The 72,089-nt window shown below is 42.8% G+C and overlaps 1 pseudogene; it reads left to right on the top strand.

Moving 5' to 3' along the window:
* Positions 1 to 33,704: 33,704 nt before the first annotated feature.
* On the top strand, positions 33,705 to 49,435 carry LOC144769753 (large ribosomal subunit protein uL4A pseudogene; annotated as a pseudogene).
* The last annotated feature ends 22,654 nt before the right edge of the window (positions 49,436 to 72,089 follow it).

The following is a 72,089-nucleotide window of genomic DNA, read 5'->3' as shown; positions in this document are numbered from 1 at the left end:
AACTCAAACAACATATTAAATGGTTTATTTTTGCTGTCCTCAGAATACATTGATTTTCACTATAAACAGTGATTTCAATATTAATCATCATATAACAGCGGGGAAAAAAAAACACAATCAAAATGATTGTGTTTAAAAAACCCATCCAAAATCTCCATACATATTATAAATACCTGAAAAAAACATATCTTAAATGTTTTTCTCAAATTCGCAATTTCTTGAGTAAGCACACTACATCTTCCACAGTTACAAACTAATTAAACTATACGACCTATTTTTAAATATATCTAAAAAAAACACCGTGCAAGTATCTCCTATAAAAATCTATCTTAAGTATACATTTTCTTCTCTCATACCTTTCCGCATGGCCAAATTGTATAAGTTAACTCATTACCTTTTAAATACCTCTCCCAAAAACTTGCGTCCATATATGTTCTAAAATAATTATCTACAGTACTCATTTTTATCTCTCATATTTTTCCACATGGCCAAATACTATGAGTTAAGTAGTTTTTTTCTGAAATTTCTTAATCTTAATCTTATCTTTTCTTTTGTGAACCTTTACAGTAAAAATGTGTAACATGTTTTATACCATCAAACATTAACTAAATTTCTACCTGATGTTATCACTATACCAAACACAAATTTCATTTATAGATTTGTAGACCCTCAGTCACATGATATTTGTAAACAAGAAAGTTTCATATCTTTACAGTATTAATCTTCCTACAGCAAGTGATTCTACTGAAATTTGGGTTCCAAAAATAGCAGATTGGAGTTAGTTAAGGCAAAAGGCAAACGTTTCCTAAAAGTCAATTGGGTATCATTGCAAAGCGTCCAGCCACTTCCACACTTCAAATAAGCTGTATAATGTCCTGATGATGTGGAAGGCCCTTCATGAAAAATAATGGCTACAGTTACAAATGTTCTTCTAGAAATAGATACTTGAGTAGCCACAACATTTTTAATTAAAGTTGACAATTTACTCCCATCAGCTCTGCATCGTTGAAACATTAATATTACATATTGTCCATATCTATGGATAAATAAAGTTGATAACATTTCAGACTTACATTGAGAACAGACCATGTTCTGATGCGCATCTTTAACTAGTTTATTAAAAGACACTTCTTTACAGTCAGGTAATGTTAAATATATACATCTTTCACTGTGTATATCAGTACTACTTGAAAATGAGCAATTATCACACTTATGTTCCCATTTATAAGAAAGGCCAAAAAGATTATCAATATCTACACTTTCATCTTCCAAAACTGTAAACATATACATAATAAATTCCTGACAATCTTGCTGAATATTCTGTGAAAATTGATTTACTCCTGCACATATGTCTAAAACATTCCTTAGTTCTGAAACACTTCCTACTTCACTTTCACCACTACTGCATTTTTCAAATATAGAATTTAAGGAATAGCAAAATGTTTGCTCCTGATTTTCTACAATCTGTTCCCTTACATTTTTTAGAAAAAAACCAACATTAACTACTACATTTGCATAACAGTTGACACCAGACCTGTTTTCAAACTTAAATCCAACAATCTCTTCAATACTAACCGTTTTCTTATGCCTACCAACAACAGCTACATCTTTTTTTCGTCGTTTCTCAACTACTTCAGCACATTTCTCCTCCTTTTTCCTTTTCTGACCAACCATACGCCTTTCAATTAAAGGATATTGAGGTAAACTTGGAGCATATTCTCTTCTTAACCTATTATACTCCTTCACACAATTTAAATCTGTACTAATCTTTGTCTCATCATAATCAATTAAATAAAGTCCACATAAAGTTCTAACTCGCGATAAAGCAACATATGCCATACCCTCTTTGAATACAGTGCTTCCAATATTTACCAAAGCACAATCTACACTTAAACCTTGAGATTTATGAATAGTCACTGCATATGCCAAACAAATTGGAAATTGCTTCCGACGGACATATAAGTCTTTCACAAGCAAAAAACGATTTGAACAGCGACTAATTTGCTGAACTTCCTCAATTCCATCAAATTTTATTCTTAAAAATTCAATCTCATCTCTATTTGTATAATTAACAAAACCAACAACATTACCCATTGCTCCATTTACCAATCCTCTTTCTACATGTAAATTTCTCCTTAAAATTATCCGACAATTTAAACATACATACAGATTTTTCTCTAAACCAGCAGTTTTAGATATACTTTTTTGAAGAGAATCCAATTTTAACTTCAACTTTTCAGACAAAACAATAGTACTACCTTCATGCTCTATTCTATCTTTAGCTTCCAGTTTCCTAATTTCTTGATTTTCTAAATTCAACATTTTCTCATTAAAAACTGAACATTCTTTCACAGTTGGCATCAAGCATATCACTGATTTATCTGCTACCTCTATACTATATATTTTCTCAGGTACATTATCTTCATTAGGAAACAGCTTGGAAAGTAATCGTGTTCGTAGAGTGTGTTTCGCATCTTCAGTTAGTTTTCCAATCCTGATATCTTGAAGAATATTTCCATATTTAGTATCCCTTGCCTGTCGCATATTTTGAATCAGTTCAGTATATTTGAAATGTGACCATATATTAACATTTCCAATACTGCCCAGGCACTTTCTAGTCTCTTCATGCGTAACAGTTTCAAATACAGGTTGTCCTTTCACTGGAGTTAGTTGGAGTAGATCTCCAAAAACTATTACATGTTTACCTCCAAATAACACATCATACTCTGTTTTAAGTATCTGTTGCATTCTTAAATGCACAAAAGCAAGCATTAAATTAGATACCATGCTTACTTCATCAATAATAAGAAATTTCATTTTTTTAAGCACTCTAGAAACTTCAAAACAAGCTTCTCCAGATAGCTTGTGATATTGTAATTTATTTTCATGTTCAACTGGCAGCATCAGTAAACGATGTAAAGTAATACCTTTAATATTATGTGCTGCCAATCCAGTTGGAGCAGTAACAACACACGACAGTGTTGACTGAGTTCTCTGCTGTAAATATGTAGTAATTCCTTTAATTAGGAAACTTTTACCAGTTCCAGCTTCTCCACTTACATATAATCGAATAGGTTCAAATGACATACATGAGCAATCTTTTCTCTCATGACGAAAGCCATGCTCAATGTGCTCTGTCACTTCATCATATATCTGTCTTTGCTCAATATTAAATTGTTACTTTAATTCTTCTAAGTTGATTACTTCCTCTTGACCTTGCTGCATTGCTCTTTCCACCTCATCCATGGCGGTGGCTGCTTCATTTTGGATAATTGGTTGTCCCAGTGGATCTTGACTTAATGAAGCCGAACTTTGACTATCTTGTGAACTATCTCTAGCAATCTCCGCTGCAATTGTCGCTTCTTGCTCTATTTCATCATTCAACATTTGCAGATAATTACTAAAAACAGGACATTCAATACTACTTTTAGATGCGTTGAATGAATCTTCATAACTATCAAAGTTCCCAAGTAGTTCCTCTTCTCTACGCCATGGTTTAAAGAGTTGCAAAAGAGTAAAATAGTAAAATTCTCTTTTGTCAGGTGTTTCGCAACTCAGTTTCCGATGATTAATCAAGTGTCCTTTTCTTTGCTTCACCAGACATCCTTCTTGTCCCATTACAGCATATACACCTTTATCAATGTTCTCTGTAACATTCCTTTTAAAAGTGTAGTTTTGAAGTATTTCATACAGACAAATGTTTTCTAGAAGAGTACTTCTATTTGGATAGTATGTATCCAACATATTTGTTTTCAAAATGTCTGTACTGTTTGGTTCTTTCTGGGCTAAATATTCAATTTCTTGCACAGGTTTTAGAACACGGTTTCGTGTTTCTGCAAGACCCAAACTCACCCAGAGAATAGTCCTTGATTTAGCATAAAGACTTGCTGATGACAATCGGTCACAGCATTCATATGCTCCAATTTCTCGATGAGACAACATCTTCAAACTGTACGTATACAATTTCTTGCTTAGGCTCTTTTCATGAGAAATGTCTTCCCACATCTCCTTCAGTTCCGTCTTTTCAGATTTTGTGATGTAAGACGTTACATATCGAGCCACAGCAATAGAGTTGTCTGCAACATATTGTATGTCCATGTTAGCATTCCACATGGACAAAATGACTGGGTTATAGTCATTTATATATTTGGATTCTTCACCTCTTCTTAAATTGTACGTATTTTTAGGTGACCTTCTTCTGATGTTATGTCGCAAAGATGACATCAAATTGTTGACTCTTCCTTTTGAAAGTACCGGTCGTGCAAATCCAAAACGACATTTGGTGTAGAATTTACTCTTTGATTTGAACTTTCGCTGACAATATCTTCCACAACGATGATTTTGAAAGCGTAACACTTTTCCTCTTAAATCCTTATCAGTTGTACTATTAGGTATGTCACAAGTGACATACTGTTCAATAAAAGACAGTACAGTCTCATCCGAGTCTCTTCCAAATTTAGGAGCATCCTTGATCCATAACAGCATATGAATATGAGGAGCACCTCTTGCTTGGTATTCTTTTCTCCAAAAGAAATCCAGTACTTCACCAAGAGGCGGATTTTTCTTGTTTGTAAGAAAAGACATCATAGCTTCAAATCTATGATTAAAATATCTGCAAACATTAACCGGATCTAACGAACACAGTTCTCCGGGTGTCTTGTAGTTTATATTTTCTATGTTTGCATTCGCCTCCTGAAGAAATTCAAGTAAATCTTCCCAAGCATACTCTGCACAGCTTAGAGTTAAAAACCATGTTGGTGCTCCTAAGTTTCTAAGCATGCACTTCAAATTTCCATGATGACGGTACCAATACTCATTAGTACCACGCTGACAAGCCATTAAATTAATTAGGTGTGAATCCAAAACACTATCTTTCTGTTGCACTTTATCCATAAATTCCTTTGCTGAAATATTATGCAGATGAACTCCACTTTTTAAGATATGATTTACTGCATAAGAGAGACCAGATAAGTCACTCTCAAACAGAAGATGAAACAAATATGGAATGCATTGGCGAAACCTCGGATCTTCTGCATATAATCTTGTTGTCCGGTATTCAGATGCAGGAATCTGCATAGGTCGATCATCATATCGTGTACCTTCACCTGTAGGGAATAACTGTGGGAAACAACAACCTTCCAAACTTTCTTCCCACACACTAATAGGATTTCCTTTCGCCTTTTTCATCTGAAATAATTCAATAGCATTCCCTATTGCTTCTTTGGAATGCAGTGGATGAACACTGTAATGTTCCTAAATTTCTTCACTTCTGGATAGATCAACTTTTTCAATTTGTCCAATAGACAAATCACTCTCCTCTTCTTCACTTACATCTTCTTCTTCTACGTATACATCTTTATAGTACTTATTGTTTTGAACTAAATACAACGTTGCCTTTTTGACTTTTCTAACATCCACTAAATCTTGCCAGATTTTCTTACTCTTTGTAGGTACACCATTAACTAAAATAACTACAGGTTCCTCTTCTACATTTTCAACACCAACTGTTTCCATATTTTTTTTTAAATCAAGTGGCAAATATACAACTCTACCCTTTAATTTTCTTTGTAAATCTGAAGGATTTAATTTACCAGTCTTAGGCTCCATACGAACAATAGCCTGAAAAGGATGTATACATTGGATCAGAATAGTCTCATAAGTATTTAAATTCATCAATTCTGATGGAATATTTATCAACTCTAGATTATTATGAACAGCTCTAGCAGGCATTTTATTTTCACTTAATTTATTATAACAATATTTACAAATACGTTGCTCAAAACCCAAATCAAAATAGTTTTCCACCAACAAATAAGTTGCAAAATCTTTCCATTGAACATTACTTTCATCTTCACTTTTTAAATATCAATCAACTAACCTAGTTTGACTTTTGTAATGAATGCGTCGACAACAGACACAAGAAAAATTTGGTTTCTCACCTGCAATTACCTTAAACTTTATTATTTCCTGTTCAAAATTTTCAATATTAACATGTCCAACATTTTCTAACACATTTCCTTCTATAATTATATCAGTCTCTGCATTATCTTCCTCTGGACCAAAATAACTTACCTCAATTTCTGCACAAATCTTCTTAACCTCTAATTCACATCCATGCAAAAGAGCACTATTTAACTGTTTAAGTTTAAGTGCTGGACTTTTTGCATAATACAACTTTCTCACCAATTTTCTCATTTTAGTATGATGCACTGCTAACATCCTGAAGTGATGAAACACACTCTGGCATTTTTTTTAGAAAGACAAGCCGGAGAATGACCTTGCAGACCTATTTTTTCTCGCACTCTGCAATGATCTAATTCTTGCAACATAACAATTTTTTTTTTTAGACTTTCTTTAGTGTACTTACGTAAGAAATTGCGAAAGAAATCAATTGAATCCTGTCGTACACTACAAATGCTACTACAATTCCAACTGTAAACAGGAACATTAGTACGTCCCCCTGAAGCTTCTCCAGCCATCACCTCTTCTACATTTCTATCCACAATTTTCTCTTTCTCAATTACACATCCCTCCTTCACCTCGTATCCTCGACCACTGGTGTCAACTGCATGCAACAAATCGTTACTTTGAAAGTAACTCTCTTCATTAAAAAATGGTTCAGACGTTGAAGTATGCATCCACTTCCCAGAAAACACTTTACAAAAATTACTCCTATTTATGTGTCTCTTCCATTTACTTTCAGCTTTTAAAACTCGTATTGCCTTATTTAGCGTATTTATTCTAATAAGTACTAAAATAAATAATTTTCTTTTTGTCTCAAATGCGCGCTCAACAATACCCTCTATATATTGTTTCTTCTTAAGAAAAGCAGATCTTCTTTTAGAAACATTCTCCTTTTGTAATAAATTCGAAACTACTCTGTTGTAAAACATACGCTTCCTGATTTGGCTAAATTGATTCATCCGAGTTTTACTGTACAGATTTTCCTGGCTCCTGATTCCAGAAACATTTTTATCTTTGGTTCCATGTCTCCTTCTCGATACTGGTATACTTTTTTCCTTGTGCACTTCAATACTAAGATTTTTCCTTCCACATATTGCTCTCAAAAACTTTTTGGTTTGCTTACCAGGAGCACTCTTCTTTTTATCCGTCCTATGTTCTTTTGATACTTCTTCAATTCCTTTCTTCTTCAAATTGTAAGTCCGTTTATAGAGCTTTCTTTTTTCAGTTCTGGTCGGCATCTTAATTTAAGATTTTGATGAAATTCTCAATCTGTAAAACACAAACATAACAAATATTATAGTTGACTACTAGCATATAACGTACAAATTTAAACCACAGATTCATTTTCTAAGTAGAATAAAGAAAATAACAGAATGTCTCTGGACAGAGTAGGAAATCCTGTAGTGAATGTTGGTTCTTAATTTTATAACACTCCATATCTGTTTTAACATTATAGACAGTTTTTAATTCTAATTTTTAAAGCATACAAACAGTACACTTTTTTCAAGAACTATGGGTCATCGTAGATGTTTTAATCTTTTTTACTACAAACTCTTTTACACTTCATGAGAACATGTCTTATCACTCTCCTAAAGCACATCAACGACGAATAGGACAAGAAAACTCTCTTCAAGAATGCTTTACTATCAAAAAACTTTTTTATTTATTGAAATCTTCATAATTTTCTAGAACTTCCACCATTATATCATCAGGGAATTCTTCAAGTCCAAAGTTCTCATCTCCTTCTACCATCTCTAAATAAGCAGAGTCTAAAGACATGTCCATAAAATCATTATTTATATCTATTTCCTCTTCAAAGACTGCATCTAAAATTTCCTCCATCACTTCGTTAATGATTTCAAAATGAATTTGTTTCTCTTCTGAGGAATTCTCCATAACTAGACTCAGTTTATTCTTCTGTATCCTTTTAAAAAAATATAGAGACTAAATTATATCTTTTTTCATAAATGTGTAACTTAAAAGTATCTTTACTAATTTTTAAACTACATATATTTTTATAATTTCTAACTTATTAACTCTATATATTTTAAGATACCACGTTCCTCTTGTTTTGAAAAGAAATTGGCAATATAACCCTAAACATTAACACTAATCTTTTTTTTCCATTAAATAATTACTGTTGTTAAAAGACATTTTACTGTAAATTTCTTTTTAGATTTTCTAGATATCACAAATATTTATAATCTGTAGAATAAATTTTTACAGATCCATTTTTTCAGTTCACCAGTACAAAGAGCTATGTAAACTATATGCACTCTGAAGAGAAGGCTCACACTATACAAACCATAGCCTTCACTTAACAGATTACTACTTCCCACAGAGACAGTTACTTTTATGTTTCAACAGCATACTCACCATGTAAAAGTCATAGCATATACAAAATGTCATACTAAGCATGAAGAACAACCTCATAATAAACCTCTGCATGAATATGTAAAACAATGCCTATACATAGTATAATCACAGATATGCAGGAAAGATACCCATCACACCTAGAACCATATCATAATACCTCTCTGTAAATAAAGGAGAAAAACTGCCAAACATAATTCAACAAGATTTCAAAAATCATGAGCACTTCACAAGATTTAAGTAATGGAAACATGAAAGAATTATAACCCAATGATCCGTAAATCTGAACTCCATCAAAAACAACACATGCACCAAGCCCATTAAAAGATAATTTCAACTGTCAGTGGAGAATATCTCAAAATACATATCTAGTATAAACAGATACAACCCATGTGAATAATTCAAGATAAAATCATATTCCAAAATGAAATTTTACAAACATTTAAAAAAATCTTCTTCATTATTTTCATATGCACCCAAAAAAAATTGCCTATGCAAAAATACCAACTCACCTGAAAAAAAGAATATAATTCCTCAAATTGTATAATTCAGAAGGCAGGTTGTTGCTTTTCAGCACCAAACACTGTAAAAAAGAGAATAATAAAATTTAATTAACTTATTACAGACTTATTTCTTACACAACATAGAGCCATTATAGCAAAGAACAAGCATAACAGATCAATTCCCCAAGATTCTCTATCATTACAATAAGATACAAAATGTCTCATTTATGAAACCATTGTGCCACAGATATATCACTTTTTCCCATGTTAAAACTCATGCACCAGCAACACAAGGCCTTCATAACTAAAAGCCCATGTGACGGAGAACAAGTGCATAGACAGCAAATACAGGGCCAACCATGGGCATATGCAAGCAGTACACCTGCACAGGACCACCAAACCCCAGGAGCCACCATATTAATATATATTCCTAATATAATAATCCTCTAAGGATGCATACATATTTGCGTAGCGGGGGCTTTCACAACTCACCGGGCAGGAGGAGGGGAGAGACGACCAGGACCCCAACATTGCCGCCACCGCCAGGAGTCCAATTGTGCAGTCTACAGCGCCGCCGCTCCGGGACTACATCTCCCGGCGGCCCTAGCGGCGGCGCTGCTTCCTGATTCACAGGAGAAGCTCCAGGAGGCGCCTAAAAGGGGAGCACCGCTCGGCGGAGCGCGGGGGCTTTCACAACTCACCGGGCAGGAGGAGGGGAGAGACGACCAGGACCCCAACATTGCCGCCACCGCCAGGAGTCCAATTGTGCAGTCTACAGCGCCGCCGCTCCGGGACTACATCTCCCGGCGGCCCTAGCGGCGGCGCTGCTTCCTGATTCACGGGAGAAGCGCCAGGAGGCGCCTAAAAGGGGAGCACCGCCCAGCTCCGCGGGACGCGAGCGGGACGCCGGGCTAAGCCCGGGCAAAGGGCGGGCCCTCTGTGGCCCTCAGAGGACGGGACGGGCCACCCCATTTGGCCCCATCAAAAGATGAGGTATAGAGACACGCTACCCTTTTCTCGTGCGTTGTGATTTGTTTAGTGACTTATTGGGGCCCTTTTAGTAACTAAACTACTATGTCTGTCTGGGAAGAACTGAATGCCTTGTGTGGCACAAACTATGCCCCTGATATTTCTACTTCCCCTACAATGGACAGAGATACGGATCTCATAAACTGCACTCCCCAGGCCCCTGAAATAATCCTACCTCTCTCTGATACACCGTTTCGGGAACCAGTCAGCAAAAGGCACAATGAGGTTACCCCACCAAATGCCGCCCGAATGTGTTGTAGCCCCTCTTTTTCCTCCGTCAACCCAAGCGTATCAACGCCACTTAAGACAGTGATCACTTCAAATGACTCTGTTTCCCCCTTCCAAACGACCCTACTGGCCCATATCGAGCGACTGTTGAATACGGCTTTATCACCTCTGCTCTCAAAAATACAGGATCTGGGAAATAGGTTGTCTGATGTTGAACAAATAGTACAAAGGATTTTACCATCACCTGTAAATACTGTTATTCCCTCTCGTCCTATCCTCTCTACTAACCTTGTGAACCCCAAGTCCATCGAATACAGGAAAGAACGAACAATTGATCCTTCTCTCAGCACACCCATCCTAAGCGGCAGTAAAGCTACTTCTAAGCCCACTCGCCCCCCTCTTAAAGCCCTTAGGCTCCCTCAAGAAAGAAGACACCGAATGAATTTATCCCCTGAAGCCGCCCCCTATGTGACTGTTCTCTCCGGGGTCCCTGAACTTAGTCAGGACAAACATGAAACAAGCCAGGATCTGCTGAATAAAGCCATTTTTTGGCTTAATAACAACAGACCGCTGCCACCTGATCTAGATGGCGGAATCCTGAGCGTCAGGAGGGTGGGATGGCTAGGGATGTTGCCTAAAGACATTCCGGGAGACCTGATACTAATCAAATTCAAACATAGGAACATTGTCCCATTTTTAAGATTTTCCCAGCCCAAAATTGGAGATGGCCCTATTTCTATTTGGGACTTGCTTGATTTTTACCCTGGCCCCAGAGCATTGAACTATAACACTTGGTGAAAGGGGACTCTGTTTACCATGCGTTTTTGTTTCGCACTAGTTTGGTTTTAGTTTGCTTTAAATATCCGTAATGAACTGTTGATTTTTATATACATGTATGTATTTCTTTTTGCTGCTTTTATGGTTTTAAACTCAAAAACCAAAATAAAGCTTATTTGATATCTGCGTAGCGGACCATGGCAGGAATTTGGCGTGCTCTGCCTCTGTTCCACTTCCAAACACCTTGATCCACCCCCCCCTCTTCAGTGGGCTGCACGCTCCACCCAGCCCAAATCCCCTGTTACAGAGCCCCCTACCTACGATCCCTGCCCAGGGCTGCCATGACCCTATACCCGCCCCTGTAAAATGTATAAGACACAGCAACTGTAAAAATCAAAGAATAGGCAACATGCAGAAAAACTGCACAGTAGATAAAGAAACGAGGGGCATATTATCAAGGGGGTTTATCTCCACTTGTTTGGCTTTAAAAGCCAAGAAAGCGGAGATAAAATTATCTACCTATTATGTAGCTGTCACTAACACAAGTTAACGACAGCTAGTAGGAGATACCGACCATCTTGGACCCCACTTTGCATGTCAGTGATATTTATCACTAATGACATGCAAAGTGGGCGAAGAGTTGGAAACATTTAATTTAATTTAATTTAGTTGGAAACAGTCGCTAACATCGCTATCTCCTATTTTCAACTTATGGAGATATTCGTGCTAGGCGCGAATATCTCCAAAAACTAACACCTGCCCTGAGCAGTTCTTAGCCATGTTATCCAATGGGAGGTGGATAACATGGCTAAGAGCATTAGCTCGGTAATCCATAAATATCGCTGACTTTTCAGCGATATTCATGCATTGCGGCCGTTTTTTATCGCATTTGCGATAAACCTTAGTAATACCAAGGTTTATCTGCGATAAAAATTGCCGCAGCGCAGCGGTACATTTTTGTCTCTAACCAAGCAATAGCGATAATTATCGCTATTGCTTTGTATCGCTATTGCTTTGTAATATCCCCCATATGTTTAAGATAACCCCATTGAAAAACATGTAGTTATTTTTTTAATCTGCCATGCATCTAGCCCTCCACGACCGCTTTGCAAACTCCTGCTTTAAACCTTTACATTTCATTTTTAAACCATACGCACGTTTTTTTTCAAAGCTGCATATTAAACGCCTAAACATGTATTTAGTCGTCCACATGCAGGCACTTTCAATTACATGACTTATTTAAGTGGAATCCCTGTAATGTTGCATATCTTTCCAAAAATACACCAGTGCCTAATATTATAAAGATTTTTTTCATTCTTCATCAGTGATATTATTTTTTACATATAATGAAAATCACTATGACTTTTTAAACGACAAAGCTTACGCGGTAAAAATCACTCTGCATTTGCTTCCCTTTAAGAATGTACTTTATCTACCCCACGCATGTGAACCTTAATGTTTTCATCTGGCAGCGAATTCCGACCTTGAATTACAAGACATGAACAACAGCCTTATTGTCACAAAAAGAAGTTAGCGTAGCATCTGTTCGCGAACATATCTTTCACTTAGCTAATATTCACAGACAAGACCATTCCTTATAAAAGAGTGGCCTTCCTTTACAATTTGCTGAGGTGACTCCCTTAATATTAAACGCATCCTCCACTTCAAGACAGGCTATTTTTTTTATACCTACTAAGCAATGATTTAGTGACCGGACTGCCAAAAATTATATCAAGTCATTCTGCTACTCTTCACTCCATGCTCTGCGACCTATTTCTGTGGACTTCCTGTTGAACTGCCAGTGCTCCGACATTTGTGTTCCCATCTCGTTTATTTCAAAATACATGTCCCTCCTGTCTTCGCAAACAAGCCGGAACACTTAGAACCAAATGTGTACAACTCGACAGGCTATACGTTCCACACGTTGACTCGATAAGAGAGATGTTTTTGTACGACTTGAGTTATGATCGAACGACCGATGGAATGAGGAAAGAGAGGGTCTGAACATGGTGCCTCTTTGTTTACGACGAACAAGCATAGATATAACACTCCCTTACTTAGAAACGACTCACTCTCTGAACCCAACACTGATTTGCGAACGATCCAACACATTACATACATGCACCTCTCGCCATTTTGTCGGTTTTGGCGCGCTTTTTTTCCCTTACACAATAGCATAACAGAAACGTGATAGTGCTTCGCATGCAGAGAGCTCTTTGATAAAGACATAGGGGCAGATTTATGAAGGCCTTGCGCCGCCGGTGCGTCACTTTTTCCCATGTTAAAAATGATGCACCGGCGGCGCAAGGCCTTCATAAATCTGCCCCATATTCTCTAACCACTAGCACCGTCGCAGTTCCGCTTCACTCAGTGTTAATCACTGCTCCCACGCTTCTACAGACCAGACGCTATGTCGTATTTCACTCTTTATCACGCTTTAATCTCCACAATAACAAACACTTCTCCGCCAGCCACCACACAACACAGTGCAGATGCAGAGGCATTAAGTAGTGAAATACAACATACCCTCTGCTCTATGGAAGCAACCGAGCGGTAATTCTGAAAGAAAACATTCACTAGCGCTTCAAAAAAGCATTTCAATTATATAAATAGTTTTTTGAAAACGTTCCAACTACTTTGATGCGACTATCTGTGTGTGCCTCCACAGCAAAGTTCCTCAACCCGGACTGAAGGCAGACACAGACAGACACACACACAATAAGATAACACAGAGCAACGGAGACAGAAAACAGAAGGCAGATGAAAATGCAGTCAAACAGCAGGAGTGACAGAGATATTTTTATATTCAGTTTGATACCTGAAATCACGAACACATTTACTGCACAAATCTGTGTACAACCTCATGGTCAGAACTTTTCATTTTATTTTACTCGACCACCTCCCCCTCTCACCCCACCAGTACAAGCCGCGGCCACAAACTACAATGTAATTTTGTCGTCTGTCAGAAAGTTTAAGAATTCATTAAGCATTACCACTTTTTCAAGACGGTATCACATGTAATATACCAACTTTTGATTTTATTTCAATCAACCACCTGCCCCTCTCAACCTACACCCACCAATGCAGGCCGCGTCCTGAAACCGCACTCTAATTTTCTCGTGTGACAGAAAGTTTAACATTTTTTCACGACGGTATCACATGTAATTTACCATTTCTCTCTCTATCTGCATTATCTGTCTCTCTGCTAATATCATTTTTTCACTTCATAAACAACTTCTCTCATTATATATAAAAGCTTCAAAATCACACAAATAATTACTCTTTATATTACACATATTTTATACTTCATATTTCACATTTAAATTAAAAATTGTTTTAGAAATACAACACATTATGACAGCCAAAAATGAGTTTAGTTTCAAACTATGAGGAAAATTAATCATTGTTTGTGAGTAAACCATATTTTACGGTACATGACAAAACAAACAGTTACAGACTTACCTTTACCAATGCTTTGTACGATGTACAACAGTGACAGTCACAAAATAGATATTCGTTTGACGGAAGTCTCAATTATGCTGCTATCACTGCAACCAAAATTCAATGGCACAGATATACAGTCAATACAGACTCTTATATGTCTCTTCAGCCAATCATATTTCCTCCCGCAAAACTTTGTATTCAAATTTACATTTCAGTTGGTTGTCCCTCACAATATTTTCAATGTCACATAAAAGTCACTCATGACCCACTGCCATCTCTGGCTGTTTCCATGGTAACACCTCATTCTGCACCTGGCTGAAGGCACAGGTCAAAAGTTCATATCTCAACATTCTACAGCAAACTAACAACACTGTTTTCCCTCCAGAAACACCTGCCTATCCACAGCTCTGTTACATGTCATGTCAAACAGAATCTTCCTCTGCAACATCAGACTCTGAATCGGTACTTACTTAAGTAAGTAAGTAAATCGTTTATTGTGATGATTATTTAAAATCTTACAATATTACACATCTCAGACAGTACTTACTTATAAATGCAGAAAAACTCAATTAACACAAGGGCTCTTTTCAGAGCCTCCTTATATTAAACCACTCAAACTTCTGTTTTATCTCCATTTTCACACTCTTGTAAATAGGTGTGCGCGTCCGAGTGCGCGCACCCCGCAACTTTATAAAAAAATATATATATATATATTTTCGCGTTTAAGGGCCTTACTGCACACCCTGAGAGAACCTACGCAGCAAAACAATCTCTACCTTCTCCCCTTTCCATGTTCCAACGCTTTGAAACGAGAATATATTTACTCGCGCGCACCCCGCAACTTTTAAAAAAATATATATATATATATTTTCGCGTTTAAGGACCTTACTGCACACCCTGAGAGAACCTACGCAGCAAAACAATCTCTACCTTCTCCCCTTTCCATGTTCTAACGCTTTGAAATGAGAATATATTTACTCGCGCGCACCCCGCAACTTTAAAAAAAATATATATATATATTTTCGCGTTTAAGGGCCTTACTGCACACCCTGAGAAAACCTACGCAGCAAAACAATCTCTACCTTCTCCCCTTTCCATGTTCCAATGCTTTGAAACGAGAATATATTTAATCGCGCGCACCCCGCAAATTAAAAAAAAAAAATATATATATATATTTTCGCGTTTAAGGGCCTTACTGCACACCCTGAGAAAACCTACGCAGCAAAACAATCTCTACCTTCTCCCCTTTCCATGTTCTAAGGCTTTGAAATGAGAATATATTTACTCGCGCACACCCCGCAACTTTTTTTCGGAAAAAAAAATATATATATTTTCGCGTTTAAGGGCCTTACTGCACACCCTGAGAAAACCTACGCAGCAAAACAATCTCTACCTTCTCCCCTTTCCATGTTCCAATGCTTTGAAATGACAATATATCTACTCGCAGTGACAAAATGGCGGTCAACACTTCCTGATTTCCTTCGAATCGAACGTTAACAGACGTCACGCAGCAACAAAAAAAATTCCGCTCGCGCGCAGCCGCTTGAGTGCGCGCACCCGTCCGCGCTTATAGATATATAATTGACTTTAACTTTAATTTTCTCAGCAACTACTGAACGGATTTACACCATTCCACAAAAAGCGTAATCTGCGAGCCGGACTCTACAGTTTTGCCACATTTCTTATAAATACATTCAGCCGTTCGACCTGTAGCCGTGTCTAAACGTCCTATGGAAAATAACATGGGGAAAACACGTTTTGGGACCCCCCTTTTATCTCAGCCCCCACTTCACCAATCCCCCCCAAATTTTCAGGGAAGGAGCGCAGTGGACCGAGCCATCTTCTTTGAGAAATCCGCAAAGATTCATCCACCAGGGCCAAAGTTAATCCAAATAGAATGTTGACGATTTCCTATGGAAACTAGGTCCTAACTATAACTACCTACTGGCGGCCGCCAGTAGGTAATATATATATATATTATTATATATTACTAATACGCACTACAGGAGTTTAATATTATTAAAAAAGAGTATGAGGAGTATATAAAAAATAGCAAAGAAGAAAATAAAAATGATATAGGAAAGTAAAACCTATTTCAGTGCCCAACCTCTGCCCATCTTCGATCCCTCAGAAATACCAACAGAGATAAAAACATGTTGGGTCAGAAGATGATGTTTTATCTGTGTAGCAAGAAGAATGTAAAGCTCTTTCAAATAAGGGACCAATTGGATTCAGCCATAACTCTGTCTAAGACTGGTCACTACGAAATGAAGGATTGTGACCAATCAGTTGTGGAGACAGCATACGCCACATCTCCCTTGGATCCACTTCACCAACACTTCACTTCACCAACACCGGATCAAGGCTAAACATGGCTTTGCTGCCATGAACCCAAGAGTAAGGGGTCTGGAACTGAAATAACAGACTAAAACAACTCACTAAAACAATGATGCTGGAAATGTTTTGTCAAATTGGTGATCAAATAAGTTTTTTAGAAGGTCTCATGGTGACCTACTGGCATCGTAGGCTGAATTGACTCTGAAATAGAAGGACATGCTAGAAATTCCTCCAGAAAAGAGTTTAATAAAGAATAGCATTTGCCCAAACAGATTAGGGTGGTTGTACATTCCTTGTGACCAAATTCCTAGATGTATTCTCTGGTCTAAGACTTTGTCAGGTTATAGCACCTAGAATGAATAATATTCATAAATCTGTTGTACAGTGTTTGCCATCTCAGAATCCATGTTCGGATATTGTTTGTCATAATCAAGCACACAAGCATGCAGTCAAAGACATGACATTTTACCTTCTACAAAATACTTCTACAAGTCAGTCCCTTCAGCCGATGATGTCACTGAAAGTGCAGCGTCAAAATTTGTCTTGGCAAGATTAAGCAATACGATCCTTCCAACTCACACCCTTAACGCGCAGCATTGAGAATCTAATGAATGGGTTTTGCCAGGCGTAAGAAACAAAATGGCCTCCATATTTGCAAAGTCTTGCAAGAGTGGATGAATCTCGCAAGATTTTGGGAGATGAGACCGCCATGAAATAAGAGCTGCATTGGAAGTTCCTCAGCACATGCTGAGGGCCCGATGTCTGCTTCAACATGGTTAAGTATCTTTTTATAATATATCAGGCACAAAACATATCCAAAATAACATCGTCAGCTGGCAGTTTTATGAATTGTCATGAGGATGAGCATGGGCACAGAGCTCCTCACACTCCCCCAGTACCCTACTATGTTATGAGTCGTAAGGTACCCCAATATAGGCCTGCGTTGTAACCTAAACTTTTACCTACATTTACCATACCATTGTACTACATAACAGGCATGTGCAGACCTTTTACCTGGGTAGGGGCTGCATAAATTATGTGTGTTATTTATGCATGAGGTTTCTCAGAATCATAGCAGGAGTACCATGTTCTGCATCTCCTGCATAATAACTATGTATAAGGGTCATCACTATTGTCATCCTCCGCTGACATGACACAGCAAAGTAGAACCCCTGAGGGTACCATTTTGCGCAAATAAGCACCATATTTTTCCTGGGGCAGGCAGAGGAGAAAGACTTCCATGCTGACACTCTGACACGAGACGGTGAGGTTCCCTCACCCAGACAGTTCAGCACGCAGTGTTCTAACATCCCTCGCGGGGTTTCTATCTGGAAACCAAGATGGGGGTCCTTCATTCTCTCACATCAGGTAATGGGGTTGGCTTTATCATAGGGAAATTCTTGTCTCTACACCTACGTACATGCTAGGTACATTTAGATACATCTAGTTTGGGTTAGGATCGTAGCAGGATGCAGTATTTCTGTCATGTGTCTATATGCCTGCATATACTCATTGTTCGAGCACTATGGTAGAATTCTACCATTTATTTCCTCTGTTGATACTTATAACAGTAAATATTTGTTTCTGTCTTATGGTTGTTGGAGCACACATATTTTACACTGGTTCAATAAATGCTTATTGAAAACATCTCCATTGTTTATTATGTGTATGAGTGACTGAGTGAAAAGTACTGTACTGTTTCCATGATCCCTGAGGGGATGGTCTGTCATGTTCGATAGTTGCGAGAACCTATTGGCTCCTTGGTAAGAGTGTTTCTTATTGGCTCTGTGAGCCTGCTGGTATACACATGAACATATCTGGTGGGAGTGTCTGGAATCAGTCTGGACACCACACCCACAGTTTATATTGTCTAAACACGCAGATCCTATATAGATTCATAGGAACTACATGACAGCTAAATGGATGTTTTGCCCTAGAGGATTGCGTAAGCAGGCGCCACGAGAAAACGTGACCAGGCTCATAGGTTGAACACCTTTCCCTGGAGTAGTAACAAGCAAGGCAACCAACAGATATCTGCAACACTACAGGTCTTGGTGAAGTGGCCCTAATTAGGTCATACATAGACACAAGTACCAATTCTGTCTGCACCGCCATAGGCTAGCTATAGTCTTTATCCCTTTATATCTGACCAAGAGACCTTTGACTGTATATAATTTGTTTAAGGTAATATTAGGAATTTAGGGGACCCAATTGCTTTGACATTGGCCCGGACCTATATTGGTCTTATTAGTGGGCAGATACATGTTGACATAACATTGGGGTTCTGCATTGCACAGTTTTCCCCTTTTGTTTTTTTTTATTTGATAGCGGATAAACAACAGAGTTCATAACAGTTACCCCTCTACACATTTTCAGTGTCTTCAGTGGCGAAGGACATTTACTGATAGGCACACCCACCCATTCTTCCCCAAAAAATAATTTCGGGGGGATGGGGGGGCCTTATGTCTGCATGGTGATGGACTGTTCAGTGATGAAGCATTTCATCATGGTGAGTGGGTGCTTTCATCCATTTTAAGAAAAGAATACTTCAGTGTGTGATCTCCACAAGGACTAAGTTCTACAGAGGAAGGGACTCCCAAAAATTTACTATACTCAATCTGTGTATCATTGGATACAATGTTTGGAAGGATGTACTCTGACACCATCTTGTTGTCTCCCCTTTTTGGTACATAATGCCAGAAATGACGGCACCATTGAGACACGTGTGCCCGTGTGCCCGCCTTTATTTCAATCCACAACATATAAGTGCCACCATCACTAATCCTAGTTCCTTCTGCCAACCAAAGCCCTTATGATGACCTCAGACCATTCAACAACTATCATTTTAATCTGATTCCAAGCTTCAACCAATGGTGGAGATCTGGTGACAGCCCAAGCTGACCCTAACTATCTCTGAATGTATTGATCAATTGAATACCTCACAAGAGGATGAAGCGGAAAATAGGGAAGGAAAGAATGATGTCACAAAAATGCTTGCTGCTACAGGTTGGTGTCAGCAAAGTCCATGGTGGAGTAAAGTCTACTTGTGAATTTGTGCTGTTATTCACTCTGAGCCGGTGTATGGAGCAAGGTTAAATTGGTATGAGAAAGAGGGAACGTAAGCAGTTAGTATTGAAATATAAGACAGAATGAGACAGAAACCACAACAAAAACTGCAAGCTTACCCAAATCCCTGACAGATGGTGCAGTCATGAGACCTAAGGTGCTACCCAGGATGCCCAGATATGGGAGGCAAAGGACTACTGGCAGATGGTTGTGATCCAACCATAAGTAGACAAGACAACAGGGAAAGCCAAAGAAGGTAATCTAGGAAGAGCTAACAGTTGAATGAGCTATAAAGATGCCTTTACATTTCATATTGTGTTTCTTCTGCTATGTGCTCAAAGATAGAGGTCAGATATGAGTATATGTCTTCTGACAAATAGCTGCATATTTTAACATGGAGATGTATGTTTACTTTTCATTCTCTAACTGCAAATTGAGAGGATTTTGTAAAATGAACTATATGACACGGGAGTGTGAAATAAGAGCGATAGCGTGTCTATTTTTTAAGACACAACAACATTTAAATATCTATAAATGAATTAGAAAATATTAAAAATAGACCAGCAGTTCGAAAATCACAAATTAAAATAGCTTGTAATTGGAGTGTGATGAAAATCAAGACAAGACACTCCACTAATGGTGATGGGCAAATGACAAATATTCTCTGAAACCAATATTGCACACATTATTATTTATGCACTGTATAGTTTTGTTGGTAAAACTACATTGCTGTGCACATTGAGGGGCCCTTTGAAGGGAAAATGCTCTGACTGTAAATGACAGTGTACTAACACACCAGACTTTAGTAATACATCTGGACATGTTCTCCAAAATGCATCACCGGCTACATAATACACTCTTACCACTCTGTTGCTCAATGTTCGTGGCTCATTTTCTACATGTGTTGTTGGTGTGACATGTCCATTTTTGCAACTGTTTTGACTTCAGTGATATAACATTAATGGAAGCATCCCAGTCCATAAAAATGTTCCAGCACCACTGAACTTCCCTAACAGAATGCACAGGGCTGATTATGAAATTGTGTGATATGTTCTGGTCGGTACTTCAGTTCCCCCATGAGAATTTTGACTCTGATTCTGACTCCTACATTAAAACCATGAAATATCAAACTATGAAAGAGGTTATACCTAGATGTATTCTTTTCTTGAATGTCCCTAGCATTTGTCTTCATCTTCCTCTCACTACATATACAACACCTATGTTTCTAATCAAACTTATGAAGCCAACCGGGTTCAAGACTACTCACACCTTGGTGTTACCCTATAGTAGAGTGAGGCATACAACTCTAAGTTCAGTTCCCTCAAGGATTCAACAACAAACAAGTCATTCAACACCCAAATTCTTCAACAGACTCCAACATATCTATTGGTCCTTCTCACAAGAGCATTGCCTTGCAGATGGCAGGTTTTGTGCTCAACCCTCAGTGACTTTAAACTGCATACCATTGTTAGATACGAGAATACCAGGGCAACATTTTCTTTACTAAAATCTTATCTTTTGAAACTCACTTCAGCCTTCTTGGACTGAAAACAGCAACATATCTTAGATCCTGTGGAAAAGGTAATTTGCCCTAAATCATCCAGCCAAACTTTTTCCCAAATATTTCCTGTATGCTCACTGCCACCAGTCGAGATTTATTTGTCCTCATAATTTTGACCACAACCCTACACAAAACACATCATTACAAAAACATGTATCAGGCCACCAATAAGTTTATCTAAGCCTTTATTTTGTTCATTGTGATACCTAAATGTCCCACATGAGTTAACTTGACCAACCTCCATTGGATACTAAATAATGGTACAAGCTAGTCCCCCTTTTAAAAATGCCATTTCCGAAGTCATCGCCAGAGAAATAATGGCAGAAGACTGTAACTCACCTTCTAAATATTATTTCCTTGGCCACTCAATGAACACAAACACCGTGACTTGATGCAAGTAATCTCCGTGTAACTCCCTTCTCCACTTTTTTTTGTCACACAACTCTTACTTTCATCACATTCTCTGGCCACAAAACATTTATCTTTTTCCAATGCCGTTTCAGCTTCTTCCTCTCCCACTGTATCCACGTGCATATTGGAGAAACTATCAGGATCCTGTTTTTCATGAATGCACATTGACCCACTCTAAATATACAGAAGAAGCTTATGCTTTGCTCTTAGTGTAAGCTTGTTCCCCTAAATATATAAATATATAACCTAAGTCTCTGTACAGCCCATGTACAGGTCAGCATCTCCTTTTCAATTACAGAATATTGTTGCTCCAGTCCTTTTAGAGTGCTAAATGCAATGGCAACCATCTCTTCACCATTAGTTCCAGTTTGACTCAATACTACCCCCAGACCATGTTCATTGGCACCCACCACACTTTACTCATTCCTCCCTGGCAAAGGCTTCGGGCTGATTTCATTTGCATATCAATTTCAACCCCTTCTTTAAAAGTTTGTTCAGCGGTTCCGCAAAATCAACAATCTTGGGCACCAATCCAACAAATTAACCCACTTGCTCTGAGGTACAGAACCCTGGTCCTTCCTTCACTCCTATAACATTCCTGAGAGCAGTTTTGTCTAGTCTTCAGGAATAACTTGACAGAGATCTTCGACCCCTGGCTTGCCCAACTCACACTTATCTATCCTCAAACACACGTACTTTGGGAGTTATTTATGAGCCTTTGCGTCACTTTTGCACTTTTGCACCGCCGGTGCGTCACTTTTTGTGAAGCACTAGCGGTGTATAAAATGCACCATGTTGTGTAATATTTACAAAGTGAAAATCTAGGTATATGTGTCACTTTTTAAACCCCTATGCCACATTATACCTATGCAAGGTATAATATATGCAGGGTGGGCATTCGGACACAAGTAAGCCTCGTAGAAGTGACGCAATTAAATCTATGATATTTCACTGCACCACTTCTTAGATGCAAATGCATCAATATCTTACACCTGCCTCACAGCAGATGTAAGACTGACACTGGCACATTCGAAATGGGACTTGCCCATGTGAAATGACCCATTGCTGGAGTTGCATCACTTTTGTGACACACTCCAGCAATGCGTCATTTTTGCGTGTACATATATGTTGGAATACTGACATATCTGTAGCTCCTTGCGACATGATGCGTCATACAGTATGACGCATCCAGCATTTCGCAATGAGGGCGCAATGAAAGTGGCGCATCGCTGTTTTCACACAGCGATGCGTCACTTTTCATCAATTAGGCCCTTTGTTTGGGTATTTCCAAAGGTTTTTCTAAACTCTTGTGTTACTCTCTTCTGGTTTGCCCAAACACTAGGACATCATCTTGAAAAATGAAGATCCCATTTTTGACCCTTGAATATTTTAATAATGATGTCCTGAAAACCAGCATCCGTAGACACAAGTCTGAAAGGAAGTGTATTTAAATTTAAATTTAAAACACCTTGAGGAATTACAAACACAGTGAGATGACAGGAGTCATAAGACGATACTGCTAAAGGATAATCAAATCTAAGATGTAACTTTAATAAATAACATGCTGTATCTAATATAGATGTCATGCCATTAGAAGATTGGGTGGACGGTGATCAGCCACTCAAATAAAAGGGTGCCGGAATTGTAAGTATGTGCACATGTGCAATTCTTTCTTTTTAGCCAATAACTATGGTGGAAAGCCACAGTCAACGTGCAAGGGTTGTATCACACCTTTCAAGCTCCTGACCCAAGTACGTGTGAAACTGTATGCTCTACGTACATACTCCCCTCTGCAAGCACCATGAAATACACACTCAACAGGGAAACACTGACAACAAAGGCGCAAGAAAGACATAGCAGAGCATCTAGGATAAAGGTTTGAAAATAAAAATATTTACCACAGATATTGTTATCTTTTGGTTACCAAACTCTTTAATTCAATGACCACTGAATTGAGACTCTTAAAGGACATGGTTTCAGGAAGTAACTTAAAACCTGGCTGTTCCCATGACAGCTCCTCCATGTTTTCCCTCCCCCCCTCCCCACCCCCTGCAGCGCTGAGAAGCCCTCGGGGAGCAGTGCGCTCCATAACTTCCATAAACATAAACAGTTGGGATAGTTTAACAGGAAGCCTAGGATGAGGAGGCCTTGGGACATTTATGAGGGCGTTGCTCACCGGAACATCACATTATAGGACACAATGATTATTTTATTTATGTATTTGTTACAGTGCTGGCTAGACCTGAAAGTATCAAGGCACTTTGCATTAGGAAGGGCGGGTTACAGGCATCAGTAAAATCAAAGAATCACGTTAGGATCAGCGAGTTATAGGTAACATAGTTGCACCATTTGAGTCAAAGAAACACGGGGGGAGGAAGCATAGACGAGGAGACTAGAAAAACAATGTCAAATGACTGGCTGGGTAGGTGATGGCCAAGGGGGCAAGCCAGAGCCAGCCTCCTCTTTAACTACATAGGGCAGCTCCACCGGGCATCCGCCAAGGTTGCTTCGGCTCCGCGCTAGTAGCAAACAGTTTAGATATCCGCCCAGGGTGCATCGTCATGGTTTATCAATAGAATCAAAGAATCAAAGAATCACAATAGGATCAGCAAGTTACATGTACCATAGATGCGTCATTCAAGTCAAAGAAACAACAGGGAGAGGGGGAGGAAACATATATGGGGAGACTTTTTTGGTAGTCACCATTTATGAGTGATTTACACCTTATTGTAGAATTACGTGTTTCCACCTCCAGGTTGAGCCTCCTACATTAGAATTTACAATGCTTGAAAGATATTGATGTAATGTTATAACTAGTAATTTATATAGGTAGCTATATCCACTCCTGTAGCTGGGGTAGTCATATGGGAACCGCCCTCTTTTATATATATCCTGATCCAGATCCGCCTGTTTGTAATAAGCCCATCTTGTGCAGAGTACACCTGGATTCTACTTCCGGGGTAGGCAGCTCTTCCGATGTTAGATGTCTTGCTCCATATTTACAAATCGGCTTTTAACGATTGTTTAAGGGCAGGAAGATGTGCCTTCTTGCCTAAAACAATCTTCCATAAAATACAGACACCCTTGAACCATGGTGTAAGGGTGGCTGCATTACAGGGATGATTCCCTGCAATACAGGCACCCTTACACCATGGCCCAAGAGTGACTGTGTTTGAGCTAGGCAGGTTTGTTTTAGCACCACCGCAAGGGAAAACCAAGGGACAACATAGTATTCTTGTAAATATGGCACATCTCTGTGTTTTTAAATGGCGCAATACGGCACTGCTGAATTGCTTGTAGTGCCACGCTGCACCATTTCCTTAAAAATATGCCCCCAAGAGGTTTGAAGGGTTTCAATGAGCAGAGCCATAGAGTGTCTCAGAAAGTGCTTGCAGGGTAAAAGTTCCACTCAGAAAGCTGTCTCAACACTTCATACCTTACTAACTACCAAGTGTGCCCATGACCCCTACATTGCTTCCTACTCTCGTCCAGTCCCTGACCGGAGAAGCCACTGGCATACATGCTGCATACATTTCGAAACAAGAAAGAATAGGATTTAAAAAAGAATCTAGTATTTTATTTTTCCCATTGACTTAAAATAAAGAGTGAGCATTGTTTGGTGTGAGAAAGATAAAATAAAAGAATGTTCAGCTTAAAAAATTGCGAGTTTAATGACTGAATGTTGTCAGTGGGAGCCTAATTTGTTCAAGGACATGCAGCACTGGCCTATTGGCCCCTGCAGCAGGAACTACTCAAGAGGGAATTGTACCCCAAACTCTGGGAGTAAAGATATTTCCGAGGCCCAACCTTATTATTACGTAATAAGTTCTGATGTTTGTTATAAATTCCCTAGTTATGTGACAGAACCTAGTAGAAAAGTGTATGTTCCCCAAACAGAATTAAAAAACAACATTATTGAAAAGAACTTTCAGATGTGCATTGTTGCAACTTCCTTGGATTTTATTTTAAGAGCCCCGAAAAACATCATTTGGTAGCAGTCCTTTGGGTGATGGCTTTGTGTGTAGAGTGCAGCAGCAGTGCTCTGATGTCATCACTGTGTGCCCATCAAGCAATGGTTTCAGCCTTTCAGCTCCTCACCAAGATGCAGAGTGCAAAGTGGCAGAAATGAATAACCCGAAGTCGTAGATAACTTCACGAAAAAAGGTTGAACGAGGCATTACTGTACCTGGACCAACACCTAAATGCATATTCCTTAAAATATGACAGCCCCTTCTGCAACATGAGAAGCTGAACAGAAAAGATATGCCTCAGAATGACATCCCAGACACACTCACAAACACACCGAGACAAACACATATGCAGTGCTACTACTAGATAAGCAGTATTACCACTAGAACACTTCGGCTTGTGAGACACTCAATAGTTGTACAACAACCAAAGAGGGATCCCACAGGGTAGGAAGAAAAGAGTAGGTGCAGTCGGAAGATGAGCTACAGAAGATACAAACAAGGAGCACACAGAGTGACGAGATACCAGGAATTAGTTCAAGTGTGACCTAGATGTTAACCTGAACCTTAGATAACTGAGTGACACACAGCAAAGAGTTTTGTATAAGAGGTTGGAGTGTGTGCCTCAACATCCAACCTGGATATGTTCAAGTTACACAACGAGTTGAGATAATACCTAAGGAAAATAAAACTCCTCTCGTTTTTCTAAGGCAAGGAGGAGATGCCTGACAAGGGGAACGTCGTATTACAGCAAAAATATGCCTTTTGCCCCCATAGCATTGGTTCCAATTGAAGAAATGGCCTTTGAGAAGGTAGTCCCACAATAAGTGGACCAGATTGCAGAAACTTCTAAAATAATTTTCCATAATATGTTATGAGAAGAAAAGGGCAACCTGAGAGAATTGAGAAAGGACAAGGAATTTGTAATAAAACAAGCAGCCAAAGCTGGGTACATTGTTCTACAGAAGAGGAAAGCATAAAGAAAAGCATGAGGAGACTTATTGGGAGATCAACAAAAATACCAGAAAATAAAAACAGATCCAACACCTAGAATCAGCACTGAAACTCAGAATATGATGGAGGAAGCTGAAACATGAGGGTGGATCACTCGTAGAGAAGGAGAGTTCCTTAGAATTAGGAACCCTGTTGTACCAGACTTTTAAACTTTCCCAAAAATACATAAGGAAAGGAAACCACTACCAGCCGACCAATAGTGGCATGGATAGGATCTATCCTTGAACACCTTTCACAGTGTTCTGCAGTGTTCTTCAAACCATTGGTACAAAAAAAATCTACATGTCTCAACAACACTGAAAATCTCTTGATACTACTGCAGGATATAAAGTTATATCAGGAAAAAAACCTCATGGTGGGTCTCGATATAGAAAGTCTCGATACAAGCTTACTCCAGGAGGAAACTCTAAAAATGCTGGAGGAGATGTTCCAGGAATCGTGGGGGTATAATACTCCATGGTGTGTTGTTCTAGAATGCGCAAGACTAGTGCTCACTGAGAAATTCATTTAATTTGAAGGCAGTTTGAATAAACAAATACATGGAACTTCAATGGGGACTAATGGCCACATGCATCATTGTTATATTTTGCGATTTCTTAATTGCGAAAATTAAGGAATCGCAATTAAGAAATCGCAAAATGCTATGCATTAAGAAATCGCAATTTTTTTTGCGATTTCTTAATTTTCCTTAATTGCGATTCACAATTTGCGAATCGCAAATAAGGAATCCCTTCCCATTGATTCCTATGGGCCTAAAGGCCCATAGGAATCAATGGGAAGCCATTCTCATTTTGCGATTCGCAATTAAGGAATCGCTAAATGAGAATGCTATTTCAAGGTTGCAGGGGGGGTCCCAAGGACCCCCCTGCACCCTTGAAATTAAACTTTAAGAACATTTTTCACACACACATGCCCCAAGGGCATGTGTGTGTGTAAAATGAAACTTTCAAAAATGCACTTCTGAGCATTTTTTAAAGTTCTCGCAAATTACCATGAAGTTCAACTTCATGGTAATTTATCTCTTCCAATTTGCGAATTCGCAAAAAAAAAATATTCATGCATTGCATTTAAGATCTCACAAATTGCGATTTCTTAAATGCAATCCCAATTTAAGAAATCGCAACATAATTGCGATTCCTTAAATTGCGAACAAATTAAAAAACATGATGCATCCCAAATAAGGAAATTGCATTCGCAAACGGCCGAATTTTGCGATTCGCACCGTTTGCGAATGCAAATCCCTTTGATGCATGTGGGCATGAATGTGCCCCTAGTGTGGTAGGCCTGTATGTATATAATTGGTAAAAGAAACTCATTGTAAACGATATCAATCCTTTCGGTGAAAAGATCACCGTTTGGAAAAGAATCAATGACATGCTCATGATTTTGGACGGGGGTCATGATTCAATCGGCCTCTTTTTTCCATGGCTGAATAATTTGGATCAATTCTTGAAGTTTACTAACACGGTTGGTAACAAGGAAATAACATTTTTGCAAATAGGAATAAGAGCAGTAGCAGGAGAGCTGCACAAAAAGACACACCAGAAACCTACGGATAGAAATAATCTTCTGAGGTTTGATAGTTTCCACCCGAGACCATTGAGAGAAAACCTCCCCCATGGGCAGTTTCTATGGCTAAGAAGGAACTGCTCTAAGATAGTAGAATACAAAAGACAATCAGAAGACCTGGTGGAAAACCAAGGGCCTATCTTAATTTTTTCAAAACCCTTCTGAGGTCGCACTTAAGCTATAGCACCTTCATAGTGCTACACCCGACTTGCTGTATTCATCTTTGACTACAAGCTAGCACTTGTATAAAAAATGTAACCTGGTCCTAATGATTGCCTGAATTCTTCACAGGCCGAAACGCTGTAGACATTGCAGCGCAATTTAAGGCGCCACTCTCGTGGTCCCCCAAAAATGTGCTTATTCCTTAATATATTACCGTACGGGTACCAACAAAAGTTCACTGTATATACTTTTCTGCGCCATTTCCTGCTGCTTATATCCCTTCACTTGTCACTTGCGCCGTTTACAATTTCACGAGCACTTGTGCACAGTGCTGTACAGATTACATGACATTTAATGTAACAGTGCTTTTGGTTTGATCTTACAATCAAAATATATGAAAAGGTTTTTTCTAAGAAATAGGCAAGAGGGATGTAGAAAGAGGGAAGATGAGTGCTGAAAGAGGCAACAGGGGTGCAGAAAGAAGTAAGAGAGGTGCAGAAAGAAGCTAGAGAGGTGCAGAAAGAAGCAACAGAGGTGTAAAAAGAAGCACTAGAAGTGTAAAAAGAAGCACTAGAAGTGCAGAAAGAAGCAAATGATTTGCAAAAAGATGCATGTGAGGTACAGAAAGATGCAAGAGAGATGCAGAAAGAGGGGAAGACATGCAGGTGAGGTGTAGAAACCAGCACAAGGAGTGAAGAAAGAGGCAAGAAGAGTGCAGAAAGAAGCAACAGGGGACAGAAAGAGGCAAAAGGGGTGCAGAAAGAAGCAAGAGAGGTGCAGAAACTGGCAAGAGAACTGCAGAAATAGACAACAGATGTGCAGAAAGGGGGACGAGGGATACAGAAAGAGGCAAGAGAAAAGCAGAAAGAAACAACAGAGGTGCAGAAAAAGGCAAGAGAGGTGCACAAAAAGACAAGAAGGGTGCGGAAAGTAGCAAGAGAGGTGCAGAAAGAAGAAAATGAAGTGCAGAAAGAAGTAGAGAGGTACAGAAAGCGGTAAGAGAGGTGCACAAAGAGGCAATAAGGGTGCAGAATGAAGTAAGAGAGGTGCTGAAATAGGCACAAGAAGTGCTGAAAAAAAGCAACAGAGGTGCAGAAAGAGGTAAGAGAAGTGGAGAAAGAGGCAAGAGATGTGAAGAAAGAGGCGAGCGAACTGCAGAAAGAGGCAAGAAAGTTGTAGAAACAGTCAAAAGAGGTGCAGGAAGAGGGAACAGGGATGCAAACAGAGGCACAAGAGGTGCAGATAGAGGAAATAGGGGTGCATAAAGAGGGAAGAGGGTGCAGAAAGAGGCAAGAGAAGTGCAGAAAGAGGCAAGAGAAGTGCAGAAAGAAGCAACAGAGGTGCAGAAATAGGCAAAAGAGGTGCATAAAGAGAAAACAGAGGTGAGGAAAGAGGCAAGAGTGGTACAGAAACAGACAAGATATATACAGAAAGAAGAATGATAGATGCGGATAGAAGCAAGAGAGGTGTAGAAAGAAGCAAGAGAAGTGCAGAAAGAAGAAAGAAGAAAGAGAGGTGCAGAAACAGGCAGGAGGACTGCAGAAAGAGGCATGAGAGGTGCAGAAAGGGGGAAGAGGAGTACATAAAGAGGCAACAGAAGTGAAGAAGCAACAGAGGTGCAGAAAGAGGCAAGAGAGGTGCAGAAAGAAAGAAAAGAAGCACAGAAGAAGGAAAGGAGAGTACAGAAAGATGCAAGAGAGGTGCCGAAAGAGGCATGAGGGGTGCAGAAATAGGGAAGAGGGGTGCAGAAAGAGGGAAGACAAGTGCTGAAAGAGGCAGCAGGGATGTAGGAAGAAGAAAGAGAGGTGTAGAAAGAAGCAAGAGAAATGCAGAAAGAAGGAACAGTGGTGCAGAAATAGGCAAGAGAAGTGCAGAAAGAGGCAAGAGGTGTGAAGAAAGAGGCAGGAGGGATGCAGAAAGAGGTAAGTGGGTGTAGAAAGAGGCAACGGGGATGAAGAAATTTGCAAGAGAGGTGCAGAAAGCAGCAAGAACAGTGCAGAAAGAACTAACAGATGTGAAGAAAGTGTCAAGAGGGCTGCAGAAGGAGGCCAGAGAAGTGCAGAAAGAAGAAAAATAGGTGCAGAAAGAGGCAAGAGAACTGCAGAAAAAGGCAAGAGAGGTACAGAAAGAGTCAAGAGAGATGCACAAAGAGTCAAGAAGGGTACAGAAAGAGAAAAGAGGGGTGCTAAAAGAATCAAGAGAAGTGCAGAAAGCAGCAATAGAGGTGTAGAAAGAGGCAAAAGGGGTGCAAAAACAGGCAAGAGGAATGCATGAATAAGAAACAGAAGTGCAGAAAGAGGCAAGAGAGGTGCAGAAACAGGCAAGAGAGGTGCAGAAAGAGATAACCGGGGTGCAGAATGAGGCAACAGATGTGAAGGAAAAAGCAAGAGAAGTGCAGAAATGTGCAAGTAAGGTGCAGAAAAACGCAAGACAGGTATAGAAAGATACAAGAGAGGTTCAGAAAGAGGCAAGAGACGTGCAGAAAGAAGCACAGGGGTGCAGAAAGAGACAAAAGGGGTGCAGAAAGAAGCAAGAGAGGTGCAGAAAGAAACAAGAGAAGTGCAGAAAGAAGCAAGCAAGGTGCAGAAAGAGGCAAGAGAAGTGCAAAACAAGGCAAGAGAGTTGCAGAAAGAGGCAAGAGAGGTACAGAAAGAAGGGAGGTGCATAAAGGGGTATAGATCAGCTGAAAGAGTCAAGAGAAGTGAAGAAAAAGGAAGAAATGTGCAGAAAGAAGCAAGAGAAACACAGAAAGAGGCATGAGCGGCGTAGAAAGAAGCAAGAGTGGTTTGTGCACTATTAGTACTGATTTAACACCCACATTTAGGTAACCATTCCAGGTTTGCAAAGGGCCTTCCACCACTCTGCAACACTTGTCGCTGCATTTTAGATAATGTTTAGGCTGTTTGAGCTGAAAACAAGTTTTTTTTTTCAAATCTGCAGATTTCACAGCAGATGGATTATGTGTAGGGCTCCCGGTTTTATGGTATTTATTTTTTGAACATTTCCGTCTGTACTTATCTATATTTATTTTTGGGCCATCTTATTGGTATTTATCCATATTTATTTTGTGTTTTGTAAACAGATGTGCTGATAACCCGTATATTTCTGTATTTATTTATTGGATAAACGTGGACTCATATTTTGATGCCTGTCAGGTTTTAGCACAATACACAGCCAAAAAGAATAAAATATTAAACCCACATTAGAAAAATAGTGTAATACTAGATATACATGTTGAGATATGCAGTAATTTAGGCACATCTCATTGAGCTTTATAACTCCCCATGCTGCCATTATGTACAACTACTGGCCTGAAAGTCGTTCATCTCAGCATGGTGAATCACTTAAAAGAAGCTAAACTATCTGTATTTTTCAGCTTTTAAAAATAAATACAAACAGGAGAGACAGTGTTTACTGTCTCTATTTATCAGTAAAAATGGAAAACAGGGAGCCCTAATTAGGTGTCAAATGCAGAAAAGAAATAATTATGCAAAAATCGTTGCAGCCTAAAAAGTCGCATAATTCCAGTGGCCCTGCTGAAACATCTAACTAAGTCCAGAAGTGCTCCTCAGTGGTTCCTTCTTTTTTTGCCTCATTGAGTTTATAGTTTAGCTTCTATGGAAACGAGCAAGACTAAACCTGAGGTTACCACTCCACAACATAGAGTTCCATACAACATAATTACTCTCCATAACACAAAATGCCATTCTACATAATTCCTATACACTAAATACCACATACTTTCTATCCACATAAATTCACTGCACAACATACCACATAAATCCACAACACACAACGTACATCCACTTCACTCCAGAAAACATTAGTAAAACACTTTTACATTTACAATGCCAATAGCTCTAACTCTCACAAATGTGAGACCTATTACATTGCAAATGTTTCTTTAACTATCAATCAATACATTTATAAAGTGCACTACTCACCCGTGAGGGTCTCAAGGCGCTGAGGGAAGGGGGGGAGCTGCTACTGCTGAAAGAGCCAGGTCTTGAGGTGTTTCCTGAAGGTGAGATGGTCCTGGGTCAATCATAGGTGGGTGGGAAAGGAGTTCCACGTCTTGGCAGCCAGGTAGGAGAATGATCTTCCTCCGGTGGTGGCTCTGCGTATCCGTGGTACGCTGGTGAGAGTGAGGCGAGCGGAGCTGGCGGGTTGGAGTGTGGAACTTGAGGTGGCTGTTGAGGTATTCGGGGCCCGTGTTGTGGAGCGCTTTGTGTGCGTGGGTGTGGAGCCTGAAAGTGATCCTCTTGCCGACGGGAAGCCAGTGCAGGTCTCTCAGGTGGGCAGATATGTGGCTGTGGCGACGGATGTCGAGGAGGAGTCATGCGGAGGAATTCTGTATGCCCTGTTGCCTTTTCTGGAGTTTGACTGTGGTTCCTAGAAGTCGCATTTGCAGACTGGTGGAGAAAGGGGGCTTGGCCTCTGACCAGTGCTCAAGAAGTCCACTGCGTAGGACTTACAGGGGGTACCACAAAGGCTTCTTGGCCCCAAAGTCACTCAAGAGTAAAGTGGACTTCATCCCCCAACCAGTAGTGTGCCTGGAGTGATGGAGATAGGGAGGAGTCACCTCCAAGACCTCTTAGCAATCCCACTATATGGGACTTACGTTACGTTAAAATTATTTGTATAGCGCACTTTCACCAGCGGTTTCATGGCGCTCATTGACAATAGCGGTGACCCGGGCGAAGGAGTTATTGGTAAGCGGATTGGAAGAGCAGAGTTTTTAGTAGTCTGCGGAAAGTGTCATAGTGGGGGCATAGGCGAAGTGAGGGTGGCAGGGAGTTCCAAGTAGAAGGGGCCAGAACCGAGAAGCTCAAACCACCATGCTTTTTCCGTTTGAATCTGGGGACCACAAGGAGGTTGAGAGATGCTGAGCGGAGAGCTCTAGAGGGAATATGACGAGTCAAGACGGAGGAAATGAATGCGGGGGCTGTGTCCGAAAGGGCCTTGAAGGCTGAGCATGCCAGCTTGAAGGTGCAGCGTTTGGAGACAGGAAGCCAATGCAAACTACGGAGGAGGGGGGTGACATGCTGATGTTTAGGCTGGCGGAAGATCAGGCGAGCAGCCTGATTCTGCACCAGCTGCAGTCGGTGGAGGTGGCAAGCCGGAATCCCCGCATACAGCATGTTGGCATAGTCGAGCCTGGAGGTGATAAGCGCAATGATGACTTGAGTCAGGGCTTCTCTGGTGAGAAACCTGCTGATTTTGCGGATCCGCCTGAGGTGGAAAAAACAGGCTGAGGTGACAGAGTTAATTTGCGGTCTCATTGAAAGATCTTCCGAGATGATCACCCCCAGACTTTTCACTGTACTCACAGGAGTAGGTGCCGTCCCCAGAGTTGTTGGCCAGAAGGTGGAATTCCATGGGTGAGTAGGACCCCCCACCAGAACGAGCTCAGTTTTAGTGGGATTCAACTTTAATTGGCTGTGGTACATCCACTCTGCGATGGTCAGCATGATGGACTGAAAGTTGAGGCGGGAGGAAGGGAGGGAGTCAATGGGAAAAACTAATTGGAGGTCGTCCGCGTAGTTGAAAATGGTGACCGGGGATTTGCGGAGGGAAACTAAAAGGGGTTGAAGATACAAGTTAAAGAGGAGGGGGGAAAGTGCAGAGCCCTGTGGGACACCACAGGTGAGGGATGTGTTGGGTGCAGAGAACGTGGAGAGGTGAACAGATTGTGATCGCTGATTAAGGAATGATTTGAGCCAGTCAAGGGCCACTCCCTGTATGCCAGCATTGTGGACACGGTCGATCAGGATAGTGTGATCGACCGTGTCGAATGCAGCAGAGAGGTCTAATAGGACAAGGGCCTGAGAGAGGTTTTTATCAGCACCTTTCCTGAGGGTGTCCATGACTGCTACTATGACTGCCTCGGTGGAATGGAGGGGTCTGAAACCTGCTTGTTGAGGGTCCAGGAAAGAAGATTTCTCAATAAAAGAGCTCATGCAGCGGGTGACGTGGGTCTCCAAAATTTTTCCTAGGTAGGGAAGGAGGGAGATGGGTCTGTAATTGCTTAGTATTGTGGGATCCGCGTTGGTTTTTTTTAAGATAGGGAGCACGGCAGCTTGCTTGAAAGAGCAAGGGACCTCCCCTGTGGCAAGAGAATTATTTAGTAATGCTAGTGGGGGGCCAGGATATGCAAGGAAGGCTTCTCTCAGGATCTGCGGGGGGCAACAGTCATTTGGGGACCCCGAGCTGACTTTGTGAAGAAGAGAAGAAAAGTCTTGTAGGGAGATGGGAGGAAACTCCGTCAGGATACTGGTGTTCCTGGGGGGAAGAGGAGGAGGGGTGGGGGACGCGGGGGTCGGGATGTTGGTTTTTATGGTTGCTACTTTCTCAATGAAATAAGAATTTAGCGAATCGCACAAGGATTGGGTAGGTTGGACTTACTGGAGGTAACAGGAGTGGTAGTTGGTCCCCAAGGACATCATTGGGGGCCAGCTGCCCCCCTTATTACCTACAGTAAGTCCCACACAGCAGGATTGCTAAGTTCTCACAGCAGGCCACACCCCCTTTGACCACCACACTGCAACCTGTCTTCCTGACACACTTGGATGGGGTTTGAAGTATCTTGCCTCCTGATGGTTCCTGGGGGCCAACTCGCCCTCCTGTTACCTCCAGTAAGCTCTACACAGCTGGATTGCTGAGAGAGGTTGGAGGCCAGGCCAACTTTTTACACCACTCAGGACACAAGGTGACCTAATCGCCCCACCAGCAGTGCTCCAAGAGGCGTGTTTACAGAGTGCTGTAAATGGGAGTATGGCCTCGGACCACTCTCATCAATCCCACTGTGAGCTACCTGATAGGCTAGTTGGCCCCTTTAGGACCCTTTGGATCCAAGGGGCCAAAGAAAAAGCACAGACTGGACAATCATTTATTAAGAGTTATTATTGTGTGCCAGTGACTGGTGATTGCGACCCCCCCCCACCCCCGACTCCCCTGAGCATGCCTTGAACTGCTCTACTTGGCTACTCTGAGATAGTCAAGTGCAACAATGGGGTGCTTGGTTCCCATTAAGGGGAAATTGTGGCTCTATTATGTCTGGAGGTTTCACATCTTGCACAACTAATAACTCAAAGTTGTACAGTCCCAATTACAGCATATTTTGCTTTATCATTTCTTGGGTCACATCTCCCTTGAGGTGTACTTGGCACTGCTGCACAACCCTCATACTGCACTTATTGACTTTGAGGTGGTACCGTCTAGTCGATTGCAACTCTGCACTCTTCACTGGGTGTTTACCTTTGTTAGTAGCCTTAAAAACCTGCATTTCAAGGAAGTTCGACTTCATTCCGTTCAACAGTAGACCCACAATATTATTGGTAGTTTGAGAAGTTGCAACTTGAAATTAAATATATCTTTCATCCCAAACTGTTCTTTTTGGATTCATGATATTTATCCTTGCAGTCTTGTGGGTTGCATCTCCACCTCTTCTATGTGGACCTCATAATTGTATCAGTCTTGGTGATTTGGAAACCACTTACTTGAGAATGTTTGTTATCTTGTACGTAGCAGTATCATTTTAAGGAATGCAGCTCCATTACTCCTATTTGGTCCCCATAAACTCAGATTACTCTTCTTTTGATTAAACATTCTACCTTTCAGTAGGTTGCTCCACCACCACCACTCATGAGCAGCCCTCGTGCACAATTGTTGCCTCATCATATGGACTTCCCACTGAGATCATATTACAAATTAAAATCCTACCATCAACCACACACATCAGGATAGCTTCTTATTCAGTCAACTGAAGATAGTAAGTGTTAAGTATACAGAAAATGAGTCTCTCACTCATCTCTCTATTTCATTTAATGCTTAAGCGCAGCAATGGGTTTGCTGTGATACAGATATTACATCCTTCTAAAGCCCACACATTACACTAAGGAAAGGATTTAGAGGTTGGTGGACTTGTACTCATTATGGATATCCCTTCTGGCTCATTATAAGTGTCATAGCATAAACTGCATGTGTAATAATGCAAACAGGATGTCTGTCACATTTGAGATGGAGTAAGCTGTGCTCCAATCTATAAATGTGACCCTTAAATCTTACTGAAAGATGGACAGTACATATAAACACAACTACGTCTATCTTACAGCTTACAGCTTCATCTCCTGCTTAAATGCAATTGTGCTATGGCACTCTAATAACCCCTCTGAACCCCCCACCACACAACACCTAAACACATCCCACATAGCCACACTATGCACCAGCACTCTATCAGCCAGCCATGTACAACAGAGTAGCATGTTTCTTGACCACCTAAAAGCATTTCGTACTAGAACAGGGTATGAGACGCAGCACAATTTCTGCTCTACAGGACAAGATAATACATTCGATTTGCATGAAGTGAGAAAAATTACCTAATCTGAAATGTTTTCCTAACAGTTGAAAGGAGAGTTCAAATGGTATTGCTCTTAAGTTTAGCATGTTTTGCAGGACCATCAGAAAACACATCGTCTGCTAAATGTGACCATGATTTATGACATCATGGTGAAGAAAACTGTCTGGCTCAATCTAACATTCCCCAACATCATTGATAATTATTGCAGGGCAAATGTGTTTCACATTGGACTCGTATCAAAGTTACTTTATTTAAATCTGATGTGCCTTGTCTGACTTTTAAATATTTTGTAACCACTACTACCTTTTCAATAGGGTGTATTCACTTTTTTATTTCATTCACCTATTTCTGCCTCTAAATAAATTCTCTTTGACACAATCCCCTGATGGAACTTCAGCATATGTTAATGTTTGAATTTGATGTATGTTGTAAATTTTTATTACCCTCGTAGGATTCGTATAAATGAGATTTTATGTAATTCTATACTTAACAGCTTTCCAAAGAATATATCTGGTGCAAAAAGTTCTGATTAAGAATTGCTTTTAAACTGTTCTAATATATCAGGTCATACAGTTTCTAAAAATCTACAAAATGCTGCTATGTAGATTTGTCTTTCAGTGGTAAGGTAATGGTTTGAATAAAAAACTTACTTTGACATTATCTTTGGAAACCTAGATAACAATCTAATTATCCGACATTTCTTTGTGGTTTCATGTTGCCTTATGTCAAAAATATGTTTCTCTTATTTAACTGTTTGTGGACAAGACACCTTGTAAATTGTTCAAAGCCAAACTTTTGGATAACCCATCATGTTGGCAGTGTAATCAAACTGATGGTTCTTCAAAATGGGTGTTATTTGATTGTCCTGTTATTCTGAACTTCTAGACTGATGCTGGGACTATTATTAGGAAAATACTTTAGATATCTAATATTTTATCATATAATTTGATTGTCTGACAATCACATGTTTTAACGTATACAATGTCTGGTTTCATAACAGATTAGTTGACTTGTTGTTATCTTCTGATACTAAATCAATTACATGCAACTGGAAGAATGCATCTTTTTTACCAGTTCACATCTCGTGTTCTTGGATGACATTTGCTTGACAAGGTGCCACATTATCCATTTCTGGTTCATCTGGAAATACTCGTTTTTCTAATTGTTTTGGAAACAGGTAGATGACTACAGTTCAATAAATGTAGTTGTTCAAATATGGTTAATTCTATCCTTATCTAGCTTACGATTAAAATTGCAGTAGCTCTTTGCTTATTCTTTTTATTTGTAGTTTTTTTGTATATATGATTTTTTTTAAGTACATTTATATGTGACTGTATTACATATTTGGTGTTTTCTTCTGTAACTTGTACTGTTTGGCACTATTTTTTTTACTGTTTTTAAGATACTTTCAAAATGAATAAAATCTTTTGATGTAAAAAAAAATTAAAGGTACCTTGAGATTTGATTGGAAAATTTAATGTTTCTCTCTGGTTTGTGAATACCATCCAAACATGATGTGTTTAAGATAATGAAATGTCAATGAATACTGAGAAATGCAGAGGCCCAGGGATTCGGAGTAAGGGAAATTGATGTCCGGGAAAGTAGTTGTGATATAAAGTTTGCTCCTAATGACCTTGTTGGTGGTTATATGGCCTTGCTAATCTGATCTGAAGAACATCGGCAGAGATGGGCATTCATTTACCATAGGAACCTGGAGTGGACTGCAGGAAGAACTAAACATGATTCTAAGTTTATTGGAGAGGAAATTCTGGTGGCCATCCTTGGGATAATGTAATTGTTGGTTTAAAATGTGAGATGGTCCTTCTATTGAGAGATTCTGATGCCTTGCAGATGCATGGGAGGGTGCCTGCCTCTAGTTCCCACTGTCCATTGCATTGTTTGTACAAGACCCATCCTAAGAAACATGCAAGCTATTGTTGAGTTTTGCCATACAGAGCTTCAAGCAGCCTGTTGCTCTCTGTGGGTAATTGCCCTTTGTGGATTATAGTTGGTTACTTCAAGCAAAAGCGGTTCCTTACAAAGTATACAGTCTTCTGTTATCCACCATGCAAATTACACCCTATGAGCACTACCTATATTGCAGGTTCAGAACCCACAACATGGTATCTCGAAAGTTAAAAGATTATTCTCTCCAACAAGTCAATTACCCACTACAAATGTCAACTGTTTAATGCCAGCAAAAGAGATCTGCAAAATTCAGAGCCAAGAAAAATGATTCGCTAAGGTCCAGGGGCAAAATAAGAGTTCTTCAAAGTTCAGAGCCCAGAAGAAGGGCTCTCCAAAGTTCAGAACCCAGCAGAAAGGTTCTCCAAATTTCAGAGACCGGAAGAAAAACTCTCCAAACTTGAGAGCACATAAGAAGGGATCTTCGAAGTTCAGAGGCCACAGGAAGCTATCTCCAAAGTCCACAGACCAAAAAAGGGCTCTCCAAAGTTGAGAACCCTGAAAAAGGGGTCTTCGATGTGCAGAGTCCAAATAAAATGGCTCTCCAAAGTTCCAACCTCTGCAGCCAATACATATAGGCAACTGTTAGAGCCTTAAGGGGATGGGGGATTTATTCAAGGTTCAGAGACTGTTGCTCTTTATCATAAATAGGCTAGATCCTATTACTTGCTACCAATGTCAAGATGTTTGTATGCACAAGTTGTAGGGTTTACTCCAAGGCTTACGGCAATTGCACTGAAGTATTGCTTCTTTAGAGCCTACTAATCCCTGAGTAGGTCCTTGAATTATGCCTATTGCACTTCGCAGTTAACAGCCTATCGCGGTTCTTCAAGCTCATCTGGACAGTATTTCTCACTGACAGAGCCAATAATGCTGATCTCACATCTCTTTATTTGCTGTTACTTAGCGTCCACACCTTGGCCTGAGAGCAGAGCCTCTCCTTTATACTCTTGGTCACTTACAGGCTCTTGCTTTTTGACACGAATCACAATTTAGAAACTGCTAATCGTCTCAGTAAATAATTAGAGTTGGTTGCTGGCTCCCAAAGACTAAACTTCTCCTTAGCTGGCTGAGAGGTTCGAGGATGAGATAGTGCTGTACAGCTGGATAAAGTTGAATCACTTGGCAAGCTCTGTGGTTTTGATGAGTGAACATGCCCCACTCCACAGTGAAGGTTGGCAATAGTCCCAGTCGACATGCTCCTTTATCATTAATAATGGAGCAGTGAGTAGAAAGGCAAAATTTTAAAAGCAGCTTGTGAGTCTACTAGACATGTTCTGTTATGATAAGTTGTGTTGTGCATTATGTGCACATCTGTAGTGTCATTGGCTTTAATAGACCATAGAGAGGATGCATGGTTGCCAGATTGTTGTGCACTATTTGGTGTACAGGGTTGTGGGTGATTGCCCACAACGTGTCATAGACCACATTGCTGCATACTCTGTCACTGCAGTTCCTGCTTGTACTCCTACTTGAAAATAGATTTTTTTTTTCAAATGTTGGGGACAACCAAACAGCCTATCGCTTTTCCTTCTGTGGCTGCCATCGAGGCAGCAGCTTGTAGCTGGCGCGCCGAGGGTACCGGGGTAGAAAATGGCCTTGATATCCGTGTAGTCTGAAAAGGGGTGGGGGGCATCGGAAAAATGTCACCTTGCCTGCAGTGTTCAAGGCTCCTATTCGCCCAGATATCGTGAACTTTGTTCACACTAGGGGGGCGCTAGGTGGCGCCAAACCAAGATGGCCGCACCGTAGTGAGGCTCTCGCCAGATCGAGCCTTTGAACTATCCTTTTGACCATCCTGACCGGGAAAAACTACCCTGACACCTCGCCATTGTGCCTGCAACACTTCACTGATCACAGCGGTGCCAAAAACATCAAAATCGCCCAGCCGTAGGCGGAGATATCCATCAGCTTGCCTGGAGCCGGACTGAGGCGCCGGTCCGAGACCTGCCAATCCGAGGGTCAGCCTGCTGGGAAACTCCGTGGCTTTGCGGCCTCATTGGAACTGTGACACCAACTATCGACGGAAAATATCGGCACCGCCAATATACCTGTGCCAGTGTCTTTGCTGTGTGCGGACCTTAATGTATTGAAGGTGAGCCCTGCTTAACGGAGACGGGGGTAAATAAAAGGGGAAAAAAAAACAGAGAAAAAAGAGCGCGAATTTCAAATCCGCGGGCGGGGACTGCCGGCAAGCTCATCGGACCCGACAACTGCAACGTATAATGACCGGTGCTCCACTGCACACTTAATTATCGGCTGGGACGTTGCATGCGGAGCCCGGGTCATAGTTATCGCCAAGCGCTACGTAGCATTCTACACAGCAGCGAACAGCGACCGAACACGCCCGCTCCCCAACCGCGGCCTCCCCGCTGCCTACAAACTGCCGGAAGCGACCTGCGACTGTCCCCGAGGCCTGGTAGCCCAGAAATAGTGCTTGTGAGGCCAGGGACGCAGAAAGTGCCACAACATTAACTAACACTCCGCACTGCCACATACGACGACAGGGCCCGTCCGTTCTCCGGCAGCGACCTTCCCGCCGCCTATTACCCGCCGGCAGCTGCCTGTGGATTGGAGCCGCTCTGGCCCATCGTTCTCACCAGCACCTGATTTAATTGACTGGGGGACGCGACGGACTGCTAACGGATCACCCGCTTGCCGTAGGGAGGTTGCCTACCTGACACGACGTGCAGTCCTTTCTCCCCTCAACCTCGTGAACTAGCGTGCTTCCTCCTCAGGAGTGCCTTCAGAGCCCCATCAGATCACTGCGCTGCTGCCTGAACGCGAGGTGCCGGGAGGAACCCAGGGACTGATATTAATCTACACTCGAACCACCTGAAATCACATAGGGGCATACTAGCTACAGGTCGAGCAACTGCCGGCGGCTCCATCAGTCTGCAGCATAACACCACCCTCATTTGTATTGGCTCCCTCCACTTGTGGCACTACTTCCCCTTGTACTCACCTGCTGCTACATGGATCGGGAGGAACCTCACTGCGCCATTACCTTGAGCTCATAGTCAACAGTGACGCTACACGGAGTAATCTGTCCCGCAGCCATCTCCTGCTCAAACTGAGGCTAGTGGGGACGAACAGTTAGACCCAATGTCCCCATTTGTGTATCGTGGGACGAAGAACTAAATTGCGCCAAAGAAGACACTACTGATCGGAGCGGTACCCCGAGCGCCACTCACTGGAGGACCACTGTCCGCAGTCCCACTCTGCCCCGTCTACTCCCGGGCAGCTGGACGAGGAGCCACTTCACTGCACCCTGGCTGCTGCTGCCACATCGGCTTTGCGTACGCCAAGACGCGACATGGGCCGAAATGATGCCAAACAATCTAAAATACCGTTTGAAACTAAGAAAAACTCCAGAGGTGTACAGGATCCGGAGGGTAGCCCTACCGCCCGAGGACCCCCTAACGAAGACTGGAAAACCTTGCTGATAAGCATGCAACAGAGCTTGACAAACATCGATTCCAAGATTGACACGATAAACACTCGCATGGACAGTCTGGTCACTAAGCTGGACCAACACGACACCAGAATCAAGGACGCGGAGGATAGGATCTCTGAATTGGAAGATGGCGCCACTACTAATAGCAGACAAGTGACCCAAATGGACAGGCTCTTAAAAATCATTGCGGAAAAGAACGAGGATTTAGAAGCGAGGTCCCGACGCAACAACATTCGCGTTCTGGGCCTTGCGGAGTCCACCAACACAGGGAAAATGGAGGTGTTTATCGAAAATTTGATCATCGAACTTTTTGGTAAAGAATCATTCTCCTCGCACCTAATAGTAGAGCGTGCCCACAGATCCTTAGCCGCACGCCCACCACCAGGTGCCCAGCCGCGTCGCATCATTGCGAGATTCCTAAATTACAGGGACCGAGACGCGGTGCTGAGACGAGCAAGAGAGGTCGGCACCGTGGGATACTGCAATACTACACTCTCCTTTTTCCCTGACTTCACCCCGGCGGTACAAGAAGCCAGGAGGAAATTCTCAGGAGTGAAAAAGAAGCTTCAAGATCAATAGATGACGTACGCCATGCTATATCCGGCGAAATTAAAGGTTTCCTACCAAGGCAAGCAACACTTCTTCCAAAATCCTTAAACAACAAAAAAAAGACAAAACCAGAGAAGCTGCTGAAAGTCATCGCTCCAGATCCCCATCGCCTATGAACCAGCAAGAATAGAACACAATCACAACAGCTACTACACCTAAGATGAGAGTTGACGAGCAAGACTCCAACAGTCTGGTGAGGTACAATGTAGCACTGTTGCTTAACCTGGTCTATATACTTTTTGGGCTCGATCGCCCACCTCCGTCCCACGTAGAGAGACCGGGTACATGCCTGGCTCCAAGTGGGTGCAAGTAGGGAGGTGGATGGCAGGTTGGGTGCCCCTAGAACTCACCCCCGATGGGCGAGCCCCAATACCCCCCTTCTGCTCGTAGAATGGAGGGATTTGTGACATTACTTCTGTTTTTAAGTTGGGGAGAGGGTGGGATAGTTGGGGATGGGTGGGTTCCGAATGCCCGGCGGGTTGGGGCTGCCGGAGTGGGAGGGGAAGTGTTCCAACACGATGCTTGCATGAAAGGACTGCTTATCATCAGTGGAGAAGTGTGGCTCACTGGTTAGAGGAGGCAGACCTGGAAGCAGAGGTCAGCCCGGGACCAGGGTTCAATTCCCGGCTCGGCGGGGTCTTGAGTCCTAAAATGTCCATGGACTCGACAATTCTCGCTCCGGTGCCTACTCGATTCACGGGGTCACACTCTGCGACTCTGGGCAATAGCTTGCTTAATCTCCACAACGGCCCCTTGCGGCGGGATGCCTGGCTTTCACCTTGCGGATACCCTGCCGGGGTTATTTCACAGGGGAATCCCAGGACGGGTTCCCTAAGCAAGCGCTTAGAAACCGCTTGGTGATTTGCGCTATATAAATTCCTGTACATTTACATTTACATTTATTATTCATTCCAGTTGGGCATGCCAAGAGGGTAGTTGGGGATCACGTTACATATTTGATGCCAAAAGCTATAAAAACATGGATGTTGTAGACCTTTGTTATACATATTTTCTGATGGTTATATGGGGGACGTAGCTGAACCGCAGTCTGCCTTGCAGTTCCAGGTGGCCTCCTGGAATATACGTGGGTTAAATAACCCTAGGAAGAAGAGACAGATTTTGGGGTATCTGGACAGACATGGGATATCCATTGCTATGTTGCAGGAGACACATCTGAATCCAGGCGGATCACCCTCATTCGCTTCCAAGTGGGCAACGTGCAAGGCGTTCTCATCTTACTCTAACTACGCTAGAGGGGTGGCAATTCTTGTGAGACGAGGGACACATTTCACTCCGGCTGGAACTGAGATAGACTCCGAGGGGCGTTATTGTATGATCTGGGGGAAATTGCACGCACATACAATATTGTTTGCATGTTACTATGGCCCTAACACAGATGACCCGACTGTCCTCCTCACACTGTGGGGGAAAATACAGGCCCTGGGGATAGCTCACGTGATACTAGGGGGAGATTTTAACACGGCTCTAATACCCAAACTGGACAGATCATGCCCGCAAGCCTCTCACTACACAAATACTCAACGCTCACTATTGGGAATAGTGAATGAACACCACTTGGTAGATGCATGGCGACACCTACACCACACTGCCAAGCAAGGCACCCATCACTCAGCATTCCACTCCACATGGGCCCGCCTAGACTATATATTCGTGTCAGCAGGACTGTCCCCATGGTTAACCAAGGCAAGTCATCTGGCGCGTACGTTTTCTGATCACTCACCGGTCCTTCTTTCCCTACAGATTCCCCTCAATATGGCCCCTTTCCTGAACTGGCGCCTGAACCCCGCACATCTTACTGATACTGCCTTTGCTGCTGAACTAGAACAAGAGATCACAGAGTTTTTTGAACGGAATGTTAATTCAGTTTCTAGTCTCACTACGGTTTGGGAGGCCTTCAAAGTGACGATGAGAGGGAGTTGTATAGCCAAGGGAGGGGGAGTTCTCAAAGCATTGCGAGCGGACATACGCAAGCTAGAAATCGAGCTCAGACAGCTAGAACGAGAGATAGCTCGAGGAGACAGGGACCGCGCGGCTCAGGCTCAGCTTAGGGAAAAACTAAACGAATACTCTGAATTGGCAGATAAAGAATGCAAATTTCTGGGTAGGTCCTTCACGGCTCGAGTATATGGAGAGGGAGACAGGCCGGGTAAAGCGCTTGCTACTGCAGTCAGAGCCCCTAGGTACCAAAATTACGTCCCTACTTTACTAGACAAACACGGCACACCACAACGAGATCTCAAGAAACAGCTCCAAGTGCTAACTGAACACTACACCTCGCTTTACACCTCACATAGAACTGACAAACTCAACTTGCAGGAATACCTGGATGACACCGCAATTGCCTGGCTGGGACCGTCCCAGCAAAAATTCCTTCATCATGAGCTTGAACTTGATGAGATCAAGGACGCAATCATGTCGATGAAGTCTGGGAAGGCGCCGGGATCGGATGGCCTACCGATTGACTTTTATAAAACCTTTATACATGTGCTAGCACCCATACTGAAACAAGTCTTTTACGCCGCGTTAGAGGAAGGCTCACTCCCGCTCACAATGCGAGAAGCACTAATAACGTCATTGCTGAAGCCGGGTAAGCCACCAGAACATTGCGACTCATTCCGGCCTCTCTCATTGTTAAATACAGACAGTAAGATTTTAGCAAAAGTTCTCGCTACGCATCTCAACCTCCTTATGGAGAGGCTCGTTCTTCCAGACCAGGCAGGGTTCGTCCCGAACCACGCCACATCCCATAACCTGCGTACTTTACAAGCAGTGCTGCAAGATATTAATCCCAATTGTGAAGCAGCTGCTGTGTTCCTGGACGCCACAAAGGCATTCGACTCCCTGGAGAGGGATTACCTTCTTACACTCCTCGAAAGGATGGGTGTCCCCTTTAACTTTTTAGACTGGATTTGGCTACTATATTGTAAACCCCAGGCTACGGTGTTGCTCAACGGAGCCCGCTCTGCCCCATTTGAGATTCAAAGGGGCACCCGGCAGGGCTGCCCGTTGTCCCCAATACTTTTCGCTATCGCCATCGAACCCCTAGCCGCTAAACTCCGACAACACCACAAACATCGCTCCCTCATTTACCCGGAACGGCAACTTCTGATCGCATTATATGCAGATGACATGACCCTCTATGTGGACAGACCACAAGAAAATCTAAATCCCTTGCTACGGGAGATAACCAAGTTCGGGACAATAGCGGGGATACAGATAAACTGGGCAAAATCAGCTATGTTCCCCTTGACTGACAAGACCGAGGAGTTTCCTTTAGACTACCCCCTAGTGTGGGAATCTGAAGAAATAAAATATTTAGGAATCAGAATCACCAGAAACCGGGAGGCCCTTATCAGAGCAAACTATGGAACGGCACTAGACAAACTAACAGACAACGTAACCAAGTGGATACACCTTCCACTTTCCATGGCAGGCCGCATTTCCCTTGTAAAAATGGTGGTTCTCCCCAAACTGTTATATCTTTTCACTAATATACCCTATGGCCCCGGCTCATGCTTCTTTCGCGCCCTCGACTCTCAGACGTCGCGCCTTATCTGGGGAGGCAAACAGGCCAGACTCAGTTTGAAGACCCTAATGCTACCCTACCACCAAGGAGGGTTTGAAGTCCCAGACTTCCGAAAATACTATGACTGTGCCCAAGGACATTTTGCCTCATACTGGTTCCATCCCCCTCCATTCATGGCCCACCTGGCGGTTGAAGATGGATACATGATACCGGAAAAACCCTTGAGGTATCTTTACACTACAGTCCGTATGACAGACAGAGATCCGACTACAGTAGACTGTACTGTCAGGGCTTAGAAACGTATTGCAGAGCATATGGAAGTGCAATTCTTTTACTCACCTTTGATGGTATTGGCAAACGATCCCAGAGTGAGCGTCGCCCGTGAAGAAATAGTACGTAAATTCCTTGCCAAACTCGCCATTTACACCTGGGGAGATCTTTACCTCCAAGGCACTTTCCGCACGGCAGCGCAGCTTTTTGGAGACAGTTCCCCCACAATGATGGATACTTTCCTTTATGTTCGTCTCCGGCAAAGCATTAAATCCGTCACACCCACCTTCCCGGATGAGCCGGAACTTATGGCACCTCTGCATTCCCTGCTCCAGGCAGATGCCCCGAGTCATGTGGTCTCTATGTTGTACAAACATGTTCAAGTAGCTCCATCTCCACCCCCCCTCAGAGCTAGCCAAGATTGGGACGCTGACCTGAACGATCCTATGACGGACGAGCAATGGGAGATGAGCTGTTCTCACACACACGCCGTAACAGGCAACGCTCGCCTTAGATTAGTACACTATAAATTCCTGCACCGGCTCTACTTCACACCTGCTAAATTGCACCGCCTGGGTCTCAGAGACAACGATCGCTGTCTCAGATGTGGCAGACCGGGCGCAGACTTCATACACCTAGCATGGAAATGCCGAGCAGTTGCCTCGTACTGGATAGAAGTGTTTGAGGCTATATCGGTAATGGTCGGAATACCCATGGACCCTTGTCCTAAAATTGCCTTACTCGAATTCACTAACTCGGCAATAAAAACACACTGCAAATTGTATGCACTAAGCCTCCTGTTGGCTAAGCGACTAGTGGCGTGTAGATGGGGAAGGGGACGGGCGCCTAAATTTAAGGACTGGCTTAGTAATATGTCTACTTGGCAGGAACAACTCCACAATTACGCTGATCTTTTACCACATAAGTCACGCCCCAAGGACCTATGGGGCCCCCTCACTACATATCTGCTTCAGTCACAAAATAACGATGAGTCCGACGAGGAAGATAGCGGAGGGATGAGTGGCAGTAACCGCACCACCGCCCCTCACCCAGGTCCCACTCCCCTGCACAACGAAGAGATATAACTCCCGCACACACCCTCTAACTTTCCTCCCCCTTCTGGTAACTACATACCCTAGGACCTGCAGGAACGGACACACGACACACTGCCTGTGACGCCCCTAAACACCAGCCGCCAACTGCACGGGGGGAACGAATTGCGAGGCTGCTAGCACCCCCCTTCGGTTTTGTTTCATTACGGCTTGTCTCAATCCGGGAAACACTCACTGCAACACACCCATGGCATGGCACAGCATCAGACTCTTTGACTGGTACGAAAAGTTATACCTTCCCTAAAATTGAGTTATGTTTAAAGGATGTGTAACTGCACTACCGGGACTGCCCAGCACTACACACTGGTACAGGACAACAAAATTGCACTCCACACGGCAAGCTCCATCACGCCACATACTCAGCATGGTGGCCTCCTTCGGGGAAGGAACAGTGTATAATATGTTATAAAGTTGATTGAAATGTTAAAAGTAACCTCAATGCTTTGTTGCTCATAAACTGCATTGGGATCATGTTGGTACGATAAAGCTTCCTCTATGGCCCACGTCTAGATACATCGCGGCCGGCCCGAATGGGTTGTAGGCGGCATGCTGTGTTAGCTATATACCCCCGCCGGAAACGCATATACATCTTCATAAGGAATGTTATAGCTGCCGGACTACTGACGTGGGTTGTAGGCATTAAGCAGTGTACCATGTGTTAATGACCAATAAAGGTTTTCAAAAAAAAACTTTGTTCACACTAACTTACGGAAGAACAACAGACAATCCTATGCTGTCTGTGAATTAGCAGGGCATCAAACTAGTGCTAAATCATGGGGTACAGGCCATGCTGTTGCTCGTATACCTTGTTTTCGTGACAGTGGTATGCACAGGTCTGGCCAGGGTGCCTTTGGTAACATGTGTTGTGGAGGTCGCATGTTTGCCCCTACCAAAACATGGAGACGTTGGCATCGTAGAGTGAATATAACCCAAACACGTTATGCAATCTGCTCAGCGTTGGCTGCTTCAGGTCTTCCTGCCCTGGTAATGTCATAGGACCACAGAATGAAGGAGATCCCAGATGTTCCTTTGGTGGTTGAAGACTAAGGAGTCTGTACTGCTTCTCAAGAAGTTGGAACCCTGGAATGACATCAAGAAGGTTTATGCGTCCCAATGTATACGTGCTGGGGAGGGAAAGTTGAGAAACCGCTGTCGCATTCAGCATAGAGGCCCCTGTATCATTTACAACAAGGACAATGGCATTATCAAGGCTTTCAGAAATATTCCAGGCATTACTTTGCTTAACATTAACAAGCTGAATCTTCTCAGACTAGCTCCTGGTGGGCACGTTGGGCATTTCTGCATTTGGACAGAGAGTGTCTTCCGCAAGCTGGATGAATTGTGTGGCACCTGGCGTAAACCTGCAACACTTAGGTCCAGCTACAACCTACCAATGCACAAGATGAAAAGTTCAGATCTTAGCAGGATCCTGAAAGGCCAAGAGATCCAAAAGGCTTTGCATGCACCGAACAAAAAGATCAAACGCAGAGTTCTTAAGAAGAATCCTCTTAAGAATTAGAGAATGATGGTGAAAGTGAACCCGTATGCAAAGACTGTACACCGCAATGCAATCATGCATCATCTCCCCAAATCAACACCAGACAAAACTGAGAAGCCTGAAGATGTCAAAGTACCCAAGAAAGACAAAAACCGAAAGAAGCCAAAAAGCCCACGGACCCCAGGAAAGTCAAGGGAAAATCCCCCAAATGAGCCTGAGATAGTGTTCCCAAACAATGGTTCAAACTGGTTGTAAAACAGGTCTATGCCATAATAAAGTGTTTAAAAAAAGAACTTCAGTTCTTTAGAGAAGCAAAAAAAAAAAAAAAAAACAAGCAGTCTACCAGAGACAAATGGGTGGCAAACCATTAGGGGCCTAATTATGACTTTGGTTGTACAGGGACCCCTAAACTTACAATGGAGCAGCGGTGGCAATCTGGCCACCGCTGCACTGGTGGTCCGACCACTCGAATACGGTGGCTCGATGGTCAAAGGGCACAATATGTTTGGTGGTGCCCTGCGGCACCGCCAAGCATTTTACGACTTTCCTCACCGCCAGGGGTCTCATGAAGGCTCTTACTCCATTAAACTGATGGCCGTGAGGAAAGAAAGGGGGCCCTACAGTGCCTCCCTTGGCCCTGTGAACAGGGGTGCATGCATGGGGGGGCATGTACTGTGCCCTTGAGTTTGCATGCACCCCAGTTCCAGCACCGCATGGACGGCAGAGTCCATGCTGTGAAGGAACTGCCTTTGGTGCTCCCATTGCTGTACCCATTTCAGAGGCACTGCCATATTTTCACCAAAGAAACGTCCGCCAGACACAAGAAAACTCATAATCTGGCAAGCAGTGCTGACGTGGCTTTGGCAGTGTGGGAGCAGGGAGTGGTGTACCGCCCGCTCTTGCACCGCCAAAACTCATAATCAGCCCCTAGTTAGGATAGGGCCTGTGTCAGGTATGCCTGATGCGGTGCATGATGGTCTGTTGTGTGTTGAGGACTGTGTCGCACATATGCTATCCATGCAGCTACTGCGAGGACATGTACCAGTATAAAAAGTTTACAGATTTGCAATGCCTTGGTACGGGACGCTGGTCAACTACTGAAAGTTTTTGCTTGCTGGCACAGAATGCACAACTTTTGAAACAACTTGTAATTGCTTGGGTCCTAATGATGAGGCAGTTTCCTGTTAATTGTCCTGTTCAGCGTGGGGACTGCAGTCCATTGGGGGATGCAGCTATTGAGAAATGCTTGTGGGCAGCCTATATCTACACCGGTGAAAGTGGGATCTGAGAAGGTGAAACATTTTTTGGAAAAGTCCTCCTTTGCTGCTAAAACTCTGCTTGGCTTCTGTGTTGCACGTTCTGCTTTGTTTTACTATCTGTGCATTTTCTGAGGCATTTTTCGCAGCATCGCATGTCTTCATTTTTCTCCTCCTCCAGCACCAGTGAAACTCTTGTCACCCCGGCCAGCCGCCCACCTTCCACCCTGCGGCTCTGCAGTAGCTCTTTGATTTTCTGTTGTATGTTTTTGCAGCATTTGACCTTTCTGAAGAGTTTGCGTCTCCTCTCCACAGACCTTCCTCGTGGCCTTCTCTCCTGCATGGTGAGTACCAGCCCCGGCTAATAACATGAGACTGGCGTACACTTGCTTCTTTTGAATAAACACAAAGCTTGCATGAGGCAAGACCCTCAAAAAGCATACAGGCTCCTTCCAGATTTTCAAATACTAGTTAAAACAAGCATTGTCAAAGCACAGAGCTCTGGCATTATAGATGAATGACTGTGTGTCTGTTGTGGTATGCATGGGCAGGTCACTAAATGCCGGGGTTATGTGAGTGGGTGAATGTAGGTGATTGTGCATAAATGAATGGTTGTGTGAATGGAACAGTATTGGATGATTGGGTGATTGAATGGGTGAGTGAAAGACCTTCGCCCTTCCAAACATTCACTCACCAACACATTCCTTTAAACTTGTGCTCATGTTTGCAGTCGACAACTAACACACACAAAAAACACCTATTAATGAAGTAGCGCTATCTTTTTTTTAATGAAGCGAGAGCTCTTCACTTTGCCAATGCTTCTTAAGTGCTAGCCACTATTCTGATGCCTGCCATGCTTTTCCCCGCCTCTCTCTTACCTCACCAGCAGAGCTCTTCACTTTGCCAATGCTTGTTAAATGCTATCCGCTAATCTAATGTGTTCTTCGCTCATCCTTACCTCTCTTTTAACTCATTAGCCAGAGCTCTTCGCCTTGCCAATGCTTGTTAAATGCTAGCTACTCATCTAATGCGTTCCCCGCTCTTCCCTGCCTCTATCTTAACTCACTAGGCAGAGCTTTTCCCTTTGCCAATGCTAGTTAAGTGCTAGCTGCTCACCTATCGCATGACCCGCTCTTCCTTACCTCTCTCTTACCTCACTAGCTAAAGCTCTTCCCTTTGCAAATGCTTGTTAAATGCTAGCCGCTCATTTAATGCGTGCCAAGCTCTTCCCTACCTCTCTCTTAGCTCACTGCTGCCTCTACGCTTCCTGTGCCCCGTTTCCGCCCGCTGTCTGCAGATGCCACCGTGTTTCCCTGGGATACCCCCTCACCACGAGTCAAGGAACTGCCGCCCTTTCACCGTCGCCATGAATCAACATCCAACTAAGGCTGTAAGCATCAGCCTGTTCGCATCTGATATCAGAAAGCATTGCACCCGTGTGGTTTTAACAGCTATACTCTCCAAGCACCACTTTCATCCCTAAAAACTGTAAACAATATTTGTTGACATGAAGGTGGCTTGCAAAGAAAAGGATTTTCTTTGCTAGTGCTTCTGTCGGCCAACGGCCGTCGCGCGCACTACCTTCGTAGTGCTACAGACGTCCGTTGGCCGACGCGGCCCTGCCCACTCTGCTAAACCGCTGCACCGCAGCAGAATTGCAGCCGAGGTTAAGCGGTTAATAGTTACAAAAATAGTTACACCGTTAAAAACACAGAGTTGTGTGGGACTGCCCAGATACAGAAATTCTGGAGCCGTATTTCTGTGCCCCCATGCACCAGGGGCGCTGGAAGTCGGGGTACATTCAGAAGTTATGCGGCATTTTGAGGTCACACAGACTGTGAAGTTTCTGTTGGTTTAACGTGTGACCGTGAAAGTGGGTCGTCTCACCGTGCGACTAGATGGGGGTGCAGCTCAACACTGCTGGAGAGTGATTGTCAGTGGCGGCCAGCATGGGTCACAGGTGGCGAGGCGCACGCATGGGGGAGGGCGCATGACCGTTTCTGGCAGCCCGAAAGGGCCAGACAAACAGTCATTGCGCACTCAGAATGGTTCTGACACTCCTCCCCTGCTCTGCATCCACAACTGCACCCTCCCGCAAAGCTGCACAGCAGTAGGACACAATTACATAATTAATAACATAACGTTATTTTCATTTTATTATTTCCTTTCTTTTAATGCTGCAGAGTAGTGAGGCGAGGCTCCTTCGCCTTAGCAGAGGAGCTGCCACTAGTGATTGTGCATCCATTGTGTGTCAGTGTAGGCAGCTGAAGTGCCTGTATGGTGCTGGAAAGTGACTGTGAGGCCGGACCTGTAACCCACAGCAAATCTTGGCATAGGGTGCATAGAGAGCAAGGGCATTGAGCGAACCTGACCACTACAATATATATCACTAATTTGTCAGAATTTGTCTGATATATATAGCCTGACATTTGACCTCTGTCAGTGTCTTTGAAAGCATAGTGGATGTGACATGAAAAAAACTAAACGTAAAGGCATCCTTATTGCTCCTTCACCTTCTGAACCCCAGCATGGTTCAGAAGGTGGTTATACTGCAGCACTCCCATAACCCTTCCTCCAGCGCCTATGCTGCCAGCCCCAACAGCCCCACACTGCAGGAATCCAGGACTTAGAGTGCCTGGTGGAGTCACCAGCATCAGAGCCTGAAGTCTACCAGCGATGCTCAGAGTGGCAGAAAGGCCAGGGCGGTCCATTTTGGCTGTCTTGTCAGCAGCATGTAATAAAAAAGTATATGTATAAAATATATACATACATATAAACGGAGGTGGACTTTGGGTCTGCCCTTTTCATCTGTTGCTATAAAATTGTTATTCACATTTTGCCCACCAGAGAATGCAGCACCGTGTGCTGTGAGTGACTACATTTTGTCTAACCTCATGTGCATATCCCCCCAAAGAAGTCACTTCAGTGACAGGGCTTATGGGCCATACATTGTATTGCCGGTTCTTTTTTTATTTCAATTCTGATTAAAAAAAATGTTTTTAACACATCCTTGTATGTTTAAACGATATCTTCACGTTACAATAATTGAAAACCAATAGTACCCTTGTCCTTCATAAATAAGCATCTGGATTATTTTTGATGTAAATTAAAACTGAAAGGCGTTTACATACTTGTACTAAATTACACCCACCTGCTAAGAAAGCACCAACACTGTAAAATCGTATGTGAGGGTTAACTTTCTCTAACTTCAAAATATTTTCTACAACCATAAGATTACTATGTTTAGGCGGCAGCATGCTTTCATCATACTTTTTTTTGGTATATGTGTGATAAGAAATGTAAAAACATGTAATCATCAGACCAGCTTGCCAAGGCATGAGCTATTGGCTTTACCAAATAATATTCAAAACGTTGCTTTGGAACACTGGTCTTAGTGAATCGTAGTATTGCTGCTTCTTAGGAACACCAAACAAACTATGGGCCTGATGTTTGACCCTATTTTGCATGCCCAAATGGGTTTGGGACCCGTTTGCGTATGTAAAATGAAATGAAATGAAATGAAATGAAATGAAAAATTATATTTATATAGCGCATACATACCCATAAAATGTGAAAGGGCTATATACAATTCCGAAATAGCGAGTTGCAATTTATTTGCGACTTGCTATTTAGGAATTGCGAGTCGCTATTAGAAATGGGCGTTTTCTTCCTAATAGCGAATGCAACCCCATGTATGAAGGTTTTCCGACCCCAATTGAGGTTGCAGAACACTTGCAAATGACCACCCTCTTTAAGAGGGTGGTAAGGCAAGCGCAAAAGGGAAGGGGTCCCCAGGGAACCCCTTCCCTTTTGCAAATGCAGGGGAAAGTATTTTTCAAGGGCAGTGAGTGATCCCATGGACCACTGCCTGCCCATTACAAATGAAACTAAAACGTTCTTTGGAACACTAGTCTTGGTGAATCGTAGTATTGCTGCTTCTTAGGAACACCAAACAAACTATGGGCCAGATGTTTGACCCTATTTTGCATGCCCAAATGGGTTTGGGACCCGTTTGCACATTCAAAATGTGAAAGGGCTATATACAATTCCGAAATAGCGAGTTGCAATTTATTTGCGACTTGCTATTCAGGAATTGTGAGTCGCTATTAGAAATGGGCGTTTTCTTCCTAATAGCGAATGCAACCCCATGTATGAATGTTTCCGACCCCCTTTGCGGTTGTAGAACACTTGCAAATGACCACCCTCTTTAAGAGGGTGGTAATGCAAGCGCAAAAGGGAAGGGGTCCCCAGGGAACCCCTTCCCTTTTGCAAATGCAGGGGAAAGTATTTTTCAAGGGCAGTGAGTTGTGGTAAATAAATAAATAATACCCTATTTTTGACTAGGCATATATCATAACAGATAGCTCAATAAATAAGAGTCAAGATTCGAGGTAGTAGGAGTTTCTGCAGGTTTATTACAGCATAAGGACAGGATCAGGACAACCTGCATAGGAACAGAATGGCAGGGCTAGAGTGGCCCGGCAGCTGCCGGGGCTGGGTCTGGGATGAGCGCGCTAACTTTTCATAACAAAACACGAGCATATATACATAGCGCAAACACATAGCATTACATTGCAGTAGGCGTAGCAGTGGGTGGAGCAGAAGGCGTGACGCGTAGCAGTCGCGAAAGATAACAGTAAAAGTAGGTGTAAATGGGCGTATACATAGACATGTGGTGCAAACGAAACAGAATATGTCATGAATGGGGCGGAAACATTGGAGGGGGCTACCTAAAGAGCCGGGACCTCTAACCTGATGGTGCGCGCAAACTGGCAATGACGTGTTACGAGGAGAAGCTGGGGGCTATGAACTTCTGTGCTAGGAGCAGAGACTAAAGTCTGGAGGGTCGGAGCGACATGTACCTAAACCCAATCTAGTATCTGATGTTTAGGGAACATGTTGATCTAAACTAGAAGTCAAGAGGGGAAAGGCTAACTTGATTCTAAGACTGGACCATGCATTATTCTACATGTAGTGCGTGATGAAGAATATTAAATGACCATTAAATGCAGTATTCTCTAACATGGAGCCCTGAAGGCTAGACAATGACGGAAACTATTGATGCAGTTCAGTAGCTTAGGAATGCAGAGAAGGAGGACTAAACTGATAGCTGGAATCATAACATACTCTTGGCAGACTCAGAGGCAGAGCCAGGCTGCACCGGGCACTGTGAGGCAGGAAGCAAGTGAAAGGTCGAGGATACAGGTGGGGGCTGTATCGCTCCTCAGCGAGGCTTCAGGAGACAGGAGCTGAATCTAGTGTCCGGGCCCTGTTGAGGCCTGGAAACGGGGACTTTATAATGAAATAACGTGCACACTGGGAAACGTGGCAACGTAGCTTTACATAGGCCTAATATTCGTAGTATTCACGAGGACTGGAAACTGGCATACTAGAGGTGGACACAACTGTAATTGCGTCATTAATCGGACGTGGGGAATAACATATGCATATTGGTCATGCACACATAACATATGATGGATGAGGCGTAGGGACACAGAACATGGCAAAATTTACTTTTCCACATTCCCTCCTTGTCACTACGTTTCCATCAGGAAACATCAATATTCATGATACCATCTATCATTTCATACAGTACCATTTGTTCATCTCGAATTGTCTTGGAACGGGATTTAGAACGGGGCTTGGGACTAGGAATACAAGAGGTAGCACAAATGCCGCAAATCGCAGGGCCACATTGTATACAGAGACAGCAGCTAAATATGATCGCTACTGCAATACCTAGAAAGGACAGGACTTTCCATCCCCATGCGGAAATTATATTCCAGAACCAACCGGACCATGTCCAGATGCCTGGATCTTGATGTAACAGATGGGCAATTTTATGAAGTCTGGTTATAGCTGAATAAACAGACGGCGCGTTATTTGGAATGAAAATGCAACAACTGGATCCGATGAGTCTACAGGCCCCGCCCCTATCGGCCAGTATGACGTCAAGGACGAGACGATTCTGTAAAACGACAATTCTCATAAAGGATTGCTCTTCGGTTAAGTTACCTAGAGCGGAGGCAGTCTCATCTACTACAGCTTCAAGGGTTCTTGTTAACCTACGGATTAGCTTACTGTTTACAACTGTGCCTAAATAAGGGAAAACACCTTTATCAATATCAATGAATTGCTCTGCGGCAGTTTCAGTATAATCGACAATCGGGAGATATCTCTTGTGTCTAGTGTGTACTAGGAAGGAATTCCTATGGTAATCAGGTGGGGCTAGAAAAACAGGTGGCAGTAGGAAGGCAATGTAACAGGTTCCCTCCCAATCGAGGGGCAGATGAACATATGCAGTTTGACCACAAACAAAATAAGAATGACGTGAAGCTTTAAAATTAGATTTCCCACTGTCATTATACTTGATAATAGTAGTACAATCACTATGTCCTACGTGTACGGAACCTTTATTTCGGACACATAATTCGCCTTTGACTGGTAGTACTGAAATGGCAGGTGAGTCTGGAGTAGTATCAGACTGGACATTCAGGACCATGAAATTCGACGAATAGTTACCTAAATTATACACTTCATTTTCTAGATCTAAACCTGTTCTGTGGGGGAGACCTTGCTTGTCTGGGAAACATGTGCTGTTAAGAAAAGACATATCTGTTGAGGAGGAGGTTAACGTGGACCATGCTCCACACGAACCATTATGTGAAAATGGATAAGGAAAAAGTGGCAGAACTCCCTTCGGGGTCTGGAAAGGGGGGAGTCGACCACACACCCAACAATTAGTGGCATTGCTGGTCTGGTGTGAGTAATGTAACATACGGATAAATGAATTGTTACGCATAGCGAGGCGGTAAGCATATTCGTGAGGAGGCAGATCACTAAACGTGTGCTCTACTGTAACATTAGCAGACTTATTTACATGAGGAATTGAAAAATACAGGAAAAATGCATAGCTGGTGCAGGAAATCATTATGCTGATGAATAATATGAAACTTAGAAAAACGATACATTGAATTGAGTTTTTACTGACTCTCTCACTATGGGGGCCTATTTTATACATGTCAGAAACAGTCTAACCGTTTCACCTAGGGGAGGACTTATACAATCAAACTGACTGACTTATTTTACTAGACCGGAGCTTTAACTTATACTCCTGCTGCGGAGTTTTCTCTAACAGGGAAGGGGTTGTAACAATGTCTTTTGCGGGACAGTCCTTAAGAGCAATAGTTTGGCAGTCTTTAAAATCCTGGGAATCCTTGGAAATGTGTTTAGAAACGGGTTTCAGTCCATTGAAAAGTTTTACATGAGAAAGGTGGACCCACCCCTTCCTGCCTTCTAGCTTGACGGCAGTACGGGTGGTCAAGAGGACCTGACGTGGCTCCTTCCAACGAGGTTCCAGCGGACTTGATCTGTCAAAATTTCGGATCATCACCAGCGAACCTGGAACGATTTCATGCGGTGCCACCTCGGTATTGTCTGGAAATGCGGCGGCAACCTGTGAACGACATGAGTTGAGGGCAGACATCAAGGAAGCTAGGTAATCTGTCAGCATATTACATGAAACATCGGTAATACTTCGGGGTCTAGGAGTACCCCACATGTTAGGGGGACGGCCGAATACGACCTCATACGGGGACAGACCTGATCTGGAATGTGCGACCATGCGCATATAAAATAAAGCGACTGGCAGGGCTACTAGCCAGTCCACACCTTTTTCTTTACAGACTTTTGCAATGCGGATTTTCAGGGTCTGATTATGTCTCTCTACTAGACCGGCTGCTTCAGGATGGCGTACACAATGAAACTTCCACTGGTACCCTAATAACAGGGAAACGTGCTTCATGAGTTCAGATGAGAATGGCTGACCGTTATCAGAATATACGACTCTAGGGAGTCCATATCTAGGGAAAAACTCACGAACCAACTGCTTGGCAGTGGTCGCGGCTGTGTAATCTGGGACTGGATATGCTTCTGTCCATCTGGACAAAGCGCATACAACTACAAGGACATACTTGAAACCTCGACATCGCTCCATCTGAATATAATCCATCTGGAGGACTTCAAAAGGGTGGTCAGGAGGCTGGAAACCACCTTGTTCCACCGGGACACTTTTACCTGGATTAAACTGACAACATATCATACAGGTACGGACTTTCTGCTTGGCTGCAGCTCGTAAATGCTTGTTGAACCAAATGTTCTGGATACTGTCTAACATAGCTTTTTCTCCTAAATGTGCTGGACTATGTGCGGTATTAATAATGACTTGAACCATAGAGTCGGGGAGAAACCATGTGGCTCTACCCTTTGTTAACCATCCTTGATCTGTCTGGACCCCTCCTTGTTCGGACCATTTCTTGATTTCATCGGGAGTAGCATGTAACTGGATATCTATGACATCTTGTGTAGGGTCCTTAACTGTCATACATGTAGTCGGATCTGTGGTATGTGTCTGTGTCGGATTAGCTTGAATGTCTGGAGTCTGAGCTGTAAGCTTGGCTGTGCGATCTGCTAGATCATTACCTTGGGAAATAATGTCAGTGACTTTCGTATGTGCTTTGCACTTCATGATAGCAATGGATGTCGGTAAATGTATGGCATCTAACAGGGCTTGAATAAGGAGACCATGCTGAATCTTGGTTCCATGAGAAGTCATGAAACCTCTCTCCTGCCAGAGCACTCCGAAGTCGTGTACAACTCCGAATGCGTAACGTGAATCGGTGTAAATATTTACTTTCAGGTTCTTGGCGTGTATACAGGCTTGTGTCAGAGCAACTAGCTCTGCTGCTTGAGCGGACAGGGTATCAATACGGTGTGTTTCAATAACTTCGGTGTCAGTAGTCACTGCATACGCGGCGACTAGTTCTCCTGTACTAGTTCTCATACATGAACCATCCACATAAAGTGTCAGGTCAGGATCTGGTAATGGAATATCTGTCAGGTCTTGTCTTGGCTTTGTCGTAATGTTAACTACTTCCACACAATCGTGTGTGGCTGGATTTAAACTAACTGATGGTAACAGTGTAGCAGGATTCAGGACGTTGCAGCGTCTGATTTCTATGTGTGGCTGGAACAGTGTCAATTCATAACCTGTTAAACGTGCAATTGTCAAGTGCTGAGTTTGTGTTCGGTTTAAAAGAACTTCTACTGAATGTGGGACTTGTACTGTCAGGGAGTGTCCTAAAACTATGGAATCACTTTGTCTGATAGCTAGTGCTGTGGCGGCAACTGACTTGAGGCACGCAGGCAATGCCTGGGCGACTGGATCTAATGTGCTCGAAAAATAAGCACAGGGCTTGTATTGACCTGCTTGATCTTGTGTGAGAACAGATAATGCTGTACCTTCACGTTCTGTGACGAAAAGTGTAAAAGGCTTACTGTAGTTCGGTGTAGCTAGAACTGGAGCTTGGCATAGGGCTTTCTTTAACTCGTTGAAACTAAGTGTATGTTCAGATGTCCAAGGGAGGACAGTCGATACGGCTGCCTCCTGTGTCGTTAACTGTATCAGTGGCTTGGCTAAAAATGCATACTGGGGGATCCATTGTCTACAATAAGAAGTAAGGCCAATAAAGGCACATACCTCCTTCTGGGTTCTGGGCTGGGGAAGACTCGCTATTAACTGGATACGGTCTGGTGTCAACTGCCTACCCCTCTTGGACAGCAAGTGTCCTAAGTATACCACTTGCTGGACACAGAATTGAAGCTTCGAAGGTGACACCTTGTGCCCCATCTCGGCTAGGAAATACAGAACTGTAAGGGATGCTCGCTCGCATGCACGTTCAGAACGGGCTGTGATCAGTAGATCATCGACATACTGGAGCAGGGCAGTGTCAGTTGGCATGTGAATATTGTCTAGTTGTCTCTTGAGTGCTTGACTGTAAATACTAGGGCTTTCTGTGAAACCTTGAGGAGCGCGTGTAAACATATAGCTCCTTCCATTTAAACAGAATCCAAAAAGAAACTGGCTGTCTGGATGAATTGGAACACTAAAAAATGCATTCTTGAGGTCGATGACAGTGAAGAACGTAGCTTCGGAATCAATAGCTGTCAATAGGGAAGAGATGTCTGGGACAACTGGATACTGCGGAATAATACATTTGTTAAGCTCTCGTAAATCAATCACTAATCGATATACTGGGGGTGCATTCGGATCAGTACGTTTCATGACTGGAATGATCGGAGAATTACATACATTGGAGTCAGTTTCTACAACTACTCCTTGAACAATGAGCTCGTCAATAATTTTGGATAAGGCTGCTACAGCCTCAGGTGGCAATCTGTACTGTCTGATTCGTGGTAACACTACACCTGGCTTGAGAGTCACACGATAGGGTGTGATTTGCATATAACCTACATCTGTTGGACCTTGTGCCCATAGATGCTGCGGAACATTAGACAGTCTGGAATCAAAATCTCGTAATACATAGTGACCCTTAAAGTCACGTAGGAACAGACGTATTCCCTCTGGGGAACAGCAAATGACTGCACCTAATTCTTTCAGTGTTTTAATGCCTAATAGATTTTCTGGACATGACTTAGTAAGTAACAGATCAGTAGTACGGGACAATGGACCTACTTCTAGAGTAACTGGCTTTGATATCTCGTTAACGATAGGCTTTCCTGAAAATCCAAGGGAAACATTTCTTGAGCCTGAGAGCGGAGCCCCTGGAACTTCGGCGTGACTAATTGTGGTCCTACTTGCCTCTGTATCGATCAAAAACTTTCTGTCTTTCCCTAATACTTGACTGTGAACATAGGGACCTTCTTGATCTACAGGTATCTCGATGAGAGGCAAGCCTACCTCCCTCTCTAGGCTGTTTCATGAATATGGCTGGTACTCTGGATACTCGGACTGTGCATACTGGTACATCTGTGATGTGACATGCTGTGTTGCAGCAATAGGCTGCGGTACTGTAACTGTCTGCGGTGCATTCTGTGACTGAGGAATCTGTGAAACTTGTTCTTGTCTAGGCGGGCGTGGTCTTTCTTTAGTCTTACCAGTAGCTATGTTATGTTTCAGAACTGCACACTCGTTTATAAAATGACCTGGCTGTTTACAATAATTGCAGTTCCCTTTAACGGGAGCTGCAGGATGACTGGCTTGATTCGGACCCCTCTTCTGACTGTCTTGAGGAACAGATTGTGCAACTAGCACTTTCATTTTCGTGTCTTTCATACGTTTTCTCTCGTGTTCTTGCTCTTCTCTGATTCTATTCTGGTGGTACTGGAGCATCTGGAGCATCTGGGACGGAGTATTAGCTTGCCAGGTGCTTTCGACTTTCAGAACTCGATTTTTAATTTGTGGACTTGAATTCTCGACTAATTTAGTAACGAAAAGGTGAGGGTATGACTCACTACTTGTCTTGAGACCACTGTTAATACTAAAACATTTTTCAAATCTAGAATAAAAATCACTAATATCTTCATCTTGTTTCTGTTTACAGGCTGAGATTGCATCCCAGTCTTCTTTTCTAGTTGTCAATAATCTGGGTAAGACTTGAATTAATAATTCTGGTAACTCTTTACATTTATCTCCAAGACCGGTACCTGGTACTCGTGCCTTGTCTTCAGCTTCTAGAACTGCCCAATCGATCTTTTTCTCTCCCACCTCCCATTCTTTTTCCTTTAGCTTTTCATACACCCCTGCGGGTAGCAGAACCTTTAACATTTTAATGATATCTGGGTAAGTATATTCTCCCATACGGAGCATGTCTTTTAATTCTCTATGGAACCCTGCTGGATCTTTGTCATGACAAGGAATTAATTTCTTCATCTCGAGAAGTTCCATCTTTGTAATCGGAGTGTATACAAACACTCGTTGCATTTCGCCACCCGTTCCTTTAACTGGGTGGACTTCTCGTAACGGATTCTGTCTGTCTATGTAAAATGGTTTACTTTCTGGGGGTGAGACATGAACAAAATGCGGGTTCAAGAACGTTCTATATTTGTGACGCTGTTCTAGAATGACACTAATTAAATCGGTACCTAGACCTTTCCATCTGTACTGGAGTAACTCGTTCAGGATATCATGTAACGGACCTGGATCAGAGTGTTGACCCTCATACAGAGTAATGAGGTGCTGAATCATATACATTCCCACCAGTCGCTGCTCGGCTGGGGGCAGTTTCAGAAACATTTGTGCCACTATTTCGTCTGGAAAAGTGGTAGAATCAGTAATCCATCGGACGGCTGATCGGGCTAGTTCTTGTTCATTCATGGTACTTAACTCACTATAACCGATTCGTGATTTCAGAATGTGATCGGTAGCTTGAAATACTTGTTCTAGAGAACCTTGTTCTGGTGCTGAATGATGGAAAATAGACTTGGGTTCTAGGCGTAAATGGCGATCTGGAAATCTAGATTTTCCTACATACGCTATTCTGGCGGGATTCTCGTCCTCTTCTTCTTCGGGATCAGAGATACTTTCTTTCTCGCTTACTTGTGCTGCTTTACGCTGTTCGTGTATCTTTATTATCTCTTTACGGATTTTCTTGTACATACTCTCCATAGCACCGACGGTCTTGTGCTTACCCTCAGCTATATTATCACTCCACCTTGTCAGGATTCTCATTTCGGCGGAATCTTTAGACGGGTAATCTTGTTCTCTTATTAGACAATTGATCAGGAACTTTAATATCATGAGCTGGATCTCGGCCTTCCTTTGAGACATAGTCTCGCTAATACTTTCTGGATCATCCCCTGTACGGATGAAACGATATATTCTGTCTAGATCTTCTTTCATATTCGGTAAAGTGACTAGATACTCGGCCACCTTTCTTACGCGGAATGAATATAAAACCATATTATCCTCGCCTGGGACTGGATCATAGCAACATTCGGCAAGGGATTTTCTTATTTCTGCAACAGACTGATACCTAGGCGTATGCTGTAATGCTTGTGCATGTAATTCGGCTAACGTTAAACGCTTGTGTGGCGGCGGGGTTTGAGGAGGACCTCCTCCTGCGGCCCCTAAACTGGAGTCCTCTACTGAGGCTCTACGTCCTGGCAGAGTGGGAAATGGAAATGTAGGCTGGACTTGTATGGCGGGCTGGACCGGGGGTACCGTAACAGGTACTCCGGTGTCTGGAGGAGCGGGAAGTGCCTGATTTACAGGGACTGGCGGAGCGCGAACAGGATTTGTATATTCTGGGACTGTGTCGTCCAAATAGGACGAAATAAAAATATCAGCTGCGGTCTGTTTGTGACGTGGCTTGGTCGGAACTAATGGTGGCGGGAAATTACTGGATGCCTCCGGGGTCGCTTTCGGCAAGCCCTCAGCAAGAAGAGGATACATACCCTTAATGAGGGCATGCCTCTGTCTGTCTAACTGTTCGGCTTTGACTTGTTCACCTATCTCGATTAATTCTCTTTCTTGGGCTCGTTCTTGGGATTCTCTACTTAACTCTGACTTTCTGACTTCCTTTTCGGTTCTTCTATGCGCTTCTTTACGCCATAACTCGATGGCATCTTTCTGTGACTGTCTGGCTTTCCTTTTCCATAATGCTTCTTCTACTCGCATGATACATTCGGCATCCCATGTACCCGATACGGGCCATCTATACTTTTCTTCTAACTGTTTGGTATACTCTACCCATAAATCTAGATACAATATGGCGCTTATGCCATGTTTCTGATACATAAAATGACCTGGACTGTCCCTCGGCGGGACAGGAACTGCTGCTTCCAGCAGACCCTTTCTAGTTTTTAACTGACGTAACTTGGAAAATATAGGCATGACTGAACTGTAATCTGGACAAAATACAATACACAATAAACACGAAATCACGTCACACTCATACCACAACATTAAAATACATGAAGAACATTATAAATAACAGTTCGGACAGAATATTACCTGGAATACTGAGAGCAGAAATACAAGAATTTTCTCGAGAACGGAACAGACTAGAGTTACTGGATGCACTGCTGTAACAGTACGGAACATACCGGTCCCATAAAGGGACGCATCAAGACCCGTATCCACCTAGGTGAACACTTCGTTTGTGAGTCTGGGTACCACCAACCCACGGACCAGGAGTCAATTTAGATTGGTCCTGTCTAGATACTACCCCAGCAATGGTACTCACCAGGCAGCACGGAACGGAAGGCCTCGGATCGGACTGGACTGCTACGACGACGGACGGACTTCGGGCTTCAGTTACGGGTGGGCCTCCGGATACCTCGGACCTTGGACTCTCGGCTTGGGCTCTGGTCGGGACTCGCCGCGTTCCTCCACCGTCTCGTTTGGATGCTGGACCGCCTCCTCCGTCTCCTCCGTGGGCCTGAGGGATACTTGAAGCAGAAACATCTGCACGTGGCCGGTATGGTTCCGTCACGGCTGCAGAGGGTCAGGGGGTCGGCGTGGCTTCACCGACGCGTGGGGAAAGGGCAGGTCCCTGTTTGGGCGCCATTATGTGGTAAATAAATAAATAATACCCTATTTTTGACTAGGCATATATCATAACAGATAGCTCAATAAATAAGAGTCAAGATTCGAGGTAGTAGGAGTTTCTGCAGGTTTATTACAGCATAAGGACAGGATCAGGACAACCTGCATAGGAACAGAATGGCAGGGCTAGAGTGGCCCGGCAGCTGCCGGGGCTGGGTCTGGGATGAGCGCGCTAACTTTTCATAACAAAACACGAGCATATATACATAGCGCAAACACATAGCATTACATTGCAGTAGGCGTAGCAGTGGGTGGAGCAGAAGGCGTGACGCGTAGCAGTCGCGAAAGATAACAGTAAAAGTAGGTGTAACTGGGCGTATACATAGACATGTGGTGCAAACGAAACAGAATATGTCATGAATGGGGCGGAAACATTGGAGGGGGCTACCTAAAGAGCCGGGACCTCTAACCTGATGGTGCGCGCAAACTGGCAATGACGTGTTACGAGGAGAAGCTGGGGGCTATGAACTTCTGTGCTAGGAGCAGAGACTAAAGTCTGGAGGGTCGGAGCGACATGTACCTAAACCCAATCTAGTATCTGATGTTTAGGGAACATGTTGATCTAAACTAGAAGTCAAGAGGGGAAAGGCTAACTTGATTCTAAGACTGGACCATGCATTATTCTACATGTAGTGCGTGATGAAGAATATTAAATGACCATTAAATGCAGTATTCTCTAACATGGAGCCCTGAAGGCTAGACAATGACGGAAACTATTGATGCAGTTCAGTAGCTTAGGAATGCAGAGAAGGAGGACTAAACTGATAGCTGGAATCATAACATACTCTTGGCAGACTCAGAGGCAGAGCCAGGCTGCACCGGGCACTGTGAGGCAGGAAGCAAGTGAAAGGTCGAGGATACAGGTGGGGGCTGTATCGCTCCTCAGCGAGGCTTCAGGAGACAGGAGCTGAATCTAGTGTCCGGGCCCTGTTGAGGCCTGGAAACGGGGACTTTATAATGAAATAACGTGCACACTGGGAAACGTGGCAACGTAGCTTTACATAGGCCTAATATTCGTAGTATTCACGAGGACTGGAAACTGGCATACTAGAGGTGGACACAACTGTAATTGCGTCATTAATCGGACGTGGGGAATAACATATGCATATTGGTCATGCACACATAACATATGATGGATGAGGCGTAGGGACACAGAACATGGCAAAATTTACTTTTCCACAGAGTGATCCCATGGACCACTGTCTGCTCATTAAAAATGAAACTAAAACGTTTCATTTTCATTTTTTTTAAATGCATCCTGTTTTCCTTTAAGGAAAACGGCTGCATTAAAAAAAAATACTGCTTTATTTAAAAGCAGTCCCTGACATGGAGGTCTGCTGAGCCCAGCAGGCCGCCATCCCCAGCCATTCTCAATGGACTCGCAAATTGCCAGTGGCTCATTAATATTCACGAGCCTCGCAATTTGCAACCCCATTGAGAAACGCACTTACATGGCAGTTTGCGACTCACAAATTGTGACTCGCAATCAAGAGCCAATTGCGAGTCACAAATTGTCATGGTCGTACATCTGGCCCTATATGACAAAACCAACATTACTATTAACTATAAAGAGCATATCTCCGTGATCTGGCGCATTGAATTCAAGGCCCTGACTCTGGCGTTCAGAGCAACCAGGGGACTGGGCCCGGCTTATCTGAGAAACAGACTCCAACATTACCATCACGCCTGTACCCTGAGATCCAACCATCTTTCTCTCCTTGTCGCTCCCCACTTTCGCAAGGCAAGGACTGGCGGCAGAGCTTTCGCGGTCAGTACCACTAAACTCTATCCATCCACTTATTGGAGACGGAGCTTACTTTCCGTCGTGCTCTCAAATCCTGGCTTTTCAACGACTTCTAGCTTCTTCCCCTTCTCTTCTACTCTGCCTCGACGCCGGGATACCTCAGTTAAAAAATAAATAAAATAAAAAGCCATACTGTTCTTCCACCTTTTTTGACAACTTTTAGTGTGTCTATCACATATGTTTGCTATGTCTGACTTAGGTTTACTCACCTATACTGATGTCTCTTAAACTAGCTTGTCCTTGTAACCGGAAAGATCTCTTGACATGGTACAAATCATGTTCTGCATTGCAAACGCCACTGGGGCAAGAACCACAAGGGGCAAACATCTTGTTGGATGATGCTTTGTTGCTATAATGTGGAATTGAATGTGAAGTTACAACCACTCAACAATATGAAGCATTGAGAAATGTTAGGATGTAATATTGCATGGACTACCTCAGACCTCCTTACTGAAAATATATTATCTAGAAGATATAAGCTAATAAATATATGATAAGCAAAGTTCTTGTTGTCCAATTTTTCCAGCAGACAATACATCAGAAGTGCAGTTTTCCAATAATAATGCATATCCATGACAGAAGATTGTTTTGAAATCACTAACCGAATGCACCCTCACAAACCATTTGTTAGATAGTTGAAGATTCTTTCAGAAATGTGCACTATCACGAGTTTTTCCATTTCAGATAGTTACTAGTCCCTGAAGATTCTGTCACAAGAGTGCTACACTAAAAGCCGTTACAAGTTGTCCTTCTTGAACCATAAGTCTAAGATGCATTATCTTAGGTAGGAAGTTACTAAAAATCTAATAGGCATGTAACTTATTCCACGGCCACCTCATTCTTAGGTTACAAGAGAATACAAGAAGAGTAGGCCAACTTGAAGTTTTCTTTATCTTGAAAGCATGCCAATGGTTGCAAATTATATTGTGTGTTCTAAATGTGTTTATTTTCTACAGGGTTACTCCAGAGGTTTTCACTTCTACTAACCAGTGCTACAGTGTTTGGACTCTCCTTTGAATAAAAAGCTAAATATACATATTCCTATTTGTCACATTTAATCTTCCAGTAAGTAAAAAGTGTGCAATACTACATGCACCCAGGCCCAGTAAATTAAATGCTACTATTGGGCTGCTGCCCTCATTGTGCCACCCACTAGGATAGCACCATAAACCATGCCTGCAGGCCTGCCTCTGCACCCTGGGTAAGCAGTTTTAAACCGCCATTTTTACTTCACAAAATAAACCTTTCGCCAGGACTAAGCCTTCCTTTTTCATATTTACAAGTCATGCTTAAGTTAATCCATAAATGCCCAGAGGGCAGGGTACATGGTGTTTAAAATGTCGGACATGTATATTGAGTGTTTTACATGTACTAGCAGTGAAACACTTTAACAGTTGGTTTTCACAATAACAAGACTGGCTCTCCCATAGTAAACATTATAACAACCTACAATGTTTACTTTCAGTTTGGGAGCAGCTAGAAAAACGATTCACTGACTTATTTTATTTGTGAGGTCAAATCCAACTTAATGGTAACGTCTGATGTTATATTACTATTTTGCAAATTACACTTTTATAAAGTGGTCATTTATCTGTTTAAGCCAAATGTGCCTTAGTGCCCGAGTTCAGTGTCACCTTACCCCTGTTGGCTCTATTGGAGTGTTATGTGTATTGCTCCTATACAGTGAACAAAGATCCTTGGTTATGGAGAGTGGTGTTCCTCTCCTTAGCTGGATTCTGGAGGCTTCACCCAGCCCCTTCTAGAGCTTCAAATGATAGCCTGGGTCCTGTACCAAGCCCCTTACTAACTTGAACAGGTGCCTACTGTTACACTGGAAGATGCAGCTCATACCCAGGCCTGCCTCCCCTTTGTCGCTCTCGTAAGAATGGTATCAAACCGAGTGGAGGTAGAGCAAATAAGCAGATCATGCTGGGGGAGACAAACGTTTGCCCTTCAACCACGGGCTGCCACTGGAAGTAAAAGTGGACATCACAGACCTCTTCTCAGCTCACTCCTGGACCTATGAGAATAAAAATAGTTCTGATGTGATGTCTGAAGAACCTCAAGGAGGACTGAGCCTGCTTGCCTTAAACGTAGGACCCCAGAAGTAACTCCAAGGGCACTAGGTCCACCTCCTGTTTGGGATACAGAGCAACCACACATTTCCATTAGTCTGTCCTGCATCCCCAGCTGACCAGTTCCAACTGGGCCAGCTATGGATCCTGGTGCTGACCCCTGTTGGAGTGAGCCTAGTCCCGCAGGTGCCTTCCCCAAGGTCCCATACCTTTGGCTTGTGTCAAAGTGTACTCCTCCTAAGGGTGTGTTGAAACCTGGGTCTCAGAGACGTTTTGCCAAACTTTTGCTCTGAGAACCAGGACCAACCTGCCAAGCTGATCTGACAAAGGTCCATCGCCGCTGGGACAAAGATTCAAGGTGTTTGGATAGAATATCAGCAAAAAAAAAATTGTGCAACAAAACACTCATGTCAACAGTATTAGAACATCAAAAATAGTGTTAACAGGAATTTTAAAGGAATATAATTATTAGTGCTGTTTTAAATATTGTTAAAAAATAATGATTTCGAAAATATCGTATGTAATAGTGTTTGGGAATATCATCATCAAAATAACTTTGGTACTCACCGCCATCGACAGCCCGCCCATTGGCAGTCCACCCAGTTTCCAGGGCGACGGTGAGACCGCTCGATTATGATACTGTCTGTCTGAGCGCAGAGGATGGGGGGAAGACTGCCCCCTTCGTCAGGCTCAAGTAGTCCGTCGGATGGCAGTTGGACAGGAATCCTACAATGGAGGCAATGCCTACGCAGGCACAGCCGTAGGAATTACGATGTCCCTTTCCCACAGCCTTTTCAAGGCAGTTCCACTGCCATGGAAAGGCTGTCAGAAAGGGACTTTGAGGGCCCTAAGCAGGGCCCCCATCACCCGAAGGCCACTGGATAGTGGCACTGAGACCACATGTAGTGCTTCCACCCACATTCATGCACTGTGGGCGAGTCACCTCATGTTGCCTGGTACACGGTGCATGGATGTGCCCAAAGTGCTCAACTACACTATAGCTTGTGCTGTGGCCCATTTCCAGGGCTGCCAACACACACCGCAGTGTTATTAAGCACATTCCGACCTCTGTGTTGGTGGTCCTAATTCAGTGAGTGGGACCTCCGACTGGTCGCTGAGCGGTCCAATTCCTGCTGCAAAGGAGATTGGACGCTCATCTGAGTGCCTTAGTAATGAGGCCCTTAATTCGGTCTTACTGGACGATAGAAGTACATGACACATCATTACATATCTATACTAATATAATAAAGAGAGAGCCTAAACCTTTGAGGCGGGTAATCTCAGGAACCACAGCACCAATCACAACACCCAATACAGCGTTGAAAAGGGTAGTTGCAGCAGAAGGACATAGGCTATGCAGACACCTACCATATACATTTAAAAGGTAAAAGAACTGTGCCAGCAAAGTTGTCCCTTGTGGGCGTGTCTGCATTGAGCTGTGGGTGTGTGCTGGGGGCGTGACAAACGCTGGGGGCGTGTGGTACGTTCCGCCCTTCATGCCATGTCTCATATCGTGGGCGTGTGCTGGGGGCGAGGGCGTGTGCGGGGTGCGGAATTACGGAGAAAAAAAAGCGAGCGTTGTGCCCAATATTTCATTGTTTTTTCTTCCCAGGTTCTGTACATTCCAGCTCCGGGTGTGCTTGCCCCAAACTCCCAGTGACGTCCACCTGCTTTACTGTATGGAGGTCAGGCATGGCGCTATTCCCAAGGGCCGGAAGGAGCGCAAACAGGGGCCATTGTGCAGGAAATGTAATCTCGCCTCCACGGAAATAGCAAGAAAGGGACTATCCCTCCCCTGGGAATATGGGATGATATTCCACAAACCAATATCCCGCATACCATCACTCTGCAATTTTTATAACGCGAGACTATTACTTCGCAAAGACATAATTTCTAAAACTTTTACAACGCATATGACTTTATCACGCATGCAATTATAACGCAAATGCATGTGTGGTAAAGTCATATACATTGTAAAAGTACATTATTAAAACTTCAAATATATGTTTGTATATATGTGTATTTATCGAACTTGCCAAAAGGAAGACTGCCTGTGGATATATATATATATATACATAATATATATAGATATAGATATAGATATATATATATGTATATATATATATATTCACTGAAAAAACCATAGGTTATAGACCATATATAGTTAGGAATTAGCATTTACAAAACCTTATTTTACTCACACAAAACCATTGAAATTCCATATATAGTTAGTTGCACTAACTATATATCGCGCACCCGCAATCCACTGCTGATGATGTCACATATTACATCATTCATGACATGGTCAGTGACATCACTGATGACATCACTGATGACATCTCAAATGACATCACTGATGACATCACTGATGACATCTCAAATGACATCATCTAGTGTCTGTGTGTTTTTGTAAAGTTTAAATATGTTTTACATATTGAAGAATGAGTGGATGTATGGAAGACTGAGTGTGTGTGTGGCTGGCTGGGAGGTGTGTGACTCTGTGCATATCAATGTGTACTTGTATCAGTGATTGTATAAGAGAGTAAGTATGTGTTAGTATATGTGTGAAAAAGTATGGTGTTCTGTGTTTAACTGTATAGATGAGGAAATCGAAGTGTGATTGATTCTTCACAGGACTGACTAGGTGTATGAGTGCATATGATAGTGTTGTAATAATGAGTGACTGTATGTATGAGTGATTGTATGGGTGAATGAGTGAATGTGTGTGTAGACGTAGGAATCAGTGAGTGCGTATGTAGTAACTGGTATTGGTGTGTCATGATGTCATCAGTGATGTCATTTGAGATGTCATTAGTGATGTCATTTGAGGTGTCATCAGTGATGTCATCAGTGATGTCACTGAAGTATGGTGTTCTGTGTTTAACTGTATAGATGAGGAAATGGAAGTGTGATTGATTCTTTACAGGACTGACTAGGTGTGTGAGTAACTCCATGGATGAGTGGCAGTGTGTGAGTGTCTGCATAGGTGTATGAGTGCATATGATAGTGTTGTAATAATGAGTGACTGTATGTATGAGTGATTGTATGGGTGAATGAGTGAATGTGTGTGTAGACGTAGGAATCAGTGAGTGCGTATGTAGTAACTGGTATTGGTGTGTCATGATGTCATCAGTGATGTCATTTGAGATGTCATCAGTGATGTCATCAGTGATGTCATTTGAGATGTCATCAGTGATGTCATCAGTGATGTCACTGACCATGTCATGAATGATGTAATATGTGACATCATCAGCAGTGGATTGCGAGTGCGCGATATATAGTTAGTGCAACTAACTATATATGGAATTTCAATGGTTTTGTGTG

Source organism: Lissotriton helveticus, chromosome 7 (genome assembly GCF_964261635.1).
Source record: "Lissotriton helveticus chromosome 7, aLisHel1.1, whole genome shotgun sequence".
Taxonomy (NCBI): Eukaryota; Metazoa; Chordata; class Amphibia; order Caudata; family Salamandridae; genus Lissotriton; species Lissotriton helveticus.
This window is presented reverse-complemented; position numbering and strand designations above follow the sequence as displayed.